At 38.8% G+C, this 72,089-nt stretch overlaps 5 protein-coding genes and 1 pseudogene across 5 annotated transcripts; 2 read left to right on the forward strand and 4 right to left on the reverse strand.

Moving 5' to 3' along the window:
- Positions 1 to 10,713: 10,713 nt before the first annotated feature.
- Positions 10,714 to 11,658, reverse strand: LOC138177730 (olfactory receptor 51V1-like). Its single transcript, XM_069108941.1, has one exon. The coding sequence runs from the start codon at positions 11,656 to 11,658 to the stop codon at positions 10,714 to 10,716; it is 945 nt and encodes a 314-aa protein (XP_068965042.1).
- Positions 11,659 to 19,524: 7,866 nt separating this feature from the next.
- LOC138177642 (olfactory receptor 51G2-like) lies at positions 19,525 to 20,484 on the reverse strand. The gene has a single exon (XM_069108854.1). The coding sequence runs from the start codon at positions 20,482 to 20,484 to the stop codon at positions 19,525 to 19,527; it is 960 nt and encodes a 319-aa protein (XP_068964955.1).
- An 8,683-nt stretch (positions 20,485 to 29,167) lies between these two features.
- On the forward strand, positions 29,168 to 29,860 carry LOC138177643 (cofilin-1 pseudogene; annotated as a pseudogene).
- A 7,489-nt stretch (positions 29,861 to 37,349) lies between these two features.
- On the reverse strand, positions 37,350 to 38,282 carry LOC138177644 (olfactory receptor 51L1-like). Its single transcript, XM_069108855.1, has one exon. The coding sequence runs from the start codon at positions 38,280 to 38,282 to the stop codon at positions 37,350 to 37,352; it is 933 nt and encodes a 310-aa protein (XP_068964956.1).
- A 12,620-nt stretch (positions 38,283 to 50,902) lies between these two features.
- Positions 50,903 to 51,844, forward strand: LOC138177731 (olfactory receptor 51V1-like). The gene has a single exon (XM_069108942.1). The coding sequence runs from the start codon at positions 50,903 to 50,905 to the stop codon at positions 51,842 to 51,844; it is 942 nt and encodes a 313-aa protein (XP_068965043.1).
- Positions 51,845 to 57,649: 5,805 nt separating this feature from the next.
- On the reverse strand, positions 57,650 to 58,609 carry LOC138177645 (olfactory receptor 51G2-like). The gene has a single exon (XM_069108856.1). It carries the CDS (start codon positions 58,607 to 58,609, stop codon positions 57,650 to 57,652), a length of 960 nt encoding a protein of 319 aa, XP_068964957.1.
- Between the last annotated feature and the right edge of the window lie 13,480 nt (positions 58,610 to 72,089).

Genomic DNA, 72,089 nt, shown 5'->3' on the forward strand with positions numbered 1-72,089 from the left:
TTAAAAATAGAGATAACATTACATTTGAAAATGAAGTCAATGTGTTCTGAAACCAGTGAGGATCCTTATGCATGCATTGATGGTAGCAGTTCTATTTTGAGTTTCATACCACTGGTTTTCCTTATTCTATAGCCATAGTAGATAGGTATTCTGATTTTTTTTCTTTACAAATGAGGGAATGGAGACTAACTATTAAATTTAATCAAGCTATACCACAAAAGCTGAAATATGAGAAGCTACCTCTTCCCCTTATTTATAAAGGAGGACTAAGGATGTGGAACACTGGATATAATATCAGATATTTTCAATGTGTTTCTTAGTTTGCTAACTTTTTAATTCTTTTTATTTTTTAAAAGGGATGATTCTCCAATGTGGAAGGACAAAGGAATACAATAGAAAATGTAAAAGCAAACATATCAATCAAACTTTTTTAAAATATTTGTTTAGCCAAAATAGATTATAGGTGCTGATACACCAAGGCTTTTGTTCAAACGTTTGGTTCTTTTACTAAATTTTATTGACTCACATATTCTTTGATATATGTGGATCTATTGATTCAAGTCCATTGGAGGGTCCTGAAAGACTGAAAAAAGGAAGAGAACATTTTATATGAATTGATGAAGTGACTAAAGGAGTTATTCATATAGCACTTCCAATGAGAGAATTGTCTTGTAAGAACCCTGTTCTTCAAATCAGGAGAAATAAGTCCATATCTCCACTCCAATGCCAGCTAACTGCATGGCCTTGGGCAAAACATTTGATCTCTCTGTATCACAGTTTCCTCATCAGTAAAATGGGAATAAAGGTACTTACTTTTTCTTCACCGTGGGGTAGTTGTGAAGAAAGGGCTTTGTAAACTTTAAAACACTTTCAAAATCTGAGTTATTACAATTTCAACTTAGTTAAGTGATGTTCCAATTGATTACATAGAGTTTCTCCTTTTATGTACCTGCATCTTCTCTCTGCTAGTCAATTATAAACCCCTCAAGGGCATCAAAACCATGCTTTTAGGTATGGCTCTGTCATTCTCTTTCTATGTCAACTTGGGCTAATCAAGGGAACCTTTCTGTGTCTATTTCCTCATCTATTTTGTTTTTATTTTGTGTTGTTCTATTCTTATGGTATAAAAATCAATGGTCCTTCCCCTAAGTGGCTCACAGAATGTTGTAAGCCCCTGATTGTAACCACCTTTAAGCAAAAAGAGCCTTTTTGAGTTCAGCTTCCCCCTTGTTTAAGTCACTTCATCTCTGCTTTCAGAACAGTGAATGCCTACTAAACATTCTATAAGAATCATCTCTTTGACCAGAGATCAATGGCCTAGCTCAAGGACAAGGAGCTGCTAATGCTGCAGGAAAGAGAACCAAGGAGAGAAGGAGCCATTGTAAACCCATGTCTTCCTGGAAGATAGTCTCAAAACCATGCGATGTCTATGCCAGTGTAGACCTGCTGTTTCTCCTTTCTCTCCTTTCCTGATCAGCTGACCAGACTCCCCTTCTCTATCTCAAGGTTACTTATTCATTCATACTATTTATATTTATTGTACCTAGAATGGAATCAGTTTGTTAATATGCTATGGACTTTACCTGTCTTGGGTCGCTGAAGGACTGAGAAGAGTTACTGCCTGAGATGAAGGAGACTCTGCTTCTGTTCCTGGTATAGCTTGAGGCTTCTGAAACTAAACTGATTTATATTCACTTTTGCAGGCACTCTGGATTCCCCTGGGCTTCCAGGAGGATAGAATAAAATAGTAACACCCAGGTGGAATGGGTCAAGGGGGTAGTCTCTCAGATTATGGCCCTGAGGATGTAGGACTCAGGGTCCCCATAGTGGTGTCTTTAGAATCAAAGGAAAACCAGGCAAAGAAAGAACCAACACACAGCCTTCTTTGGAGTCTACCTCTCAGGGCCCAATTACTTGAGTGAGAATGCTTATTTTTCTTTAATTAAATGGTTGTGAATGTAGCTCATTTTATAAAATTATTAAATCACTCTCACCGTTTTAATCTGATTTGGCTCTTGTAATCCCTCTGTACTAGGTAGAGTACATATTATTATTGTGGGTGTTATTGTTATTATGACTGAGATTCAGTTTTGAAAATGGAATGACTGAGATTCAGTTTTACAAATGGAAACAATTTTGTAGTTATAAGATTTAGAAATCAGAGATATTACAGATCATCAAATTTGGACTACTCTCTTTCCTCATCTCTAACTTTTAGAATCTTTCTCTTCCTTCAAGGCTTAGCTCAGTGTTTGCTATCTACAGATGGCCTTTCTTGATTCCCCCACCCAGATGTTAAAGTCTGCATATTCTTCTTTACTTGCATTTATTAATATTTGATCATGCTTTATCATTCCAATAAAAATATTAGGATTTTTCTGTTTTGTTCTGATCTTTCTTTCCCTTGCACCTAGCATAGTGCCTTGCCTAAAATATGTACGGAAACACTAAATAAATAATTGTTGAATTGAACCAGACTCCCTCATTTTACATATCAAAAAACTAAAGATTAGAAAAGTTCAGTTATTTGCCTAATATGGAAGCTGCAATGAATGGGGCTAGAAATCTAATCCATTCACTCACTATATGAAGCCAGTCTTTCCACTGTTCCTTATATCCCTCTTCCTGCCACTTGTTATCCATGTGACATTGGCTTAATCACAGAGTTTCTGAGCCTCAGCTTCTCTCTATATGTAAGAAAAAACATATTTTCAGAAGGCAGAGCCAAGATGGCAGAGTAGAAGCAGGCCCCCACCCCCCTCCTTCTGCTCCAGCTTCCACCTTGGCCAATCCATGTAAAAGGGGACTCTAAACAAACTTTGGAGCTGCAGAACCCACAACATGACACAGAGAAGCTAACCTCCCTCTGAGGACAGACCAGCAGGCCAGCAGGAATCAGCCAGCACAGTGCTCTGGGAGCCTAGCCCAGCCCTGCACGAAGTCTTTAGCCCCAGGACAGGACTGGCCAGCTGCCTGCCTGCGGGACTCCAGATCAGCAGAAGCTGTGGCCATTTCAAGATTTATCAACACATAGATGCAAAGGACAAAGTGAGAGGTCAGTGTAGTCTGGACTTTGGGACTCAGTAAATAGGAGTACTTGGCTTTTGCCCCCAGGGCAAAAAGCCACTGAGAAGCTGAAACAGCCAGTCAGTGCCACGTGGCAGCTTCAGCTCCTGGCCTGCAGAGTGTAGGGGGACCAAGCACCAGTCTGAGGGGTAATTGCTCTTCCTTTAACCTTCTTGGATCTGGATTGCAGTCTAGGGTGGAGGTCGTGGGGTGTGTGTCCAGCTTGCCAGAGTGTGTGGAGACCTCAGAGAGGGCACCCATCTAATACCTCTGGCAGCTGAGAAAAGCCCAGTGTTTGGGACTAAAGCTCCCCTGTCTGGTGGCAGAGTCCTACTGTGGCAAAAATCCCAGGGGTCAAGTGACTGAGGGGCAACATGACCAGGCAAAGGAAACAAAGCAGACAGAAGATTCCAACATTAGACTCCTATTTGGGGGACAAAATGGAGCAAAGCATGGAACAGGAGGAAGACAGTGAAGTCAGAACTCCTGCACCAAAAGCTTCAAAGGAAAATATGAGCTGGTTGCAGGCCATAGAGGACCTTAAGAAGCAGATAAGAGAAGTGGAGGAAAAATTGGGAAGAGAAGTGAGAACAATGCAAGAAAATTATGAAATGAGAGTCAACAGCCTGACTGAAGAAAATCACACCTTAAAAAACAGACTAACTGAAATGGCAAAAGAGGCTGAAAAAGGCAATGAGGAGAAGAATGCCTTAAAAAGCCGAATTCGCCAGATGGAAAAAGAATCTCAAAAGCTCACTGAGGAGAATCATTACTTCAGAATTAGATTAGAGCAAATGGAAGCTAATGACCTTATGAGAAATCAAGATGCTGTTAAACAGATCCAAACAAATGAAAGAATAAAAGGTAATGTGAAATATCTCATGGGAAAAACCACTGACCTAGAAAATAGATCCAGGAGAGATAATTTAAAAATTATTGGACTACCTGAAAGCCATGATCAAAGTAAGAACCTAGAAACCATTCTCCAGGAAGTTCTCAAAGAAAGCTGTTATGATGTTTTAGAACCAGAGGACAAAATAGAGGTTGAAAGAATCCACCAATCACCTCCTGAAAAAGATCCCAAAAAGAAAACTCCTAGGAATGTTATAGCCAGTTTCCACAATTCCCAGTTTAAAGAGAGAATATTACAAGCAGCCAGGAAGAAGGAATTTGAATATTGTGGAAATGCAATCAGGATTACCCAGGATGTGGCAGCTTCTACACTGAGGCATCAAAGGGCTTGGAATATGATATTCTGGAGGTTAAAGGAGCTGGGATTAAAACCAAGAATCACCTACCCAGCAAAACTGAGTATCATGTTTCAGGGTAAAATATGGTCGTTCAGTGGAATAGAGGACTTTCAAGCATTCTTGCTGAAAAAACCTGAGTTGAATAGAAAATTTGAAATTCAGATATAAGAAGCAAGAGAAGCATGAGAAATTAAACAGCGAAAAGAAATCACAAGGAGCTTATCAAATTTGAACTATTAACATTACTACATGGAAAAACAATAATTGTAACTTATGAAACTTTTCTCAGTAGTTGAAAGGAAAAGAAATATGTATACATATACACACATATATATGCATATATATGTATGTATGTATATATGTATGTGTATATATACATATATATGTCTCTATATGAGGGTATATGGGAATATGAATACATATGTGAAGGTGTGTTTATATGTTTACAGATATAGATAGAGGGCACAGGACCAATTTAACAGGAAGGGATGATACTTATAAGGTGAAAATAAGAGGTGAGAGAGGAATATAATGAAAGGAGATGGGGAGAGACAGAATGGGGTAAACTATCTCATATACAAGAGGCAGGGGAAAATGGTTACAATGGAGGGGAAGAATAGGAAGGCAAAAGGGAATGGCTCAACCATATTCCCATTGAATTTGGCTTGAGGAGGGAATGAAATACACACTAAATAGGGTATCTCATCCTCCAAGAGAGTAGGGGAGGAAGGGGATGAGAGGGGTATGATGGAAGGAAGGGCAAGATGGGGGGGAGGGAAGTTGGCAGCACCCAATTTTGAAAAGGGTGGGATCAATTTAGAGAACAGAACAAGTGGGAAGTGGGATAGGAGGGAGGGAAATATAGTCAGTATTTTACAATATATCTACCATGTTATTGTTTTGCATTAGCCACACATGTACTACCTATACTGAACTGCTTATCTTCCCAGTAAGGGTGGGTGACAAAGGAGGAAGAGAATGAATCTGGAATTCAAATTTTAGAATTAAATATTCAAATATATATATAATTATTATTAATACTATTTTATGCATAATTGGGAAATAAGAAATACAGGAACTGGGGCATAGAGATCCAGCATGCCCTACTGGAAAAGTCGAAATGGGTATGGGAGAACATATGAGACACATCAGATTGGAGGAGGGGATATCCTGTGGGACTGCTATTTTGGGGCGGCGGGTATCAGAAAAAGGGGGAGAAAATTTGTAACTCAAAATTTGGCGGAAATGAATGATGAAAATCAGAAGTTAATCAAGCATTTGAAAAATTAAAAAAAATCATATTTTCTTTTTTTTTGAAGTGGTATGAGGAAATTGCTTTGTAAATGGCAAAGTGCCATGTAAATATCCTCATTATTATCAGTATATATCACTACTATATCTAAGGCAGTTGAGTTGTGCTGTGGGTATAACGCTAGACCTATGATCAGGAAGACCTGACTTCAAATCTGGATTCAGGTACTTAATAGCTGTGTGACCCTGGCAAAGTTACTTAACTTGTCAGCCTCAGTTTCCTCGCCTGTAAAATGGACACAGTATTACTTCCTAGTATTGATGGGGTAATGGGACCTGGACCCCCAAAAAGCAAAGGCCATGTCTTTAGAAGCAACTCAGAATGTCAGTAGATCCACATGAGAAAATCTTTTCTTGTTACAGGCACATACAGACCTGACCCTATAAATCCGCAGAGAAAAGCTATCAGAGCAGGAACATTGTGCCTGCCCAAGGATTCTGTGTCTGGTGCCTGGAACACAACTATCTTTCCCTTCTCCCCCAATATCTGATGTCAAGAGAGCTATCTCTGTTGACTCCTGGAATTTTCTCATACTTTTTTTCACTGTCACATTCTATATAAGATTAAATATCACCCCCGTTAAGTTGCAGATCCCCTAAGGACTTTGCTCCCTTCTATAAGAATCACAATAAGCTTTGCACTTGACTGGAAGATGTCTGAGTATGTGAATTCATTCCAGTTGACACTGCCTTGTACCCTGATATTTTGGTGTTCTCAGTACCCCTAAACTGTCTCAGTGTTGTGAGGATGAGATATTTGTAATCAGTTAGTGAATAAATATTTATCAGGAAAAGGAGTGAAGGCAGAAGATGTCAGGAGTAATTTAAGGCTGGGGCTTAGAAGAACAAGATTATAAATAGGATAAGGGAACATGGGATTCAGCAGAACAGGACAGTATAGAGTTGAACCAGGTTACTAAAGGATTAAGGTTGGGAAAGGCATAGAGTATGGACAGTGTAGGAATGGCTCTACCCCTCCTTCATGTTGCTTTGAAGTAAAGCTCTATATAGAATTTGTACATCTAGAATGATGACTTTGTCATGGGTCTGTTACTTCCAAGTCTCATTGTTACCCATTAGACTAAATTTTGTCTCCATTTGTTTTGTTTTGTTTTGTTTTTATCCCTACCGTGAGAAAAAAAAGCTTCTTACTGTAAATACAGATTGAAAAGACAAGTGAAAGAGTAGTGTCAATTGGAATTTATGATCTCAGGATGTCTCTATTGTATCCCCCATGTATGGAGTATGCTCTGAAGAGAAGAGAAATCTTGAGGCAGCCAGGTCACGCAGTGAATAGAGCACTGTCCCTGGAGTCAGGAGGACCTAAGTTCAAATCTGGCCCTCAGACACTTAACACTTACTAGCCCTGTGACTTTGGGCAAGTCACTTAACCCCAATTATCCTGCCTTCCCCCCTCCAAAAAAAAAATAAGAGAAATCTGACTATTCTGAATTTCCGGGCATACTGTCACAAATGGGAGGAAACCCCCATTGTTGAACCTATCTGGTCTTTTGTTACAGACACAGAAAGGGCATTTTTAGAGCAAACCAAAGCATTCTGCTTGATTAGTTAAGTCTTTGACTCCTACTGAGGGCCAAAAAATGATATTTAATGATTAACAGAGGACATAGTAGCAATAACAACAACTATAGTACTAGGAATGCTAAATAATAATGATATAATAGCAATAGAGGCTGGCCCTTTGATTTCATTTGTAGAAGGAAATCCAAGATGTGAAAATTCCTTTCCACCAATACAAGATGACACATTTTCTTTAATTTATTATATTAGAGATATGCCTAAATCCCTGAAAAGTTGAGTGCTGTACCTGAGGTCACTCAGCCTCTATGTCAGAGACAGGACTTGAAGGACTTCCTGCCTCCAAGTCTGACTTTCCCTTTACCATGCCATTCTGTCTCTCCAATAATAAATAAAAACTGACTCCTTTTATAACACCTTAACATTTGCAAAGCACTTCTTCCTTATACTACTAACATACTTGCTACTGCTAGGAGTGACTGACTGTAGTTGTATTTTTATTTGTGTTATTTTTTTAGGTATATTTTGAGATTTACTCAATTTATTCTTTTTTTTTTTGCTTTTTTTTGGAGGGCAGTTGAGGTTAAGTGACCTGCCCAAGGTCACATTGCTAGTTTTTGTGTTAAGTGTCTGAGGCCGGATTTGGGCTCAGGTCCTCCTGACTCCAGGGTCAGTGCACTATTCACTGCGCCACCTAGCTTCCCCTCAATTTATTCTTTATATATTTTTTTTCCAATTCCTAGTATTTTATTTTCCACAATTACATGTGAAAATAAATTTTAACATTCACTTTTATAACTTTGATTTTTAAATTTTCTTCCATCCTTCCTACCCCCCTCATTGACAAGGCAAGCAATTCAATATAGGTTATGCATGTGTAGTCATGCAAAACACATATCCACATTAGTATTTTGTAAAAGAAAACAGACAAAAAAACCCTCAATAAAAATAAAGTTAAGAAAGTATGCTTCATTCTGTATTTGGACACCATCAAATATTTTTTGGGGGATGGATAGTATTTTTCATTCTAAGTTCTTCAGAGGTGTCTTGGATCATTGTAGTGCTGAGAAGAGCTAAGTCATTCACAGCTGATCATCTCACAATATTGGTGTGACTTTCTACACATACATTTCACTTCCCGTAAGCTCATGTAATTCTTTCCTTTCCAGGTTTTTCTGAGAGCATCTTCCACGTCATATCTTATAGCACAGTAGTAATACATCATAGTCACAAAACACAATTTGTTCAGCCATTCCTCAATTGCTGAGAATCCCCACTATTTCCAGCTCCATGCCCCCAGAAAAGAGTTGTTATAAATATTTGCATACAAAGGTCCTCCTACCCCCTGTTTTTTAAATCTCTTTTTGGATACAAACCTAGTAGTGGCATTGCTAGGTCAAAGGGTATGCACAGTTCTACAACCCCTTGGGCTTAATGCCAGATTGCTCTAAAGAATGGTTGAATAAGTTCACAATCTAGTCATATATTTATAACATAATTAAGCAGCGAAAATTTTTAAAATGTATCATACATAGGAGGGACTGTTATTCTAAACGTGTCATTTTTTTAAATGACTAAGACAATAGGCTTATTTCAAATTACTGGACATCAGCTAACTGGAGCATTGGGAAAGGACTGATTGGCGAAGACAAATATGTTTTGTTTCTCTGTGCACCCTGGACTTTAAACCAGGAAAATGCTGAATCTTCTCTTCACTGGACTCAACACTCCCAATTCATATTCCATCATTTTGATTTCCTCATATTCCATCATTTTGAACCTGCTGAGTTAGCTTTATCAGCTTCTTCTAGACCTGTTCTAATTTTCCAGTGCCCTTGTTTTTAGGAATTATAGATTTTTAAATTTAGGAAATTTAGTGTGATTGAAAAGCTTCCTAGGATTAGGAAGACTAGAGAACTCCCTTACAGACAAGAATTATTAAATTAATTTTTTTCTCCCTAAGGTGGCAGAGTTTATGTAGTGGTCATTCTTGTTCAGACTCAAAAGTTACCTCCTACTGGAAAAGAGTCTGGAGATTGGACCTGTTCACTTATCTCATGGTCTTCCACTTCTTACACTTAGCTTTTCCTGTATTCTATTTCTTTTCAGGAGGCCAGTGTCCTCTGTCCTCATAAAATCTTCCCTGAACAAAGGATGCGGTATCATATATTAACACTAATTGTGAATTAATCTGTGTTTTTTTTCTGACAAGGACAGTTGCCTTCTGTGTATAGCTATCGAATGGATATCTGTACCTCTGTTAAAGGGCTTCTAAGCAGCAGTGTTTGGTAAATGAACCTAGAACTAAACCCAGTATGCCCAAACTGGTCTAGTAAAGATAGAATACAGAAGGACTAGCACCTTCTTATTTTGGAATACTAGACTTCTGTTTACAATTTAACATTAGAAGCAACTATTGACATTCAGATTTTGGTCAGTCTTAATCACCAGGACTCATTTACCTGAAATGTGCCAAGCTATGCCACCCTATTCTTCTGTTTTTTTTTTCCTATGTGTTATTTACTATTCTGGTCTCAGAGTATAAACGCCTAGAGGTCAAAGATCAAGTCTTTGTCTTTTTCTCAGGATATGCCCAGAGAAGCACTTAGGACAATTTTTCAAATTACAATGGTGCTGAATGTTGAAGTTAGGGAAATGGTGACTAGGACAAGATGTTTTGAAATACTGTACTTGCGATTCAAGGTGACCTCATTTCAGTCTCTAGACAAGAGATTCTATGAACATTCATGTGTATGAATATGTGTCTGTTTAGGGAGAGTTTGGGACAAAATTAACAACAGGACAATATCAAAGATTAATTGGACATGTAACTCCTTAGAAGCAAGGGTTACTATAAACAATCTTTTAGCAAACCTTATTTTTGAGAAACATTATCAGTGGTAAATAATTTATGGTCATTTGTGAAAACAAAACAAGCAAACTAAAAAAAAAGAACAGCAAAAGTCCCCTGAGAAGTCTAGAATTTCTATCCGAGTGGAAAGAGGACATAAAGCGGGCATATACACAAGACAGAGAGGTGCTTCTTATGTTGTAGAATTTGAGGAATCACTGGATAACTCTCTATGGTTTTTTTTTACTTTACCTTTAATAGAAATTGCAGGTATACATCCTATAAGTAGAGATTGTCATGAAAAGGAAAATGTCTTTGGGTAAGGAAAAATGGGGATCCAGTTCATATAATCAGAATGACTAATATTGTTATTTTTTTAGAGTAGATTTTGAGAGATGGAAAGAGAGCACATATGAGAAAGGTTAAATAAGAGATAAAGGGAGGAAGGTCAGGACCAGAATGATGAGGGAATAAAGAATAGTATTGAAATACAAAAAAAAAAGGGTTTTCCTCCTAATTCAGGCATCATACTTTAAACAGTGCTCCCAGATTTCTACCAGAATTAACTGTTTAAAATTCTTTCTATCTTTAATTAAAAAATAAAACAGAACTTTTTCACCTTGAGATTTTTTAGTCTGCCTGAGAGTTTTAAATGCTGGGAAACCAAACATCAGGTCTTTTGAATTCCAAAGGTATTTAGTCTCTTTTCAGGAGGAATATGCTTTGGATCCTGATGCGAATTTGCTTGGTCTTGATGCTGTAGATGATGGGGTTCATGAGAGGTGGGAAAAGGATATAGATGTTCCCCATTAAGACATGGACTAGGGGTGAGAGGTGTTTTCCAAACCGATGCACCATTGTAAGACCAATAATGGGAATGTAGAAGACCAGGACAGCGCAGAGATGAGAGATACATGTCTGGAAGGACTTGAACCTCTCCTCCTGGGATGCGATAGTTAAGACTGTATGTAGAATTAGAATGTAGGAGAGGAGGATGAGGAGGGAGTCTAATAGCAAGGTGCAGATCACCAGAGCCAGGGCATAGAAGCTATTGAAGCGTATGTCAGAGCAAGCCAGCCGGAGCAAGTCCTGGTGCAAACAGAAAGAGTGGGAGAGGATGTGGTGGCGGCAGTAATGGAAGAACTTCAGGCGGATGATGACAGGAAGAATTGACAAAGCACTCCTCAACAAAATAATCAACCCTGCTTGAATGACTTTGGTATTGGTCAAGATAGTTGTATATCTAAGAGGATTACAGATTGCAATGAATCGATCAAAGGACATGGCAAGAAGGACTCCAGACTCTGTACAGGACAGACCATGAATGAAATAAGTCTGGGCAATGCAGGCATCCAGGCTGATATCATTGCTGAATCCCCACAAGATCCCCAAAACTGTGTGAATGGTAGACAGACCCATGCACAGGTCAGTGAAAGCCAGCATAGCTAGGAAGTAGAACATGGGCTCATGCAGACTCTGTTCAGTCCGGATCACATGAAGAATCATGCAGTTACCCAAGAGGACGATAGCATAGATGGAGGAGAAAGGGATGGCAATCCACGAATAAAATTGTTCTAATCCTGGAAAGCCAGTGAGGAGAAACATGGAGGTACTGAGGTTATGACCAGGAAAAGTGGACATGGATGAAGGAAAGGATGTCTTGGGTGATGTCAGTACCCTTACTTATATACTAATCTTTAAAGGGCTTTGAAAAGAAAAAAAAAAGAACAATCACTTAAATCACTCAAGCACCATCAGGGAGCATTTCTTTGTTGTAGAAATACTATATTATGGCAAGTCTGAGAATAATTAGTCCAACTGGCTAGATGTGGAACACTCACAATATTGGCAGATCACTTTGTTGTCCATAAACCAGGCAAAGAAGCACCTGCTAATCTGAATCTGGTGAATTGTTGAATTGATCAGCACCTTCTTAGAGGAATTATTTCTCTGCTGCTCTGAGTTAGTCTAACTTGTCTCCCCAAAATTATTCATCTTTGGAACAAGTTCTCATTGATGATAAGAAACCAGCTGGAATCAGTCACATAATATAGTTATTGCTGCTCCTTGATGTTCTGTAGTGACTGGCACCTCAGGGGCATAGCTAGCTATTCCACAGGCTGTGTAGTAGAGAGGGACAGATTTGATAGTATTTATACAGGAAACAAAATAGTAATAAGTCCCAAGGGGTACCTGCATCTCCTGAAATGATCAGACTACCTTGAATCCAGAAGAGAATGATGCCAGACTCCTATCTTAATCACCACCTGTGCCAGACTCTGCTTCGAGGGAATAATGGAAGAATATGCATGTAGCTCATACCTTGCTTATATATTCCCCCTAGACCTTTATAACCATAACATCATATGGTTATAGACCTCTGTAACTAGTGACATCAAAATACTTTCAGTTGTGTCTGACTCTTCATGATGTTATTTGGGGTTTTCTTAGCAGTGATATTGGATTGGTTAGCTATTTCCTTCTCCAACTCATTTTACAGATGAGAAAACTGAGGCAAATAGGGTTAAATGACTTTTCCAGAGTCTGTACTGGTAATGTAATTTGAATTTGAAGATCCCTTTGAATTGGCAAAGATAACAGGTACTTAGCACTTAGTAATTAATCAAGCCTCTGTTAAGGAAACAGAAGGTGTGATCCCCTGTTGCTTATGTAACAGGAAGAGTCTGAATAGGGAGGAGCAATACTGTATATAAGGAAAGACCCTGGCTGGGAAAGATATGTCTTCTTGGAGCAAGCTTCGTGGAGGCAGAAGCTGCTGCCTGACGGGGAGGCGGAAGAGGCAAGGCCCTCCGGGCTGGAGAGAATGATTTTTTCAGAGATCATAGATGAAGTAATTTTGATCCTTGGAACCAGCTGAACTTTCCTCTGAGTCTGTGGGCCAGCCAGACCTGCTGAGGATTTCCCCAGCCCATTCAGAGCTGAAGGCCAGCCATAGCTACCAAGACTGAAGAAGTGTGACTGTGATGCTGGTACTTTTAATGAACCTGTTTGTGACTTTGTTGGTACTTGACTTCCCAGGAACAGAGACTGGGAAGGATTTAAAGTAGACTGGATGCTGTGAGCTTCAGTGTGGAACAAGAAGTATGTGGAGAGCTGAACAAGGACATGGGAGCCACCTGCTTTTGAGCCTAGGTGACAGTTTGGTGAATCCAGGTAGGATCCAGGACCATTTAAATGGATCCAGGGAATCTGAGAGACCACCTGCAGTCAAGCTGTAAGAAGACTTTACTTGGATACTGTGTACTGACTGAGAAATTGTATTTCACTTGTCACCTAGGGGTGTAGGGCCTGTGTATTTTCTGCTGATTGAATAGTGAATAAGTGACTGATTGAATTAACTTAGTTTGCCCAATGAATGGAGAAAGTTGACTATTGTGCTTTTTGTCCCTTAAGGAGGCAAACCTCCTTCAGGATAATTGAATGATTGAAATGACTGAATGATTGAATCTACTAAATGGATGTACTTTGTTTAAAACTTTGTGACCACTCTGGTTAAAACTATGTGGCCATTTTCTGTGATAAGTTGTTGTGAATGCTATATTTAGATTTTCTGTGATAAGTTGTAACACTGTGAATGCTGTACCTTGATTTACTGTGAATGTTTTGCTCTGATTTGTTATGGAATAAATACAGTTTTCACTATATTGTGTAATCAGAACCTTAAAAGCTGTTCACAGTAGCATTGTTCTGGAAAGCTGCTCATTCTTGGTTTTACAGGGTCACAAAGGATTAGGTCACACATGAGGCTGGATTAGAACTCAGGAATTTGTCTTCTTGACTTCAGAACTCACAGCCTAACCGCTGGGCCTCCTAGATAATTTTGCACATAGTCAACACTTAAATGTTTTATTCATTTATCTGTTCACTTAAAGAAAACACATCTTGTATTCCAAGGGCATATCTGCCCATCCCCCCTATCATGCTGTATCTCCTTTTCCCCTCAGGAATTGACCAAATCTTAAATCTTGACTGTCAAGGCCTCCTAGGAATTTTATGTAACATAAATGTCTTACATGGATAAACACACACACAAGGCATAGGATTTGTTAGAATTTGAATGTAGGATTCTTGATGCAGAAGATAGATGATATAGATAGATTATACATATAACACACATGTTATAGGTGTGTATTATAAGTGTGTGTTTATTACATATTTATATGCTTGTATGTCTATGTATACATATATATGAGTATATATGATAGACTGACAGACATGTAGATTGACACACACGTGTGTATATATATTTTTAATAGCAAATTTCCTCCATAATAATAACTTTCCGTTATGCCCCAACTTAATCAAGATCCTTATGTCCGTGGTTACTTTCTCCACTACTGTGGCAGAGTGGAATAGTTATGGCAAAGATCCTGTGTGGTGCTCTCATTGAGTCACACTTTTGTTCAATTGCAATTACAAATTGCAATGATGCAATCCTAATTAGATAGTTTTTCTAGTGCCACGTTAACATTAACAAGCCATCCAGTTATATGTTTTTTGATTACCAGTGCATATCTATCATTTCAAAAAAAGAAAAGGAGAGAGAATTGCCTTTGCATGTTCACACTTTAAATGCACAGATGAGTGTGCATTATTTTATTATAATATCAGATGACTAAGTATTGTGTTAGTTAATTACATTCTAGCTATACTGAAATAACACAATATACTTTGACAATACCAGACTACTCACTCATCACAGTATTCTCAACTCACAGGAAATCAATAATCAGGAAAATCAGAAAATTTAGAACTTTATATCTCCTCTTAGCAGAGATTCTTAACAAAAAAAAAGAGATATAAATGAGGCTGTAAGAGTTACTTTCTGAATGGCTCCTTTGTAAGCCAAGCAAGGAGAGTAATTTATGTGAGTTAATTAAATCATCTTTGATTATAGGAGTTGAAATGTACAAAGAAAATAAAGTCATTTAAGAAAATTAAACTTTTAGTTCAATTAAAATAATATAGATTGTGGATTGATATAAGCATTTGTCAGTATATATCTGTGCAAAAATTCATTTTCAGTTATGAAATACATAAAGTTTCATTATATATCAGAATTAACAGATGAACATTTGCAACCAGCTTTGGTGACAGAGAACACTAAATTTAAGGAACACCCCATTAAATAAAATGTTATCCCCCCAAAGTAATCCATTTTTTCCTCATTAATGGTCCTGTTACAAAAACTATACTCAACTCTTATTTAAATTTTACTTTCTTCAATAGAAAATCATGGAAATATTTTTAAATTTCTATTATGTAAGTACCTACATAACAAAGCCTAAAGAATTTACTCTCTTGTTCTTTACAGAGAAAGTTTGCTGACTGCTGTATTAACCTATTCTCCATTACGGAAGATTGGGAGTGATCTCTATTACTTCCTTGATATTTCCTATAGCTAGTGACTAGAAGGTCAGGAAAAGGTATCTACTAAGTGGATAGAGTGTTGGACGGCCATCAGGAAGAGTTGAGTTCTTATATTTCCTCTGCTACTGACTGTTAGAATAAAAAGTATACCTACCTCCTATGGTTGTTCTTTGCATAATATGAATATTACTGTATGTAAATGCTTCACAACCCTAAAGCCCTACATTAATGGTAGCTATTGCTATAATTACTATCTTGCAAGCATGGTGGCACTTTTCTCAGTGGACAGTCTGAACATGGAGATAACATTTAACGGAAACAGTACAAAATACACCGAAACAATTTATGGAAAACTTCAAAAGTGAGAAGCAACTGTATATGTGTCTACTTGGACTTGAAAACATTTTGGCAAAAAGTGATGGGACTTTGAGGGGATAGATTGGACCAGAGTATTTGCCTTTTATTATGAAGAGAATTTTCAAGCAAGGAGCCAGAAGTCAATGGTTTTTTCTTATGAGTAATTATGCTTCATATTTCTATTATAATTTGATATTTTCAAAATTCCATGGGACAGCTCTATGCAGTAATTAGCATCATATTGCTTGTACCATTTTATAAATGAGGAAACTGAGTCTGGTTGAGGTTAAGTGACTTGCTGATTATTATGAAACTAGAAAATATTTTCAGCAAGATTTGATTCCAGTTCAGCTCCCTATTATTGCAGGATATCTCTTTGAACTAAAGTATAGATGGAAGAAAATAAGGTGGTTTTTCTCCATGTCATGACCCTCTGAATAATGAATGTATCTGAAGAAATCAGTTGGAAAGATGAGCTTAAGAGTATGGTCACATTAGGAGAGTGTATTCTGGAAATTAACATGGTGCATAAAAAGCTCAGCATGAACAGAACAGAATTTGTGCCTGGTTTTATCAACTATATGTGTCAGGGAAGTATTTTGGAAAAGAGCGAGTTGGTATATTCTAAATATGTGTAGGAGAGCCCATGGTCTTTATGGTGAAATTTGGTTTGAAAATGTATGACAAGTGAAGGGATGTGAAATCTAATCTCAGAGCAAAGCAAAATGATTAATTGCATTTTTAACCAGCCCTAACACAATGTTAAAAGGAGACAGAAAATTTGGAAGGGGATTACAAACAAAGAATGAATTACCAATTTCTGGTTGAAGTGGACTTTGGGCTCTCAGATTTGTTATTACTTAGACTGGGACATGGATCACATGCTGACATTGTTCTTTGTTTTCTGGGGTCAAAAAATATGACAATCAGCCAGTCGGTCATGAAAAGAATAGGGCCTACTGTGTATCAGGCACCTTGCTAGTAGGTGCTGATGCTACAAATATAAATAATGGAATAATTCCTTCTGTCAAAGATTTTTATATTGTGTTAACAAAAGTCCCCTGGGACCCCCCCCCAAAAAAAAGGGGTTGGAAATGAAAGAGTCTGATCACAGATTACAAAAGTTTTTATTACCTTAGAAGCAGAACTTGCCAGGAAGAGAAGAACTTGGAAGGCAGCAGAGAGGGAGACAGTTCTCAGGTGCTCAAAGGGAAGTGGGAAGAGGGTGAGATAATATAGTGTCTAGAGACTTTATGGCAGGAAGCTGAGGATTAAGGGAGAAGACATTTGCAGACAAAATAAGTCAAACAATATGATGTTTACAAAGTTCCAAGCAAGGTCCTGAGTCAGTGGCTGCAGTTCAAGGTTATCATTGAGCTGATCAAGGTTGGTTCTGTGGTTTCTGGTTGCTACAGTTATCTCTAAATTTGAATAGAGTTCACTTAAAAAGATTAGTAGTATGTCAAGCAGTTTGGGGCTTCAGAAGCCTTTCTGATTGGCAACTTATTTCGTAACTCTGACAGGTTGGTATAGTCATTACAGAGTCCATGTTAACACTTCATAATGGTATATATATTTTGAGCCCCTACTCTGGTATATTTTCCCAATATCAGTTGCCAATGATTAGGACATCATAGTAGCATCAGTTAGCCAATAAAAATCAATTAACTTTCAAAGGTGTGTCTACTGAGAAGATATAGAAAGAAGATAAATACAAAATTTCCCCTCAACATTTAGGGGCTCACTGTCCCCTATGTTATTTTGGTCACTAAGGGTAGTTGCTTCAAACTTGAAGTAGCTGCTGTAAAATGTTTACCCTAAACAAGTTTACTTCTGAATGAGGCATTCATTAGATAAATACCACTCTGTTGGCTGCCTTTGATACTGCCACTGATGGTTATTCTAAAGAAAGCCTGTCATTAGAAGCTTTGATCTTCACTGGGTTCAGCTGCAATAATTCTGGCATGGAGTCTATCACTCATCCTAATGTATTGCCAGTTCAATATTTACAGTGCCCACAGTCATGATAAATGTATGGACCATGACTATAAATATTCCCACATGGTGCTTGATCGCAAAATATAAAAAACTCTCCATATAGAGGACAGAAGCAAAACATTTATTCAGACACCAGAAAACCAAATCCCAACATGAAGAAACCAAATACATCATAGCAACCTAGAAGTTAATGCACCACAATGTAGCAGAGAGCCACGCCATCCTTTAACCTTCCCACAAATACAAGATAAATATTTTACTCACAAACCTGACTAACTCCTTGCCTACTTGTCCTCTGTCTCCCATCATCTCTCTGGCTCTGACTCCCAACTTCCTGTGGGCTCTATTCCGTTCCATATAAAACTGGTCCCACCACAGGATCCATGTGACTACATTCAGCCTTTTAGGGGGCAGAGTACATTTTCAAAGCAGGGAAGATCTTCAAATTCCCATTACCATTACACCTAGTAATTCAATCTTTTGACCTTTGAAACCCACAACGTCACAGACTTGAACTAAATCTTAAAAGTTTGTACAATAAATTTTTTTTTAAAGTGACATGACAAGGATCCCCAGGTACCAGAATCACATAATTTTGAAATTTTGTTTAAAAAATAGTTAAAAAACCCTAGTAGCCATTGGGTTTAACCTACACCTGACAAGGAGACCCAGTATACCATAAGAGTAAATGATTATCCATGCTATGGAAGCCCTCCAATGAAAGGCCATCTACTCCCTTGCCCCGCCTCTCATCCCTGAAGTCACTATCATACTATTAGATAATTCTGTTTGAGGAAAGTGTTCATTTTTTGTTATTAATTTTTTCCTCATGTCAAACTTGAATTTATTTATTCTTTCTCTCTTCTACGCATTGCCCCTGGTTTTACTCTCTGGAACTAAATAGAAGAATTCAAATTTTCAGTTTAATATCAAATTATATAAATGACTCTTGGCTGTCCTCAAGTATTAGGCTTGTGGGAGTTGGATTTGGAGTCAATGTCTTTCCCTACTAAAACCCTATGTTCCAATCACATAAATGCCAAATTTCTACAAATGAACGTTCAGAGGAATGCTGAATCATGGATTGATTCATTTATGTATTCTGTTTTCTCTAACAAGGAAAATATATTTTGCAAGCCTGGTTTTTCTGACTCCTGGTCCAAAGATTTTTCAGAGATATTACAAGTCCTCAAACGCAATCTGTGTTGTCACTCTGGTTAATTTATTCAAGTTAACTCTGGTTCTTATTCAAGAACACTGGAATGATAAACATATAGTCATATGGAGGGGCCAAAGGGGAACACAACCCAAGGGAAATGGGGAGAACTGGGATTAAAGCCACAGATTCTTCAATCCAGTAAAAGTAGATGCATTTATTTAGGAGATGAATAGCATATAGAAGGAGTTCAGTAATGAACATAAGCACAAAAATTTGTAATTTCCCTCCTAGTTCCAAATTGAAGAATATTGCAATTGGAATCAAACCTTAGTAATCACATCTAAACTACTTATTATACAAATAGGAAATTGAGGACCATAGAGCAGGAGTAGAATGTCAAGAGTCACATTTATAGGAAGTGATTGAATTTGGAATATCAGGAAGAGTGTGTGTGTGAGGGGACATATGTGTGTTTCTGGTTGCTCACATATGTATATATACATGTGTAAGATGACTGGGATTAAGGAAACTCCTATATCTTTTAGAATCCTTCTCAGTTTTATCACAATGACAAGCTTTGAAATATTATCTCTTAGTAATGCCTACCTCAGCGTGGAGTGCATTCTCTTGGGGGTGATCAAGTGAATGATCCCCCTACGAATTTTCTTATTTTTCACACTGTAGATGATGGGGTTGAGAACTGGGGGCACTAGCAGGTAGATGTGAGCCATAAGGACATGCACAAGGGGAGAGGCATGCTTGGCAAAACGGTGGACAATGGAAAGGCCAATCATGGGCACATAAAGGATCAGGACAGCACAGATGTGGGAGGCACATGTGTTCAGGGCCTTGAGCCTCTCCTCCCAGGATGCAATGTTCAAGACAGAGTGAAGAATGAAGATGTAAGACACCAAGATGCCCAGTGCATCAAATCCCCAGTATAGAATGAGCACAACCAACCCATAGATAGAATTGAATTTGGTGTCTGCACAAACTAGCCGTATTATATCCTGATGCAGGCAGTAAGAATGAGAGAGGACATGGGAATGGCAGAATGGGAAGTATGTCAGGCGGATCATCAATGGAATAACAGGGAGGGAGCTCCTAAGAATGGCAAATATTCCAATTCTAGCAATGCGCTGTGGGGTGAGGATAGTGGTATACCTTAATGGATGGCAGATAGCTATATAGCGATCAAAGGCCATCGCTAGGAGCACTGCTGATTCCATGAAGGAGAAGGAATGGATAAAAAACATCTGTATCACACAGGGACTGAATTCAATCTCCCTTGATATGGACCACAACACTTGGAGGACAGATATAAGGGTGGGAAGGGACATGCCCATGTCTGCAAAGGACAACATGGCCAAGAAATAGTACATGGGTTCATGCAGACTTGGGTCAGTCCGGATAACATGAAGGATGGTGCAGTTACCCACTATGCCAATAAAGTAGAAAATGCAGAAGGGTATAGAGATCCAGTGGTGCATCGCCTCATAACCAGGGATTCCAGTGAGGTAGAATGTGGAGGAAGGGATACTGCTGGCATTGAAGTATGCCATGGAAAGAGCCCCCAGGGCCACAATTCCATGCCCTTAAAGAAAATGAAAAACACATTAGGGATAGAATGAAGACTTCACTATGTAGTTGGATATTGTTCCACACCAAAACAACATACTTATATCTATACTCACATTTTTTCATTGTATATCAATTCTATTCATGTTTCTTTTTCTCCTTTGACCAATAATCATAAAACATTTATGGATTTCAAGGTTCTTTTGAATTTTTAAAGTCTATTATTCTGCTATTTATAGTCAAATTGAGCAGTTAGTAAATCAGCTTTTTGAGTCATTCTTTGCCCTCATTGCCAACTTTATCTCTGTATTATGCTCCATTAATGTTATTTTAAAATTTCACATTGTCTGATGTTTGTCTTCATAGTTACTGTTTTCAAAAAGCAAACTTGCCAAAGTCTGAAAGGGACACTCTGCAGCATAGAAAAGCAGGGGAAATTTAAGGCAATATCCACAAACATCCCAAGAGAAGGGGGAGAAGGAAGATGGATTCACTAGAGATGAGAAAAGATGATGCATAGGTATAAGAGAAATGGGTTTGATACATAGGGGCCATATTAAATAGAAAGTTGGACTGGTAGAAATACCTCTTCCTGCTTTATAATAGCACAGTAAGTCCTAAAGATCACTTTTTCTTTCTCCACTTTAAATTATTCTTGCCTGACTGTTTTTAGTAAAACACTGACTTTTACATGTGGTGGCAAAGAAAGAAGATCTGCCCTTTCTTGCTGTTATGAAATTTAAAAATAAGCCTCTACTTCAGCATAAATAAGCATGAAGCATGTGTATCTTATAGTCTGCCTTCCCCAGATCTTATACATGGATATACAAAAATCATATGGATTCTGCCCTGTCTTGTGCTCTAAGGTCAGTCTAGCAGTTTAATATGTTGCTGTCCCCTCCTCTGGGACCAAACCACTTTTCCTTAAGGACAGTGACTATCCCGTTGTGAACCCAGTAAGATGATATTTCTTCTATGTATTATAATTAATATGGAGGTGGAGGTGGGTGGGAGGGAAGAATGACTCATTTAGATTCCCAGTTGCTCCATATGGATTTCCTTTCTATATGGATTAATTGATTATTCTCCAAATTGGTACCAATGGCTAAAAGATAGCCTTTTATTAACTTCTGCCTTCAATTGTAAGCAATGGATTTTCTTTCCAAGAAATATTGTATACTGTTTTCAGAATTTGGTGAGATTGGGAAGGGTAGTGTTATAAAATGACTCCTCTATTTGGAATTAGAACTGGATTTCAGTTCCAATTCTAACACTTACAACCTGTGTGACCTTGGGAAAGAAATTTACTATGTCTAGACCTCAGTTTCCTCATGGGTAATATGGAGGGGGGGGTTCTTTCAGGAAATAAGATCATTATAATTATAAAACCCAAGAAAGCTACAAATGAGGGACTTGTACACCTCTGACTAATTCAATATCATTTATTCTATGACCAGCCTCTTTATGGCATGTCTAAAACCTGGGCAAGAGGGCTTAGAACCATTCAGTTAAACTTTGACCCTTTTTTGGCATAGGGTCTGTAGTTCTAGCTACTCATTTTCTTTACTAGGGATTTATATGGGAAGATTTTGAAGTGAGGGGGAATTATATTTTCAAGAAGGAATGAAGGAATGGAAAACTCTAAAATGCACTAGGAGCTACCTTTTTGCCAAGCATTCTCCACATTCCCATCTCTTGGCCAAGGAATAAATAATCCCACTTTGATTAGCAGTTTTTCACCCTGGGTCCCAGTGGGAAATTAACTCCTTTCTCTAGATCCAATACTTTGCTCTACTCCCTTTTCAGTTCACAGTTAATATTGTCCACTCTATCTCTATTTGTTTCCATTTTAATATATTCCCCAAATGGAAAGGAGTCCAGAAGACCAGTTTTTGGGGGGTTTAGATTGCAGACATCATTACCCCATAAACCTCCAACATCTTGTGTTCTAAAGTAAATCTAGTCACTAGCCCCTTCCTCTTATTAAGAATTTCCAGTGATCGGCAACCAACTTCCTCTGGAAATATCCATTCTACTTTTGAATTTTTTTTGTTGTTGTTAGGAAGTTTTTTCCTTTCATCAAACCAAATTTGATTTTCTGCAATTTATACAGCTTACTCTGAATTTTGCCTTCTGGAGAAAAACAGAGCAAGTCTAGTCCCTAATCATAATGGTAGTCCTTTAAATAATAGAAGAGAGCCATCATATCTCTTCTTAATTTCCTTTGCTATAGTGCTGATATGCTTAGTTTCTTCAGCCTGTACTCCTAAGAAATGTTGTCAGGGCCATCATTATTCTCATTGCAGTCCTCTGTTCCTTTAGGTTCAAGGTTGTCAGTCTCTTGATATTTTCTCAAATCTGCATAAGTTATTTCAGATATGGTTTGTGCAGACCTGGGTACAGTTAGAGTATAATATGATTTAAAAGAATGTAATCCCTTGATTTCTCTCATTATTAACAGCATTACTCTATTGTTACATAAAATATTTTTGCCTGTTGTATCACTGTTGACATGTATTGACCAGGGAGTTCACTACAAACCGCAGACTTTTTTTTTCCACAATAAATTGCTCTTCATTCACACTTCATCTGATCTGTCATCATGAAATTTATTCTTGGAACCAAATAAATGGCATGCATTCTTTTGTAAATTTATTTGGCCCACTTTATTAGCTACCAAGATTATTTCATATTCTGATTATATCATCTTAGATACAATGTCTCCTATGACCTTTTGTTACCAGAAATTTTGATAAGCATCCCACCTATCCATTCACCTAAGACATTGCTAAAACTTAAAACAGCACAAGTCCTTTCTCTCCTTCCCCAATGTTCTCAATTTCACACTTAAACCTCTTTCCTTCACCATTCCTGAGTCCCTACTTTTCCCATCCCTGGTTGCTGTTTTCCCTAATCAACTCACTCACTTGCAGGATGGTTGCTCTCAGGCTAGACAAATAACTTCCTTATGTCCTTAATTTGACGGATTAAGTTTATGGTGTCTTGGTTCTCCAAGGCTATTTATGATGGTGGAATTGCAGAGAAGGAAAACAGGTCAGTGCCCATGCTTCAGGTAAATCTCTATTTATGGAACTGTTTGTATCCCCTGTGGAAATAAACTTTGTCCCAATGAAAATGAGAGATCAGAGGAAGTCCCTTGGTGAGCAAGTGTTGGGACTTCCCAACTTTCTTGTCTGTTGTTTGTATTAAACTGTTGAAGATTTCATAGGACAATTAATTCTCCATTTTCCATCCCTGGCAAGAGGACCCCATTATAGTATATTTCATTTTGTAGGCACATGTTTGTGGAGCACCCTGAGGTAGAAGAGTTCACTTAGATGGTTTATTAGAATATTGTAGGAAGTAGAGCTGGAAGGTACTTTGGAGATGTCTAGTCTAATCCTACCCTATTATAGATTAAAGCTAAGGGTCAGAGAAATTAGGCAGTGGTGATCAGCACAGCTTAGATTTACATCTGCTTCTGACTTCAAAGTGCTCTTTCCCCTAAATTATGGAACCTGCAATCAAACAAGTATTTGCTGGCTATGTGTCCAGTCCTATGCTAGGTACTATGGAGCAGATGGAGGCAAAATGTATAAGACATGGTGCATATATTATAGAAATGTGTAGACCACTCTGAAGAAAAGTCACGCCAAAAACAATAGCAATGCAATATAATTAATTGCATGGTACAAGCAACAAAAGTTCAGAGGACAGAAAGTGATGAAGATCAGGGTAATCAGGAAGGATTTCCTGCATTAGACTGAACTTCAAATGGGGTACATTTTGAAAGATGGAAAGGACATGAGAAGAAATGAATAAAGTGGAAGGAATAGGTGAAGAGTTTAAATTCTGTAGTCTTGGGGAAAACAAGATGTACACATACAAGTCAATATAAAAAAGTTGCAGTATATTAAAAGATATAGTTGTGGAGTACAAACAGGAAAATCAAGAAAACCTTCTTGTACGGTGTGGCGACTGAGGTGAACTTTAATGGAAGCAAGAGATTTCAAGAGATTGAGGCAATGAGAGGAAGCTTTTCAAAAGCATGGGGGATAGAAAGCCTGTACAAAGGCATGTCTACAGTAGATGGGGTTTGTTATGTAGAAAATATTAAGTGAAACAATTTGAATGGGTCATAAAGTATGTGAAGGATATAAAATCATTCTGGGGTGATAAGCAGAAGTAATACTGGGAATGACCTTAAATTCTGAAAAGAATAGTTCATTTTTTCCCCTCATAAGATATCTTGGGAGTTTCTTAGGTAAGAATAACATAGTCAGAACTGTCCTTTGTCAATTATCCCACAAGGTTTTTATCTGAAAACATGTTTCATAAAGGTTAAAGTACTATGTAAAAAAATGAGTTCTTATGTATAGGATTTGGAAGAGGGATTTTAGTATTGAAAAAAAAAAACACATGGCACAGGGGTTAGTCTTTCTATGATAATCTGTCTCTATACCTCTTTTTCAATCTTGGTATCACTTCTCTGTCATTCATATTTGAAATGTTCATTGACTGTCATCTTACAGTATCCTGGCTAATCTGTACCTCTATCTGCTTATTTTATTAGGTTTAGAAAACTAACCAGTTATTTCAGATATCCTTCCTTTCCCTATAAAATAAATCCTTGGTCCTCGTTCTGTTTTACCTCAGCAGTTGAGGTGTGTTTGATTGCCCCAAAGGGTGGGTTGTTCCAATATGAGTCATTTCAGTAAAGAAGTGTCCCTTTATGGAGGCAGTATTTTTTGGGCTTTGCTCATGGCCCTGGCATTTAGAGTTGGCTTATTGCGCTAATGTTAGAAAGGGACCATTTTTTCCCCTGGTAGAAGAAGCAAGACTCTATCCATCTTCTGTGGTAATTGGATGGTATGCTTAAGGCTAAATACTAGTCTCCTTGTTAAATGATCTTTGAATCATCTTCCTTCCCCATCTTTGGCCTGAAATTCCTACCCAGGCCCAGACCCTATGTATACTGCCCTGTCTGGATCCTGATTATATCTTTGCCTTTATCCTTATGCCCTTGGAAGCCACTTTATAGCTTTTATGTAAGCATTAAAACAAAAGGACATAAGAACTGAGCAAGTGATGTAAACCATCTGCAAATCCCCCTTTAACTCACTTCTAGGAAATTATAGAAATATGGTATTTCACTGCTGATGCCTTCTTTTTCTTTCATCCAAAAGATTAAAAGATTTGTGCTCCTTAGCATCATGTCTAGCACCAGTGTTTTCTCCTGCATAGCTAATCTGTGGGTAATCATCCAGTTTCTTAAGGGGCATTTACCCTCTGAGATAGATAAGGTAATTATGAATACCCAATTTACTCACAGAATCCAACAAGGCACATATTAATGTGGAGATAGCTTTTCCTTGAGAAGCAGCTTTCTATAGTAGGGAGAAAGCTAGCCTTTGAGTTAGAAACACCTGGGTTCAAGTACTGCCTTTTTCCAATATAAGCAATTCCATGGGCAAGTCATTTGACCTCCAAGTGGCTCTGGAAATTCTCTAGAGGATGTTTTAAAGTATTTATGAATCTGGAGAGGGAACATCTGCACTGAGAAATCCCAACACTGACAAAATCACTGGTCCAGACAGGCAAACAAAAAGTTGTTTCTTATAGCTTGTTCTGCCTTCAGATTGATTTTCTTATTGGAGGTCCAAGAATATTTAAGGATCCAAAATGTGACAGTTGTTAAGAGAAGTTCCTGATATATGGGGCATATCTCCAACCTTTCAGGATAATGTCAATTCAGTCATGTTGCCCCTGAGTCAATCCAGAGATCCACTATGAGAGAAAGAATCTAAAGCTGAATAGATAGCTAATAGATCCAGGAACTGCTTCAGGCAACATTTCTTATGGTCTCAGATGTCTGCTCTTTTTTCCTTCAATGGATGGGAACCTCTCTTAGGTACAAGAAATCTCCTATGCTTTTTTCCTGTTTTCTTTGTCTGGAATATTTGTAGATTTCTGGTAGTTCTCAGATAGCCCCTTAAGGACTAGAGTCACTTGGTGTAGAGGTGATAGATTAGAGGTACACAATGCCATATATTTACAGATATAATGACTGTGTTATTTTCCTTTTTCTTGACTATTCATATTTGTTACAAAGAAGAATTTTTACTTTGGCAGAGGTTAGTAAGTAGTAAAATCAAAGGAAAAATATCTCAAAGAAACATTTTTAAAATGCACAGAAGAGAGCAGAAGGGAGTTTATAGAGAGACAAAAATGATCAGGACAATTTTTTTTATTATTCCCAAGATTAATTTAATGTATTCTTTTAAAAATCAATAAATTGCTCAGGCATCTGGGTGGTACAGTGAATAGAGTGCTGGGTCCGGAACCAGGAAGACTCATCTTTTTTTAATGTTTGATGATATTTTTTGTTTCTTTTGTTTAATATTTCACAATTTCATTTGAACCTGCTTTGGGATAAACTGATGTCTCTGATGTACATTTTTTTTTGCTTTAAATAATATTTTCCCCAATTACATATCAAGAAAATTTTTAGTTTTCATTTTTACAAGATTTTGAGTTCCATTTTTTTCTTCCTTCCTCCTTCCCATCCAATCTTCTGAAAATGGTAGGCAATTTGACATGGTTTATACATGTGCTATCATATAAGGCATATTCTCTTATTCATCACAGTTGTGGGAGAAGAAACAGATCAAAAGGAAAAAAAAAGAATGAGAAAGAATAAATTGAGTGGAAAAAAAATATATACTTTGGTCTGTATTCAGAGTTTATCAGTTCTTTATCTGGATATGGGTAGCATTTTCCTTCCTGAGTCCTTTATACTTATCTTGGATCATTGAATTTGTGAGAAGAGCTGAGTCATTTCATAGTTGATCATTACACAATGTTGCTGATACTATGAAAAATATTTTTGTGGTTCTGCTAATTTCACTTGGCATCAGTTTGTACAAGTATTTCCAAGGTTTTTCTGAAATATGTCTGTTCATAATTTCTTGTTACATTTATCCCATTACATTCATGTACTAGAACTTGTTCAGCTATTTCACAATTGATGGGCATCCCCCAGTTTCCAAAATTTTTCCACCATGAATTGGGCTGCTATAAATATTTTTGCACACATAGGTCATTTTCCTTTTTATATGATCTCTTTGGTATACAGACCTAGTAATGGTATTGCTGTATCAAAGGGTGTGCAAAAGGTTTATAACCCTTTGGATATAGTTGCAAATAGCTCTCCAAAATGGTTGGATCCGTTAACAACTCTCCCAACAGGGCATTAGTGTCCCAGTTGTCCCACATCGTCTCCAAGATTTATTGTTTTCCGTTTTTTGTTATATTTGCCAATCTGATTGATGTAAGGTAGTATTTCTTTTTTTTCTTTTCAAAATTGTTTTTTTTTTCTTTTTCAAGTAACAAGTATTTTATATGAATTTTCCCCTTCCATTAGTCACCCCCTCCCTTTATTGAGCAAATGAAAAAAAAATCCTTCAATCCATATTTATATGGTCTGGCAAAACAAATTCCTACATTAGCCATGTCCAAAAATGAGTATCTCATTCTGCATGTTAAGTTCATCACCATTTATCAGGAGCATCTTCATTCTTTTAGACTTATGGTTTATTATGATATTGATGAGAATTCCAAAGTCTTTCAAAGTTATTTTTCTCTGTAATGTCATTATAGAAAATTTTCTCCTATTTTGGTTCACTTTGTTCTGCATCAGTTCATAAAAGTCTTACCAGTTTTCTATGAAATTGTACATCTCATTATTTCTTATGGTACAATAATATCTTTTTATATCCATATACCACAATTTGTTTAGTCATTCCCCAAAAGGAGAATGGTCCCTTAGTTTCCATTTTTTGTGCAAAATGAAAAGAGCTGCTATAAATATTTTTGTGCTTATAGATCCCTTCACACTTTCCTTGATTTCCCTGGAACGCGAACCCCATAGCAGCATCTCCGGGTCCAAGGGCATGCACTGTCCAATAATTTTTAGGGCATAGTTCCAAATTGCCCTCCACAACGACTGGAACAATTCATGGCACCATCAATAGTGTACTAGTGTATCTGTTTTCCATTAGGCCCTCAAACACTTTTCATTTTTTTCTCTTTCGTTATCTTTGCCAGCCCGATAGAGGTGGAGCTTCAAAGTTGCCCTAATCTGCACTTCCCCAAGTATTAGTGATCTAGATAATTTGTATTTCTTTCTCTAAAAACCAACCGCCCACATTCTTTAACCATTTATCTATTATATAATGGCTTTTAGTCTTATAAATTTGAATTCGTTTCCTATATAGGGTATTCCAAAAGTCTTAGTGCAGTTAAGTAAGACCTATTGATAAATGATCAAACGACATGAACAGGCTGCTTTCAGAGGAAGAAATACAAATTATTGATAGCCATATGATAAAATTCTCTAAATCACTAGCAACTAGAAAAATACAAATCAAAACAACCCTGGAGCACCACCTCACGCCCACCAGATTGGCTCAGACAATGACAAATACTGAACAGCATATGGGAAAACAGGTAGTCTAATGTATGGTTGGTAGATTGGGAACTGTTCAATCATTCCGGAGAACAACTTGAAACTAAACCGCCCAAATCCATTAAACTGTGCAAACTCTTTGACCCAGAAACACTACCATGAAGTCCACATCCCAAAGAGACCAAAGAAAAAAGATGGTTCAGTTGGCTCCAGGCAGCGGCGGCGAAGGAGCGACACCCTCCTCTCCTGTGGCCCTCGTTTCCTCCCTCACCCTCCCTCCCTCGCTCGCTCCTTTCCGGAATCATGGCCTCCGGCGTGGCTGTCTCGGACGGCGTGATCAAGGTGTTCAACGACATGAAGGTGCGCAAGTCCTCGACCCCCGAGGAGGTGAAGAAGCGCCAGGAGGCGGTGCTGTTCTGCCTGAGCGAGGACACGAAGAACATCGTGCTGGAGGAGAGCAAGGAGATCCTGGTGGGCGACGTGGGCCAGACCGCGGACGACCCGGGCACCACCTTCGTCAAGATGCTGCCGGACAAGGACTGCCGCTACGCGCTCTACGACGCCACCTACGATTCCAAGGAGAGCAAGAAGGAGGACCTGGTGTTCATCTTTTGGGCCCCCGAGTGCGCCCCCCTCAAAAGCAAAATGATCAAGAAGAAACTGACAGGAATCAAACACGAATTACAAGCCAACTGTTACGAGGAAGTGAAGGACCGCTGTACTCTGGCTGAGAAACTGGGGGGCAATGCCGTGATTTCCCTGGAGGGGAAGCCCTTGTGAGTCTCCCACCTCTGGTCCCCCCTGCTGGGGCTGCCCGAGCCCAGTGGGGGAGCAGGCTGCCCCCTTCCTGCCAGACCCGAGGGGCTGGGGGAATCCTCGCAGGGGCAGGGCAATCCCTTCACCCATTTGCCAAACCGCCCCCGACCCCTGACCTCCCCCACTTCACCCCAGTGGCTCTGGCCTTCCCAAGCCGCCTTTGATATTCTCATTCCTCTTGAGTTGTAGCAGACCAAGGTCCCCCCCGGATGTCCAGATGGGGGGGAGGCCAGTATTTTTTTTTTAACTGACACCCCCAGTTTTCCCCCTTCCCCGGTGCTGCCAACTTTTAACCGCAATAGTGGCTTTGTGCTCCTTGTTTAGTTTTGTGTATAAATGGAATGTTGTGGAGATTCCCCTCCCCCCTCCCCCAGTTACTCATGTGGCCAGTAAAAGGAAAGTTCAACTTAAAAAAAGACAAATAAAGACAAGGTGAGCTGCAAAAAAAAAAAAAAAAAGAAACTGACAAATAGGCACAAAATACCTGTAACAACTCTTTTTTTTTTATTTTTCAAATGCTTTAACTTCTGATTTTTACATCATTCATTTCTGCCAGATTTTGAGTTACAAATTTTCTCCCCATTTTTCCCCTACCCACCACCCAAAAATAGCAGTCCCACAGGATATCCCCTCCTCCAGTCTGCTCTCTCCCATATTTTCTCCCATACCCCTTTCTACTTTTCCAGGGGATCTCTATGCCCCAGTGTACGTACATCGTATTTCCCGATTACATATAAAATAGTATATATATATATATATATATATATATATATATATATATATATATATTTGAATATTTGATTTTAAAACTTTGAATTCCAGATTCATTTCCTTCCTCCCTTGTCACCCACCCTTACTGGGAAGATAAGCAGTTCAGTATAGGTTGTATATGTCTGGCTAATGCAAAACAATAACATAGTAGATAAATTGTAAAAGACTGACTATATTTCCCTCCCTCCTATCCCACCTTCCACTTGTTCTATTCTCTACTTTGATCCCATCCCTTTACAAAAGTGGGTGCTTCCAACTTCCCTCCCGCCCTGCCTGCACTTACTTCTATCACCCCCCCCCCATCCCCTTCCCCAACCCTATTCTCCTGGAGGGTGAGATACCCAATTTAGTGTGTATTTCATTCCCTCCTCAAGCCAAATTCAATGGGAATAAAGTTGACCCATTCCCTTTTGCCTTCCTATTCTTCCCCTCCATTGTAACCATTTTCCCTTGCCTCTTGTATATGAGATAGTTTACCCCATTCTGTCTCTCCCCATCTCCTCTCATTATGTTCCTCTCTCACCTCTTAATTCCATCTTTTAAGTTTCATCCCTTCCCGTTAAATTGGTCCTGTGCCCTCTATCTATGTATACCTGTAACCATATATGCACACATTCACTTACGTATTCATATGGCCATATACCCTCATATACAGGCACATATATTTCTTTTCCCTTCAACTACTAAGAAAAGTTTCATAAGTTACAATTGTTTTTCCATGTAGGAATGTTATCATTTCAACTTTCATAAATTCCCTATGATTTCTTTTCCCTGTTTACCTTCTCATGCTTCTCTTGCTTCTTGTATCTGAATGTCAGATTTTCTATTCCACTCTGGATTTTTCAGCAAGAATGCTTGAAAGTCCTCTATTCCACTGAATGACCATATTTTCCCCTGAAACATGATACTCAGTTTTGCTGGGTAGGTGACTCTTAGTTTTAATCCCAGCTCCTTTGACTTTCGGAATATCATATTCCAAGCCTTCAATCCCTTAGTGTAGAAGCGCCAGATCCTGGGTTATCCTGATTATGTTTCTACAGTATTCAAATTGTTTCTTCCTGGCTGCTTGTATTATTCCCTCCTTGTTCTGGGAATTCCGGAAACTGGCTATAATATTCCTAGGCGTTTTCATTTTGGGATCTTTTTCAGGAGTTGATTGGTGGATTCTTTCAACCTCTCTTTTGCCCTCTGGTTCTAAAACATGAAGGCAGTTTTCTTTGAGAACTTCCTGGAGGATGATTTCTAGGTTCTTACTTTGATCATGGCTTTCAGGTAGTCCAATAATTTTTCAATTATCTCTCCTGGATCTATTTTCCAGTTCAGTGGTTTTTCCCATGAGATATTTCACATTGCCTTCACTTCTTTCATTTGTTTGGATCTGTTTAACAGCATCTTGATTTCTCATAAAGTCATTAGATTCCATTTGCTGCAATCTAATTCTGAAGCAATGTTTCTCCTCAGTGAGCTCTTGAGATTCTTTTTCCATCTGGCAAATTTGACTTTTTAAGGCATTCTTCTCCTCATTGCCTTTTTGAGCCTCTTTTGCCATTTGAGTTAGTCTATTTTTCAAGGTGTTATTTTCCTCAATTAGGCTGTTGACTCTCATTTCATAATTTTCTTTCATCGTTCTCATTTCTCTTCCCAATTTTTCTTCTACTTCTCTTATCTGCTTCTTAAGGTCCTCTATGGCCTGTAACTAGCTGGTATTTTCCTTTGAAGCTTTTGGTGCAGGAGTTCTGACTTCACTGTCTTCCTCCTGTTCCATGCCTTGCTCCTTTTTGTCCCCAAAATAGGAATCTAATGTTGGAATCTTCTGTCTGCTTTGTTTCCTTTGCCTGCTTATTTTGCCACTCAATTGCTTAACTTTTGGGCTTTTTGATACAGTAGGACTCTGCCACCAGACAGGGGAGCTTTCAAGCCAAAGCTGTGGTTTTCTCAGCTGCTGGAGGTGTTAGATGTGTGCTCTCTCTGAGGTCTCCACACCCTCTGGAAGCTGGACACGCACCCCAGGAACTCCACCCTAGACTGCAATCCAGATCCAAGAAGGTTAAAGCAAGAGCGATTACACCTCAGACTGGTGTTTGGTACCCCTACACTCTGCAGGCCAAGAGCTTATGCTGCCACATGGCACTGGCTGGCTATGCAGGGGTCTCAGTGACTTCTTGCCCCAGGGGAAAAAGCCAAGCACTCACACTTACTGGGTCCCAAAGTCCAGACTGTACTGACCTCTCACTTTGTCCTTCGCATTTATGTGTTGATAAATCTGGAAATGGCCACAGCTGCTGCTGATCTGGAGTCCCTCAGGCCAGCTAGTCAGGCCTGCCCTGGGGCTAAAGCCTTGGCCTGGGGTTGGGCTCAGCTCCCAGAGCGCTGTGTTGTCCGATTCCTGCCTCCTGCCAGGCTGTCCTCAGTGGAAGGTTAGCTTCTCTTTGTCATTTTGTGGGTTCTGCAGCTCCAAAGTTTGTTTAGAGTCCCCTTTTAACATGGATTGGGGAAGGTGGAAGCCAGAGCCATGGGGAGGTTGTGTTTCTACTCAGCCATCTTGACTCCGCCCCTGTAAGGTAGTAATTCAGAGTGGTTTTAATTTGCATTTTTGTAATCAAAAGTGATTTAGAGGATTTCTTCCTATACCTATAGATATCTTTAATTTCCTCATCTGAAAACTGCCTTTTCTTATACTTTGAGTATTTTTCAATTTGGGAATGGCTTGTAGCTCATAAATTTGACCCAGACCTCTATATAATTGAGAAATGAGTCCTTTATCAGAGACACTATAAAGATTGTTTCCCAGCTTTCTGTTTTCCTTCTAATCTGGACTGCTTTGGTGTTGTTTGTACAAAAGCTTTACAATTTAATATAAAAAAATTATCTTTCTACATTTCATAATGATCTCTATCTCTTCTTTGGTCATGAATTCTTCCCCTGCCCATAGATCTGACAGATAGATTACTCCTTGCTCTTCTAATTTTATTGCTTCATTGTATGTGGTACCTTTGAGCAAGATGTACTTTCCTTCCTTATCTCTTTAATTAGGTATATTTTTTGCTTTTATTTTCATTAGTATCAGGATTGCTACCTCAGCTCTTTTTTTCTGTTTTTATGTCAGCTGAAGCATAATAGGTTCTTTTCTAGCCCCTTACCTTTACTTTATATCTCTCTGCTTCAAGTGCGTTTCTTGTAAGGAACATATTGTAGGACTCTGTTTTGTTTTTGTTCCACTCTACTATCTGCTTTCACTTTATGGGAGAGTTCATCCCATTCACATTCATAGTTATGATTACTCCCTGTGTATTTCCCTCCATCCTATTCTTTCTCTTTGTCTTCTCTCTTCTTTCACCCTTTCCCACTTTGCTGGTGTTTTGCTTTTGTCTCTTGCCTCCCCTGTTCTCCTCTTCCTTCTGTCAGTCCCTACCCTACCCTTTACTTAATCTCCTCCCCTTCTATTTCCCAGTTAGGTAAGATACTTTTCTGTGTTCACCTCATCGTACATATTATTCACTCTTTGAGCCAGTACTGATGAGAGTAAAGTTTAAGCCATGCCCATCACTGGCCCATCTCTCCCCTCCACTGCAGTAGGTCCTTTTTACCTCTTTATGTGAGATAATTCATCCCATTCTCCCTCTCCTTTCCTTCTGCACCCATTGTATTCCTCTTTTTATGCTTTATCTTTTAATGACATTTTCTCCACTTCACCTTATGCCCATAACCTCTATGTATATTTCTTCTATTTAGAGTTAGTGATGCAATTTTTAAGATTTACAAGTATTATCTTCCTGCATTGGGATGCAAATAGTTTAGCTCTGTTGAATCTCTCATGTTTTCTATTCTCTTTTTACTTGTTTATGTTTCTCTTGGGTCTTGATATTGGAGGTCAAATTTATGGTTTAGTTCTCATATTCTTATGAAAGCATGAAATACTTCTATTTGGTTGAATGCCCATTTTCCCCCTCTATGTTTTTTGCTTAATTTTGCTGAGTAAATGATTCTTGGTTTTAGTCCTTGCTCCTTGCCCTCCAGAATATCATATTCTATGACCTCAGCTCCTTTAAGGATGTAGCTGCCAAGACCTGTGTAATCCTGTTTGTGACTCCCAGATATTTGAATAGTTTCTTTCTAGCAACTTGTAGTATTTTTCCTTGGCCTGACAGCTCTGAAATTTGACTATAATCTTGCTTGGGGTTTTTATTTTGGGATCTCTTTGGGATTCTTTCAATGCATGTTTTACTGTCTGGTTCTAGGACATCAGGGAAGTTTTCCTTGATAATTCTTAAAAAAAATATTATCAGGTCCTCCTTTTGATTATGGCTTTCAGGTAATCCAGTGATTCTGATATTGTCTCTCCTGCATCTGTTTTGCAGGACAGTTGTTTTCCCTACAAGGTATTTTACACTTTGTTCCATTTTCTTATTCTTTTAAATTTGTTTGATTGATTCATGATGTCTCATAGAGTCATTAGCTTCCACTTGCCCAATTCTAACTTTTAAGGTGTTGTTTTCCTCAGTTAGCTTTTAAACTTTCTTTTCTATTTGGAAAATTGTAATCTTTAGGGAGTAATTTTCTTCAGTGGATTTTTGTATTTCTTTTCCATTTGGCCAGTCTATTTTTTAAGCAATTTTCCAAGTTGTTGAGTCTTTTTTTTTCCACAGTTATCTTATATCACTCTCATTTCTTTTCCCGATTTTACTTCTACCTCTTTTATATGATTTATAAGTTCTTTTTCAAGTTCTTTGACTTCTTTCTGGGCTTGATAACACTTCCCATTTTTCTTTGGTGTTTTGACATTGTTGTCCTCTTCTGAGTTTGTGTCTTGGTCTTCTCTGTCACCATAATAACTTTTTTTTTCCTTTTTTTCCTTTTTTATTTTTGGAGGGGGGAAGGCAGGGCAATTGGGTTTAAATGACTTGCCCAAGGTCACACAGCTAGTAAGTGTTAAGAGGCTGAAGTCTGAAGCTGGATTTGAACTCAGGTCCTTCTGAATCCAGGGACAGTCCTCTATTCACTGTGCCACCTAGCTGTCCCAATAATAACTTTCTATCATAAGATTCTTTATTGTTTTTGTTGTTTGCTCATATTTTGGGGGTGGAAAGGAGCTTTTTCCTTCCTTTTAAATTTAAGCTTTGCTACCAGGGTTAATGGGGCACTGTCTCAGGCTTCTTGTGCTAGTGGCTCCAATCCCTTGCTCCTTATCTAGTATTTCACTGATGTTTTCCTGAGGTCTACAGGTGAGCCAGGTGTTTGGTGCTGTGCTGAGGGGGTGAGGTAGAGTTTGCTGATATTGCTGTAGGCTATAGGGGTCTGGCAGCTTATCTGGTGCTGAGCTGGTGTCCTAATAATGGTACCTACTGTGTGCTGAGGACTGATTGGGTGTTTCTGTGTTTCCCTGCATCTAAACTGAAGCTAAACTAAACTGACGTTGTGGTCTGGCCTCTGGAGATTGCCTATTTACCCGGGGCTACACTGAAGCATGTGGTGGTTCTCAGAACTGGAGTTTGCCAGTTCCTCATCACATGCTAAGGCATGGGGGGGGCCGGTTATGGGTGTTCACCTGCTCTGCCACATTGGGGCTTGGCATTCCCCCTTGTTTGATGAGGTGGGGCATGTGGTTGCCTCGTTGGGACACTTCCCATCCTGGTCTACACTCCCCTTTCACCCAAGTGAGATCTTTCTTTCTGCTTCTCTAAGCTTCTTGGGCTAAAAGATTGTTTCACCCCATCTTTTTGATGGTTCTACTATTCCATTATTTTTTTGGGACTCTATTTTATGGCTGTTTGGGGTTAAGAATGGGAGAGCTACAGTGATTTACTGTTTATTCTGCCATCTTGGCTCTTAGAAGTCTTCTGGACTGAAATTTTTTAGTCCAAATATGGTGTCAAACAGTTTCTAGCTGTATGACTCTAGGCAAGTCACTTGCCCCTATTTGTCCCTTATTCCTCATTTATAGATATGAGCTGAAAAAGGAAACAGCAAACCGTGCCAGTATATTTGCCAAGAAAACCCTAAATAGGGTCACAACGAGTTGGACAGAACTGAAACAACTGAACAACAATAATAAATTTCTCAGTTTCATATACTGTATCCTTTACTGTTTGTCTTTATATACTAGAATACTTACGTTTGCTGATGCTTGTTCAGTTCAATAAAAAAGAAAAAAAAATAATAATTTAAAGCAAAGATCCAGATAGATACAATCTGACCTTGAAGTCTGTGGCCTATTCCTTCAGACTTTTGCTATGTCAATTCCTGATTTTACAGGGCAGCATTTGCTGATGAATATACAGTGAATGTCTTGGCTCCAGGAAAGTATTCATTTCACTTAAAGAGTTTCAGTATCTAGAAATAAGAAAGACTCAGAAAATTTACAAAACTATACATTACCAAAACATGAATAGGGAATGTTTAAGTTCTGGTGATAGATGGAACACAAGAGACATAACAACAGGGCACATCAAGGGGGGATGTCTTCCTAGAAGAGGGCAGTTTTGACCCAGAAATGGACTAATTTGGTCTGCAGTTCACCAGTAACATCTATTATAATGCTTCAGGCATGAAAGCTGCTGCAGGTGCTTCACATCCCTTAACATAAATCCTCTGTACAGTATCAAATTAGGTAAACTAGGAAAAGCAAAAAAGATAGCTGTATAATTGTCAGCTTTATTGTTATTTTCACCATCATCACTATTCTCTGCATCATACCTTACTTTCTACTGATTGATGACTTAATGACTCAGACATATGTTGTCCTATCCTGGACACTCCTTACATTGCTTTGGGTAGATATTCCATTTTCCCCTTCTTTTATTTTGTCCTACAGAGCCTGAGAATGCGGGCACGAATCTCACGAGTCTTGATACAATAAACAATGGGGTTGAGCACAGGGGGAACAAGCAGATAAACATAGCCCATGATGATGTGAATAACGGGTGGAATGTGTTTGCCAAAGAGGTGGATGATGGATACACCCAGCATGGGGATGTAGACCATCAAGACAGCACAGATGTGGGAGACACAGGTGTTGAAGGCCTTGAGCTGCTCTTCATGGGAGGCAATGCCCAGAACTGTGACCAAGATTCTCAAGTAGGAGAGAAGAATGAGCACGGCATCTAGACCAAAAGTAATGAGGATGATGATGAGGCCATAGATGCTGTTGATACGGTGGTCAGAGCAGGAGAGCTTGATAATATCTGGGTGAAGGCAGTAGGAGTGAGAAAGGACATTCGCTTTACAGAACCTTAGTCTCTTGATGAGGAACGGTCCTGGCAGGATGACTGCAGTTGCCCGAAGCATGAGGCCAAAACCGATCTTGACAATGGTAGTGTTGGTCAAGATGTTTGTATAATGGAGGGGGTTGGAGATTGCTACATATCGATCGAAAGCCATGGTCAGCAGGATGCCCGACTCCATGAGGGAGAAGACATGAATGAAGAACATCTGAACCAGGCACACGTCAAAAGCAATCTGGCGAGCATTGAGCCAGAAGAGCTTGAGCAGGGTGGGCAGGGTGGTGGCACAAAGACCTAGATCACTGGCTGCTAACATGGAAAGGAAATAATACATTGGCTCGTGAAGTGACTGTTCTTGCCAGATTACCACAAGGATTAAACTATTCCCTACAATGGCGATCAGGTAGAGAATACAGAAGAGGACAGAGATCTGTGGATGTGAAGACTCTAGGCCTGGAAAACCTGTCAGAAGCAAGGGTCTGAAGGCACTGTTATTGAAAGAGTCCATTCTCAGAGAGGAGGATGTCCTGAGTCTCTGCAGAGAAATAGTCTGAGTTACTTCATCATCACCACTTTCACCAAACAATCTTTATCTGATTTTGTGGATCTGTGTGGGTCAGTTCCTATGTTATACCCTACTCAGGCACGTGTTTTAGCTCTCTATTATTCTTTCATCTCCAAATCATCAGAGACCTCAGCGTTTTGTAAATCCTAGGATTATACCATCAATAGAACATTATTGATGTTAGAAAGTCCCAGCTAAAATCACCTTCTGTAAAAAGCCTTTCTCAGTGTCCCTCAATGCTAGTGTCTTCCCTCTGATATTATCTCTAAGTTAGCCCCTTATATAGGGCAGCTAGGTGGCACATTGGAAAGAGTGTTGGGCATGAAGTTAGGAAGATTCTTCTTCCTGAGTTCAGATGCAGCCTCAGAGAAATACTAACTGTGTGACCCTGAGCAAGTCATTTAACCTTGTTTGACTCAATGTCCTTATCTGTAAAATGGGTTAAAGAAGGAAATATCAAATTACTCCAGAATTTTTGCCACAAAACCCCCAAATGGGGTCACTGAGTTGGACATGATTGAAATGACTGAACAACAATAAAAAAACATTATCATGTGTTTATCTTGTTTGTACATTCTTATTTGCATATTTTCTCCTCCAGTTAGATTAGGAACTTCTGGAGGACAGAGACTGCTTTTTACCTTTCTTTGTATCACTAAACCTTAGCACAATATCTGGCATATTATGGGCACTTAAATGCTCATTGACTTGAGTTGAAAAAAGATGGACCTTTAGTTCATGAAGACGTTTGGAGTCAATAAAAGTAATAAACTATTTTCAGAAAGACAAAACAGCACCCTCTCCTCATAATGTATTCTAGGTCAAGTTCAGCATCTGTCTGTGCTGTCTGTATAAAATGAAGATACCAGCAGATCAGGTCTATGGATTTTCTATCCAACCATGTATCATAGTTTAGGCAATAGTCATTCTTCAGCTGCTTCAAATATGTGCCTAGAATGTAGCAGACAGTTGATTGGCCAATGTGAAAATTTGTTTTGCTGTACTACATACACACAATTGTTGCTAAGGATTTTTTAAGTATTTATTTTTGAATAATGTTAGAAGGGAACAATTACAAATTAAAAAATAACTTCAAAATCCTATATAATTATAAGGTAGAATAATGAGATCAGATGAAAAATGTATATAAAGTACTTAATGAATGGGAATGAATGAATAACAAAATATCGTATGTAACATATAACATATTTCTACTGAGAAATGGAGGAAATAAATAAAAAAGACATTTATGGGCAAAAATTCATATATTTAAGTGTAGTTTCAAAGCAAGTTCTAGTGGTTGTTTTATGTTTAATTTTGTTTGAAATTAATAATAAAAAAAAGAAAAATAAATACTTACTTGTTTGATTGGCTAGAATGTCAGATTTGGGGTAAGACAGACTTTCTTCTATAGGGAAATGATGCTAAATATCAAAGGCTCTAAGGTCACATAGGCAGCTAAATATGCAAACTTGTCTCTATTACATAGAAACTACTTGTTGAACCTTGGGGGAGGGGAAGACAGCAGTGAATGCTAACGCCAATCATCACCTGGTAAGTCTATTCCCAGCTTATTGGAACAAATTATCGAATTTGGGAGATATGACTATGGACAATAATCCCTCCAATTAAAAAAAAACAGAAAAGAAAAGGAAAAGAAAGTATCAACTTCAGTGAGTCTCAGTTTCCTTATCTGTAAAATAATGATAATATAATAATAACTTAAATAAAAATGGAGTAGGACTGGATCCCATATTGTATCTCTTCTAGCTCTAGACCCATGATATTGGTTCAGATCTTGAGATATACCCCATTGGTCACTAGTTTGACTGTGGGCAATTCACTTGAGCTTTATTTTCACCATTTATAAAATAATAATAACATGTAGTATGTACCTTGTAGGGTAATAGCAGGACACAGGGAGAAATGCCAGGTACACTGAAAATAAATGTAAAATTTATACCAATTGAATGACTCTGTATTCTATAAAAAGATGTTTCTTGTTTCCTTTGAATGATAAGAAAGCCAGCTCTGTGAACTCCTTTATTTTTCTCTCCAAGGAGAAGTTGTGGATCATCCTTTCACTTAATATCAGCTGGAAATTTCCAGGTCCAAACCTAGTAGGTGCTCAATAAATGTTTGATGATTGAATTAATTTTCCCATAATTGACACTTTCAACAATATCAAGTAGTTCTTAACTTACTAATGTCCCACAACTTGAAATTAATCATTTCAAGCTTTGGGAAAGATTCCCCATTCCTAGTGAAACTGGAGAGTAAAATCAGACAAAATTCCTTAACAAGACAGTAAGTGCTTGGTGCCTTCTTTACAGGTACATTCAAAGTTATAAAATAGCTAAAACCCCACCTTCGGCAAGAAGTCTTTTCCTAATTTTCCTTAATCTTAGTGTCTTCCCTCTGAAATAACTCCAACTTTATTGTATGTGTATATGTGTGTGCGTATGTGTGCTTGTGGTTTGTACATAATTGTTTTTGTGTAGTTTCCCTTATTAGCCTGTGAAATTCTTGAGAGCCAAAACTGGTTTTTGCCTTCCTTTGAATCCTCAGCACTAAGCACATCTCTGATACACAGTAGGCATTTAATATATCCTAGTTGACTATTTAATTTTTTCCAAGAGGCCACCATGGTAGATGAATAGATACAAGCTGAAAAGGGAGCTTAATTCCCCTGCCCCTAAAAAGAGCCTTCTATATTGGTGTTATTAATTAACTTTGTGAATATTTAACAATGACAAGAGATGACATAGATTGTCTTCCCTTGCACATTTGCAAACTCCTATTGTTAATATTTTTTCTAAAAGTCTATTGAAGTATATGTTGAGGGTCAACTGTAGATGAGAATTGGATTATGTAGTTCGCAGAAGGTTCTACTGTTAGTAACCCAAAGACTGATCACAACTCACATCCTATAAGCTAAGGATTATGTGGGAAGTCGGGGAGGAAGAAACATTTGTAATCTTTAAAGGGCTGCTTTTATCCCAGTGCCCAACTTATGTCTGTCAACAACCTTCAGTATCCTTTCTCTGCTTCTCTTTTATTTTCCTTTCCTAAACCTAAAATCTTCATCTCTCTCTAAAGTTCAAAAGTTAATTCACTGGGAGCAGGGATAAAGATATGGTCAGGTTTGGGGAACTATGCAAATTTTTTTTTTTTTTACTTTAAGTCCTAGTTCTCTGCTTCAACAGGGACAAGTAAGAAGGGCAATAGTCTTACCTCCGCTGTGCAGTTCTGAAAGGCTTCATGGGGTGTGTGAAAACTATCTGATGAAAGGAAGACAAAAAAGATAGGTCAGTGGTCCTCTGATCCATCAGTCAGCCAGACTGAGTAGCACCATGTGGTCTGTCCAGCCTTCAGACAGGGGATATGGTGAGGAATAGAGAAAGTTAACAAAACCCTTGAACTCAGAAAGTCTTTTTGTAGTCTTCCCATCTCTTGACTACAAATCTATTTGCCATCCTATGTTAATTAGGGAATTAAAACACTGGCAGCTGGAGATGTATACCAGAATGGTGGAAATTTTGTAAAGTAGGTGTTCCAAACATTTTATGTGTCATGTACCCCTTTGTAAATCATTTTTTAAAGCAATTGGGGTTAAGTAACTTGCTCAAGGTTACACAGCTAGTTTTTTTTGTGTGAGTGTTAAGTATCTGAGGCCGGAACCAATCCCAGCTTGTCCAGACTCCAGGGCCAGTGTTCTTACTCACTGCACCACCTACGCGGCCCGCCCCCCTTTGGAAATCTTATGAAATCTATGAAAATTCTTTTCATAGTAGTGATTTAAAATGCATAAGTACATATAGTTACAAAGGAAACCAATAATCTTGAAATAAAGATGTATTTTTCTCCATCCAATTTCAATGAATCCCTAAATCTGTCCACAAAACTCATAGGGGATTGGAGTACCAAGATTAAAAACGTTTGCTGCAATGGAACCTCCAGTATCATTGGGAAGCACAACACAGGCCTGCAAAATGCAGAGATATGACCCAGGAGCTCTGCTATAACCTTCCCCCTCCCCAACTGAAGTAGAATGTATTTGCAAGAGAAATAGTTGTCACCCCTTCCATTATTTTTGAGCTGAGAGCCCTTAGGACTGACCTCAGCATGGAAGCTGCTTTCCTGACTGGAAGAAGGCATCTTCACCTGTGCCCAGAACCTTTCCTTCCTCTTCATTCCATGCCTATTCCTCTACTCCCGAAAACCAGGGGTATTTAATTTTCTGTTGGCTGCTACTCTGTAGCACTGATTGATTTTCGGACATATGAAGGTCGTCAGGGATCTTTGCAAAAACTCCCTCTAGACTTTTCCTTCCAGACTCCAATAGCCACAAAGCCAATTACTCTGTCAGGAGACTGGTACCCTCTTCTGTTAGTTATAAATGGTGAATTACAGAATATCCATAGGCTTATAGGACATTAGAGCTGGAAGGGAACTCAGAAATATTCTATTTTTTAAAAGAAATAAATTGAGGCTCAAAATGTCCAAGTGCCTTTCTTAAAATGATACAACAAGTTAGATACCAGAATAGAAGGCAAGTCTCTTAACTCCTAGGTAGGGCTCTTTTTGCCTACTTTGACAGCTTTTCTTCTTGAGTGGAAGTGTGGCTTAGAACAAGGTCTCTGATAACACTACTAATAATAATGTTATCATTATTGTATCTATATAGTTCAATTTTACATAGTACCTAATGTTTAACAAAGCAATGTTTTCCACAAAATACCTAATAAAGTTACTATTACCCCCATTTTAAATATATAGAAAGTGAGGCTGGGGGATAAGGAAAAGGTTGGCTATAGTCTTACTGTTAACAAATATCATATTTGAGACTCCAACCCAGAAGCCCTCTTCTCAGTTCCACACTGAAAATCTAGCTTAAGAGTCTCCAGGGAACAGACAAAGATTAAGCTCTTTAAGTGATGCAGTGACCAATCAAGATTTCAAATCACCAGTGGTGAAGCATGCTATCCACCTCCTGACAGAGAGGAAATGAACACATTTTTGGATATGGCTAATATGGGATTTGATGCTATTGTATTGATGATTACATACAATTGTTATAAGTTTTCTTGCCTAATTCTCCCTTCCTTCAACACTACCACCCTCACACACACACACACACACACACACACACACACACACACACACACCTTCAGTGGAAGGGGAGATAAGATAAAATGAATATTAATTCAAATGAAAAAATGTTTTTGGTGCATCAAAATTAGTATTAATAATCTTATGTAGGAAGGTAGCTCAGTGATCCCATAGTTTCCCTGTTCCTTGGGCTTTGGCTAGGAAGGAACTTTTTGTACGAGGAGTTTCCCAGTGTCAGGGCACTTACCTGGAGAATGAAGCACTAGGGCCCCTCAGAGTAGCCAAAAATAAGAGAAGGAAAAGTACCTACTCCCAAACTGGTACTGTCTTGCTACAGCTCCTGGAACAGGAACCTTTATAACCATTTGTAGTCTCTGCCAAGCAGCAAAGGGGAATATTGGGAGAAGAAAGGAAAACTCTTAATAGCATCTGTAATCCCTGAGGTGGTGATACCTTGTTTACTGATAGAATCATTTGGAGACTGAGCATTTCTGTGCCTGAGATTGCTCAAAAACCACAAAACTAAAGTTTCTTGAGTCATCAGGGTGTGTGGGGGGGTTTCTTTTGTATAAAGATTCCTGAGAATAACTTTAATTAAAAAAAAATTGGAAACTGGTATAAATGTGTGGGAAAGAAGGAGGAAAATCTTGTGGAGAAAAGTATAACTTGGGTAGAGATCATGAGACTCATGCTTGAGAAGTTAATACACATAGAATTTGATGTCCTCCTGTGGAATAGATCCAGTTAAAGGAAACTTCACAGAAATTACTCCCAAGAGTTTGGTAGCAGGAGATAGAGTGAGTGTCGGCAGAACATGCATATGAAGACCAGAAAAATCTTGTCTTTTGTAGCATTGAGAACAACAGGAGTAACAATTTTAATCATTTATGTTTAATTTGGTGTCATAGACATCGAATGCTCTAGAAAGAACAACAACAGAGTATGTAGGACAATCCTACATACACTGTTAGGAATAAAACAGTCCCAAGAAAGCCTAACATCCTCAACTAGACAATATAAAATTCTTTGTCAAGGACATCTAGCATCTAGTCGCAATTCTTCGTTCCCTGGTTTAGATGGCATCAATAAAATAGGGATAAGGAATATGTTGATTTTGAAGTTTTAGATTAATTTTTAAATATTTTTTAGATGAAGAAATAGAACCCCAGGCACATAAAGTCACTCAGGCAAATCATGGGTGATTGAAGCTGAGCTGTAAGTAAAATCAAGGTCTCTTCATTCCTAATCTAGTGTTATTTTTCCATCACAATATATTTGCATGTGCAGAAAAAAACAGTATCTATTCCAAGGAAATTGAAAGATAAGGTTTGGGAATACAAAAGAATAAGGGAATTTGGGAGAGTCTCAGTGACTTAAGAAGTTCTCCCCAACTTTGATACTCTATGCCTCCATGACTAAAGGGTCTGGGTTGGGCTATATTCATCTTCATATCTCCTCCAATAGCTTAAATGGAGACCTGTATAGAATAGACAGTGAATGAATTAGTGAATTTCTAGAGTAGGAAGGTCGAGTTTCTAGACTATGACAGGATGTCTTATGAAGAAAATGATGTGGGGAATGGAGGGATAAAGGTATAGAATTTGCAATTGAAAACTTTTTTAAAAGAATTTAAAACTCAGAGGTCAAGTAGTACCACCAACCACAAGGGCCACTACCAGGTCTATCACCAAAGGGATGGGACTGGAAAGAGCAAGGTAAGAAACAAATACAGGGGCCCCTGTGCAGGACAGCAAATACTCCTGGGGCTACCACTTCACAGCCCAGAAATTTAAAAAAAAGCCCCTATCAGGACCTCCAAAGACTAGGATGACAGAGTGAACCTCACCTGCTCCAATACCCCCTCCCCCAAACCTGGAAACATAGTAACTATTGCCCCAGGGCAAAACCCTCTACAGTAAAGGCTTGGGATCCCTAGAGGAAGGCCATGGCTAGGGCCCTGCCTCAAAGTGGGTAGAAAGCAGACTACAAAGACTCAGGAGTCCTACTATCCCCAGAGAGAGGAACCAAACTCAGGGGGAGACAATGTGGACTGCACACCCACAACTGAAACATCTACAGGGAATGGGTCCCAAGCACAGAAAGCTCTCCTAGATGAGATCAAAAGGAACTTTGAACACCGAATGAGAGAGATAGAAGACAAAATGAATAATTCTCTCACAACCAAAATAGCAGAATTAGAAAAAACATTATAATGAAGAAAACATCTCTCTAAAAAGAAAAATGTATGATATGGAAAAGGAACTCCAAAAATTAATCAAGAAAAATGATTTGCTAAAAACTAGAATCAAACAAATTGAAACAAATAACTCTATGAGGAACCAAGAATTAGTCAAAACAACAAGAATGAAAAATTAGAGGTAAAATACCTCAATGGAAAAATAACTGACCTAGAAAACAGATCCAGGAAAGATAATCTGAGAATCATAGGCCTACCAGGAAATCATGATGAAAAAATGAGCCTGGACAACATTCTTCAAGAGCTTGTTAAGGAAAACTGCCCTGAGATACTAGAACCTGAGGTTGACCCATTCCCTTTTGCCTTCCTGTTCTTCCCCTCCATTGTAACCATTTTCCCTTGCCTCTTCTATATGAGATAATTTACCCCAATCTGTCTCTCCCCATGTCCTCTCATATTCCTCTATCACCTCCTAATTTCACCTTTTAAGTATCATCCCTTCCTGTTAAATTGGTCCTGTGCCCTCTACCTACCTATAACTTTGCAATATTTATACACGTATTCCCATATGTATTCATACACCCATATATACTCCTATATAGATATATATGTATGTATACATATATATGTATATATATATATATTTATATTCCCTTCAACAATTCTCATACTGAGAAAAATGTCATAAGTTACAATTATCATTTTTCCTTGTAGGACTGTAAATAGGTCAACTTTGATAAGATCCTTATGATTTCATTTCCCTGTTTACCTTCTCATGGATCTCTTACTTCTTGTATCTGAATGTCAGATTTTCTATTCCACTCTGGTTTTTTCATCAAGAATGCTTGAAAGTCCTGTATTCCACTCAATGACCATATTTTCCCCTAAAACATGATACTCAGTTTTGCTGGGTAGGTGACTCTTGGTTTTAACCCCAGCTCCTTTGACTTTCGGGATATCATATTCCAAGCCCTTTGATCCCTCAGTGTAGAAGCTGCCAGATCCTGGGTTATCCTGATTGTGTTTCCACAGTATTCAAATTGTTTCTTCCTGGTTGCTTGTAATATTTTCTCTTTAATCTGGGAATTCCAGAACCTGGCTATAATATTCCTAGGCGTTTTGTTTTTGGGATCTTTTCAGGAGATTATTGGTGGATTCTTTCAACCTCTATTTTGCCCTTTGGTTCTAAATCATCAGGGCAGTTTTCTTTGAGAATTTCCTGGAGGATGATTTCTACGTTCTTACTTTGATCATGGCTTTCAGGTAGTCCAATAATTTTAAATTATCTCTTCTGGATCTATTTTCCAAGTCAGTGATTTTTCCCATGAGATATTTCACATTGCCTTCTATTCTTTCATTTGTTTGGATCTGTTTAACAGCATCTTGATGTCTCATAAAGTCATTAGCTTCCATTTGTTCCAATCTAATTCTGAAGCAATGATTCCCCTCGGTGAGCTTTTGAGATTATTTTTCCATCTGGCAAATTCGGCTTTTTAAGGCATTTTTCTCCACATTGCCTTTTTGAGCCTCTTTTGCCATTTGAGTTAGTCTATTTTTCAAGGTGTGATTTTCCTCAGTCAGGCTGTTGAGTCTCATTTCATAATTTTCTTGCATTGTTCTCATTTCTCTTCCCAATTTTTCTTCCACTTCTCTTATCTGCTTCTTAAGGTTCTCTATGGCCTGTAACCAGCTGGTATTTTCCTTTGAAGCTTTTGGTGCAGGAGTTCTGACTTCACTGTCTTCCTCCTGTTCCATGCTTTGCTCTTTTTATCCACCAAATAGAAGTCTAATGTTGGAGTCTTCTGTCTGTTTGTTTCCTTTGCCTGGTCATATTGCCCCTCAGTCACTTGACCCCTGGGCTTTTTGCTACAGTAGGACTCTGCCACCAAACAGGGGAGCTTTCGACCCAAACGCTGGGGTGTTCTCAGCTGCCGGAGGTATTAGATGGGTGCCCTCTCTAAGGTGTCCACATGCTCTGGCAAGCTGGACACACACCCCAGGACCTCCACCCTAGACTGCATTCCAGATCTAAGAAGGTTAAAGCAAGAGCGATTACCCCTTAGACTGGGGCTTGGTTCCCCTACACTCTGCAGGCCAGGAGCTTATGCTGCTACGTGGCACTGGCTGGCTGTACTGGGGTCTCAGTAACTTCTTGCCCCTGGGGCAAAAGCCACACACTCCCACTTATTGGGTCCCAAATTCCAGACTGCACTGACCTCTCACTTTGTCCTTCGTATCTCTGTGTTTATAAATCTGGAAACAGCCATAGCTGCTGCTGATCTGGAGTCCCTCTGGCCAGCGGCTATTCAGGCCCGCCCTGGGGATGAAGCCTTGGCATGGGGCTGGGCTCGGATCCCAGAGCACTGTGCTGGCTGATTCCTGTCGGCCTAATGGGCTGTCCTCAGCGGGAGGTTAGCTTCTCTGTGCCATTTTGTGGTTTCTGCAGCTCCAAAGTTTGTTTAGAGGCCCCTTTTTACATGGATTGTGGAAGGTGAAAGCCATAGTGGAGAAAGTAGCCACTGACACAAGGATCTTGATTAAGTTGGTGCATAATGGAAAGTTATTATTATAGAGGAAATCTGCTGTTAAAAATATATATACACGTGTGTGTCAGTCTACATGTTGTCAGTCTATCATATATTAACATATATGTGTATACATGGATATACAAAAATAGAACTATGTAATAAACACACATATATAATACACACATATAACATATGTGTTGTATGTATAATCTATCTATATCATCTATCTTCTGCATCAAGAATCCTACATTCAAATTCTAACAAATCCTGTGCTTGTGTGTGTGTGTGTTAATGCATATAAGATATTTATGTTACATAAAATTCCTAGGAGGCCTTGATAGTCAGGATTTAAGGTTTGGTCAATTCCTGAGGGGAAAAGAAGATACAACATTTTAGAGGGGATGGACAATTATGCCCTTGGAATGCACGATGTGTTTTCTTTAAGTGAACAGATAAATGAATAAAACATTTAAGTGTTGACTTATGTGCAAAACTACCTAGGTGGCCCAGCGAATAGGCAGTGTGTCCTGAAGTCAAGAAGACAAATTCCTGAGTTCTAATCCAGCTTCATGTGTGACCTAATCCTTTGTGACCCTGTAAAACCAAGCATGAGCAGCTTTCCAGAAGAATGCTACTGTGAACAGCTTTTAAGGTTCTGACTACACAATATAGTGAACACTGTATTTGTTCCATAACAAATCAGAGCAACACATTAACAGTAAATCAAGGTACGGCATTCACAGTGTTATAACTTGTCACAGAAAATCAAAATATAGCATTCACAACAACTCATAACAGAAAATGGCCACATAGTTTTAACCAGAGTGGTCACAAAGTTTTAAACAAAGTACATTCATTTTGTAACTCAATCATTCAGTCATCTCAATAATTCAGTCATCCTGAAGGAGGTTTGCCTCCTTAAGAGACATAAAGTACAATAGTCAAAGTTCTCCACTCATTGGGCACACTAAGTTAATTCAATCAGTTACTTATTCAGTCACTTATTCACTATTCAATCATCAGAAAATTCACAGGCCCTCCACCCCAAGTGACAAGTGAATTACAATTTCTCAGTCAGTACACAGTATCCAAGTAAAGTCTTTTTTCAGCTTGACTGTGGGTGGTCTCTCAAATTACCTGTATCCCTTTCCATGGTCCTGGATCCTACCTGGATTCACCGAACTGTCACCTGGGCTCAAAGGCAGGTGTCTCCCATGTCCTTGTCTAGCTCTCCACATACTTACTGTTCCACACTGAAGCTCAAAGCATCCAGTCCACCTTAAATCCTTCCCAGTCTCTGTTCATGGGAAGTCAAGTCTCAACAAAGTCACAAACAGGTTCATTAAAAGTACCAGCATCACAATCACACTTCCTCAGTCTTGATAGCTATGGTTGGCCTTCAGCTCTGACTGACCCCTGGAAATCCTCAGCAGCTCTGGCTGGCCCTCAGACTCAGAAGAAGTTTCAGCTGGTTCCCAGAATCAAAATTACTTCATCTAGGTTCTCCAAATCAAAATCATGCTCTCCAGCCTTGAGAGCCTTCCCTCTTCTGCCTCCCCATTGGCAACAGCTTCTACCTCCTTGTCAGCCACAGCTTCTGCCTCCATGAAGCTTGCTCCAAGAAGATATGTATTTCCCAGCCAGGGTCTTTCCTTATATACAATATTCAGCCCCTTCCTGTTACATAAGCAACAGGGGATCGATCACACCTTCTGTTTCTTTAACAGAGGCTTGATTAATTACTAAGTGCTAAGGACCTGATACCTTTGCCAGTACAAAGGAATCTGCAAATTCAAATTACATTACCACTACAGACCCTGGAAAAGTCACTTAACCCTATTTGCCTCAGGTTCCTCATCTGTAAAATGAGTTGGAGAAGGAAACAGCTAACCAATCCAATATCACTGCCAAGAAAACCCCAAATAATATCATGAAGAACATCATGAAGACACAACTGAAAATATTTTGATGTCACTAGCTACAGAGGTCTATAACCATATGAACTTCAAGCTAAAGGTCTGGGGGAATACATAAGCAAGGCATGAGCTACATGCATATTCTTCCATTATTCCCTCGAAGCAGAGTCTGGCACAGGTGGTGATTAAGATAGGAGTCTGGCATCATTCTCTTCTGGATTCAAAGGTAGTCTTATCATCTCAGGAGATGCAGGTTCCCCTTGGGACATATTACCATTTTGTTTCCTGTATAAATAGTATCAAATCTGTCCGTCTCTACTACAGAGCCTGTGGAATAGCTAGCTATGCCCCTGAGGTGCCACTCACTAGAAAACATCAAGGAGCAGCAATAACTATATTATGTGACTGATTCCAGCTGGTTTCTTATCATCAATGAGAACTTGTTCCAAAGATGAATAATTCTGGGGAGTCAAGTTAGACTAACTCAGAGCAGCAGAGAAATAATTCCTCTAAGAAGGTGCTGATCAATTCAACAATGCACCAAATTCAGATTAGCAGGTGCTTCTTTGCCTGGTTTATGGACAACAAAGTGACCTGCCAATATTGTGAGTGTTCCACATCTAGCCAGTTGGACTAATTATTCTCAGACTTGCCATAATATAGTATTTCTACAACAAAGAAATGCTCCCTACTCCCGAACTGATGGTGCTTAAGGTGGCTAAGTGATTGTTCTTTTTTTTACAAAGCCCTTTAAAGATTAGTATATAAGTAAGGGTTCTGACGTCACCCAAGACATCCTTTCCTTCATTCATGTCCACTTTTCCTGGTCATAACCTCAGTACCTCCACATTTCTACTCACTGGCTTTCCAGGATTAGAACAGTTTTATTCTTGGATTGCCATCCCTTTCTCCTCCATCTATGCTATTGTCCTCTTGGGTAATTGCGTGATTCCCCATGTGATCCGGACTGAACAGAGTCTGCATGAGCCCATGTTCTACTTTCTAGCTATGCTTGCTTTCACTGACCTGTGCATGGGTCTGTCTACCATTCACACAGTTTTGGGAATCTTGTGGGGGTTCAACAATGATATCAGCCTGGATGCATGTATTGTCCAGACTTATTTCATTCATGGTCTATCCTGTACAGAGTCTGGAGTCCTTCTTGCCATGTCCTTTGATCAATTCATTGCAATCTGTAATCCTCTTAGATATAAAACTATCTTGACCAATGCCAAAGTCATTCAAGCTGGGTTGATTATTTTGTTGAGGAGTGCTTTATCAATTCTTCCTGTCATCTGCCTGAAGTTCTTCCATTACTGCCGCCACCACATCCTCTCCCACTCTTTCTGTCTGCACCAGGACTTGCTCCGGCTGGCTTGCTCTGACATATGCTTCAATAGCCTCTATGCCCTGGCTCTGGTGATCTGCACCTTGCTATTAGACTCCCTCCTCATCCTCCTCTCCTATATTCTGATTCTACATACAGTTTTAGCTATAGCATCCCAGGAGGAGAGGTTCAAGTCCTTCCAGACCTGTATCTCTCATCTCTGCTCTGTCCTGGTCTTCTACATTCCCATTATTGGTCTTACAATGGTGCATCGATTTGGGAAACATCTCTCACCCCTAGTCCATGTCTTAATGGGGAACATCTATATCCTTTTCCCACCCCTCATGAACCCCATCATCTACAGCATCAAGACCAAGCAAATTCACATCAGGATCCAAAGAATCTTCCTCCTCAAAAGAGACTGAATGTCTTTGGAATTCAAAAGACCTGATGTTTGGTTTCCCAGCATTTAAAACTCTCAGGTTGACTCAAAAATCTCAAGGTGAAAAAGTTTTGTTTTGTTTTTTAATTAAAGATAGAAAGAATTTTACGCAGTTAATTCTGGTAGAAATCTGGGAGCACTGTCTAAAGTATGATGCTTGAATTAGGAGGAAACCCCTTTTGTGTGTGTGTGTGTGTGTGTGTGTGTTTATTTACTATTCTTCATTCCCTCATCTTTCTGGTCCTTATGTTCCTCCCTTTATCTCTTACTTGATCTTTCTCATATGTGCTCTCTCTCCATCTCTCAAAATCTACTCTAAGGAAATAACAATATTATTCATTCTGATTTTATGAATTGGATCCCCATTTTTCTTTACGCAAAAACATTTTCCTTTGCATGACAATCTCTATTTTTAGGATGTAAATCTGCAATTTCTATTAAAGGTAAAGTTAAAAAAAAAGAGAGTTATCCAGTAATTCCTGAAATTCTACAACATAGGAAGCACCTCTCTGGCATATATACCCAGCTTTATGGCCTCTTTCTACTTGGATAGAAATTCTAAACTTCTCAGGGTTTTTTTGCTGTTCTTTTTTCAGTTTGCTTATTTTTTTTACAAATGAGCATAAATTATTTACCACTGATAATGTTTCTCAAAAGATAAGGTTTCTTAAAAGATTGTTTATAGCAACACTTACTTCTAAGGAGTTACATACCCACTTAGTCTTTGATTTTGTCCCAAACTCTCCCTAAACAGACACATATTCATACACATGAATGTTCATAGAATCTCTTCGCTACAGACTGAAATGAGGTCACCTTGAATCACAAGTATAGTATTTCAAAACATCTTGTTGTGCTAGTCACCATTTCCCTGACTTAAACAATCAGCACCACTGTCAAGTTGAAAAATTGTCCTAAGTGCTTCTCTGGGCATATCCTGAGAAAATGACAAAGACTTGATCTTTGACCTCTAGGAGTTTATACTCTGAGACCACAATAGTAAATAACACATGGGCAAAAAAAACAAGAATAGGGTGGCATGGTTTGGCACATTTCAGGTAAATGAGTCCTGGTGATTAAGACTGAAAAAAATCTGAATGTCAGTAGTTGCTACTAATGTTAAATTCTAAACAGAAGTCTAGTATTCCAAAATAGGAAGGTGCTAGTCATTCTGTATTCTATCTTTAGTAGACCAGTTGTGGAATACTGGGTTTAGTTCAAGGCTCATTTACCAAACACTGCTGCTTAGAAGCCCTTTAACAGAGGTACAGATATCCATTCCATAGCTATACACAGAAGGCAACTGTCCTTGTCAGAAAAAAAACACAGATTAATTCACAATTAGTGTTAATATATGATACCGCATCCTTTGTTCAGGGAAGATTTTATGAGGACAGAGGACACTGGCCTCCTGAAAAGAAATAGAATACAGGAAAAGCAAAGTATAAGAAGTGGAAGACCATGAGATATGTGAACAGGTCCAATCTCCACACTCTTTTCCATTAGGAGCTAACTTTTGAGTCTGACCAAGAATGACCACTACATAAACTCTGCCGCCTTAGGGAAAAAAAAATAATAATTCTTTTCTGTAAGGGAGTTTTCTAGTCTTTCTAATCCTAGGAAGCTTTTCAATTTCAACTAAATTTCCTAATCTAAAAATCTAAAATTCCTGAAAAACAAGGGCACTGGAAAATTAGAATAAGTCTAAAAGAAGCTGATAAACCTAACTCAGCAGGTTCAAAATGATAGAATATGAGGAAATCAAAATGATGGAATATGAATTGGCAGTATTGAGTCCAGTGAAGAGAAGATTCAGCACTTTCCTGGTTTAAAGTCCAGGGTGCGCAGAGAAACAAAACATATTTGTCTTCTCCAATCAGTCCTTTTCCAATGCTCCAGTTTGCTGATGTCCAGTAATTTGAAATTAGCCTATTGTCTTAGTCATTTAAAAAACGACATATTACAATAACAGTTCCCCCCATATAAATGTATTTTAAAAATTTTCACTTCTTAATGATGTTATAAACATATGACTAGATTGTGAACTTATTCAACCATTCTTTAGAGCAATGTGGCGTTAAGCCCAAGGGGTTGTAGAACTGTGCATACCCTTTGACCTAGCAATGCCACTACTAGGTCTGTATCCAAAAAGAGATTTAAAAAACAGGGGGTAGGAGGACCTTTGTATTCAAATATTTATAGCAACTCTTTTCTGGGGGCATGGAGCTGGAAATAGTGGGGATTCTCAGCAATTGAGGAATGGCTGAACAAATTGTGTTTTGTGACTATGATGTATTACTACTGTGCTATAAGATATGATGTGGAAGATGCTCTCAGAAAAACCTGGAAAGGAAAGAATTACATGAGCTTATAGGGAGTGAAATGTATGTGTAGAAAGTCACACCAATATTGTGAGATGATCAGCTGTGAATGACTTAGCTCTTCTCAGCACTACAATGATCCAAGACACCTCTGAAGAACTTAGAATGAAAAATACTATCCATCCCCCAAAAAATATTTGATGGTGTCCAAATACAGATTGAAGCATACTTTCTTAACTTTATTTAAATTGAGGGTTTTTTGTCTGTTATCTTTTACAAAATACTAAAGTGGACATATGTTTTGCATGACTACACATGCATAACCTATATTGAATTGCTTGCCTTCTCAGTGAGGGGGGTAGGAAGGAAGGAAGAAAATTTAAAAATCAAAGTTTTAAAAATGAATGTTAAAATTTATTTTCACATGTAATTGTGGAAAATAAAATACTAGGAATTGTAAAAAAATATAAGGAATTAATTGAGGGGCAGCTAGGTGGAACAGTGAATAGAGCACCGGCCCTGGAGTCAGGAGGACCTGAGTTCAAATCCGGCCTCAGACACTTAACACAAAAACTAGCAGTGTAACCTTGGGTAGGTCACTTAACCCCAACTGCCCTCCAAAAAAAGCAAAAAAAATAGAATAAATTATGTAAACTCAAAATATACATAAAAAATTAACACAAATGAAAATGCGACTACAGTCAGTCACTCCTAGCAGTAGCAGGTATGTTAGTAGTATAAGGAAGAAGTGTTATGCCAATGTTAAGGTGCTATAAAAGGAGTCAGTTTTTATTTATTACTGGAGAGACAGAATGGCATGGTAAAGCGAAAGTCAGACTTGGAGGCAGGAAGTCCTTCAAGTCCTGTCTCTGACATAGAGGCTGAGTGACCTCAGGTACAGCACTCAACTTTTCAGGGATTTAGGCATATCTCTAATATAATAAATTAAAGAAAATGTGTCATCTTGTATTGGTGGAAAGGAATTTTCACATCTTGGATTTCCTTCTACAAAAGAAATCAAAGGGCCAGCCTCTATTGCTATTATATCATTATTATTTAGCATTCCTAGTACTATAGTTGTTGTTATTGCCACTATATCCTCTGTTAATCATTAAATATCATTTTTTGGCCCTCAGTAGGAGTCAAAGACTTAACTAATCAAGCAGACTGCTTTGCTTTGCTCTAAAAATGTCCTTCTGTGTCTGTAACAAAAGACCAGATAGGGTCAACAATGGGCGTTTCCTCCCATTTGTGACAGGATGCCCGGAAATTAAGGGTATATGGGTATATGAATATATGTGTGAATGTGTGTATATATATTTACAGGTATACATAGATAGAAGGCACAGGAACAGTTTAACAGGAAGGGATGATACTTAAAAGGTGAAATTAAGATGTGAGAGAGAAATGTAATGAGAGGAGATGGGGAGAGACAGAATGGGATACACTATCTCTAGAAGAGGCAAGGGGAAATGGTTACAATGGAGGGGAAGAACAGGAAGGCAAAAGGGAATGGGTCAACCTTATTCCCATTGAATTTGGTTTGAGGAGGGAATAAAATAAACACTAAATAGGCTATCTCACCCTCCAGGAGAGTAGGGGGGTAGGGGATGAGAGGGGGGATGGTGGAAGGGAGAGCAGGCTGTGGGGAGGGAAGTTGTAAGCATCCACTTTTGAAAAGTTCTGGAATCAAAGTAGAGAATAGAAGAAGTGGGAGGTGGGATAGAAGGGAGGGAAATATAGTCAGCCTTTTACAATATATCTACTATGTTATTGTTTTGCATTAGCCGCACATGTACAACCCATACTGAACTGCTTATCTTCCCAGTAAGGGTGGGTGACAAGGGAGGAAGGGAATGAATCTAGAATTCAAAGTTTTAAAATCAAATATTCAAATATATATACTGTTATTAATGCTATTTTTCATGTAATTGGGAAATAAGATATATAGGCACTGGCACATAAAGATCCACTGGCAAAGTCAAAAGGGGTATGGGAGAAAATATGGGGGAGAGCAGATTGGAGGAGGGGATATCCTGTGGGCCTATTTTGGGGCGGTAGGTAGGGGAAAAACAGGGAGAAAATTTGTAACTCAAAATCTGGCGGAAATGAATGATGTAAATCAGAAACTAATAAAGCATTAAAAAAAACAGTATTTATACTTGGGTCATAGTCTTTTCTATGGAAATCTTGCCTTTGCCACCAGTCCAACCATCATTTCTCTTTTATTGCACTAGAGATTCCCTAAAGTAGGGAGCCATGACTCTCCCACTAGAATAGAGAGCTGTGTCTTTTTCTCCCCCCTCCTTTCCCCTTCCCTCTTCCTCTCTTCTCCCTATCCTTCCTTCCGTCATTTGTCCTTCCTCCCATGCCAGACCTATATGATGCAGTGGTGGAGATGGACAATGACACCATGGACCCTACCGAGGTAGACATCCCATGGACTGTGCCAAGCAAGACATGTTCTCAAAATGGTTACGTATTTGACAGGTGAACTGACAGTCACCAATGAAGACCATAAAATTCTGGAAAATATGAACAATTTGACTAACTAGAAATGAATGATATTGCAGTACACATAAGTACAAACCTAAAGGACTTACACCAGAGATATGCAGCACTTCAGCCTTATTTGCATCAGATCACTTTAATTGAGAAATGCATAGCAGCTCTTGAGCATGCTGCCTACCAGTTGGATACATATTCAAAGAAACTAAAAGCAAAGTACAAGAAGTTAGACGTGATGAAAGAATTTTTTAGCACAAAGACTTTAACTACAAGAATGTTTCATAAGATCTGAAAAATGTAGCACGGAATTTATCAAACGTCTATGCTTCAGTTCCATAAGAGGAAGTGGTGCTGCTGATCCAAGGAGAGTCCCAGTCCAGACCTTTGATTGGATGTGCAACTTAGGCCAACTTTTAATGTTTTCCTAAAACTATACCCCCTGGAACTTCATCTTATTGTGTGCTTTGTTGTGTGCCCTTACCAAGGCTTTAAAATCAGGATTAACCCCATCTAGAGCAGACACAGATTAGAGTCTTGTCTCCCTGTCTCCTCCCTACTCCCTCTCTTCTAGGGTTCCACATTTGGCTCTTTCTTCTGAATGTGCACCCCTCTCCCCCATTCCCTCCATAACCTGTTGCTGAATTGAAATAATAAATGCTGATTTATGGGGGAAAAAAGAATAAATATCTGTATCTCTTAAATAAGCCCGGGAATTCTTCAAGAAAGAAGGTCATGAAATTTATATCAAACCAGGGAATTATGTCTCTTAAATCAGATGAATGTATGTAGTAAGGGTACCATGTTACCTCCACAAATAGGAAGCTTCTGGAAGACAGGGGTTATATATTTTCTGTCAGATATGGGAATGGTGGTGAACATCCCTACCTTGTTAAAGGAGACATTGTCTTCTGCATTATGTAACACCATTATCCCTTCCCAGCCCCATATCTTCCTGGGGCTCAGTGTTCTTGCCCAACCCTCATTCTGGACCCATTAGACTGGAAGAAGTGAAAGATCTTCTGACGTATCTGCTTGGTCTTGATAGTATAGACAATAGGGTTGAGCATAGGTGGCATGAGAAAGTGCAGGTAGGAGAGGAGTGCCCGGATAGAGGGTGAAGCCTGCTTCCCAAAACGGTGGATCATGGACAGGCCTATCATGGGTGTGTAGAAAAGCAGCACTGCACAGATATGTGAGACACATGTATTAAGGGCCTTAAGCCTCTCTGCCTGGGAAGCAATGGTGAGGACAGCATGGAGGATCAGCATATAGGAAGCCACAATGAGCATAGAGTCCATGCCAAGAGTGGAGAGTACCACAAAGAGTCCATAAGCACTGTTGATATGAGTATCCACACAAGCAAGCTTCATGACATCTGGATGCAGGCAATAAGAGTGGGAGAGTTGACCAGTATGGCAGTAGGGAAGCTTTTTCAGCATGATGGGGGCAGGGAGGTGTAGTCCAACACTACGGACCACAATTGCAAAGCCCAGGCCAGCAACTCGGGAGCTGGGCAGGATGGTTGTATAGCGCAATGGATTACAAATGGCCACAAAGCGGTCGAAAGCCATGGAGAGAAGCACAGAGGATTCCATGACAGAAAAAGTGTGTATGAAAAAGAGCTGAGCTAGGCATGCATTCACCTCTACCTCTCGTTGACCCAGCAAGTAGATAGTTAGCATGGTGGGCAGTGTGGAAAAAGAAAGCCCCAGGTCAGTCATGGCCAACATGGACAGGAAGTAGTACATTGGCTGGTGAAGAACTGTTTCTGACTTTACCACCCACAGAATTAAGCTATTTCCTGCCACAGCCACTATGTACATGGCAAACAGTGGGACAGAGAACCAGATGTACATTTTCTCTAGGCCTGGGAAGCCCATGAGGAGGAATGTAGTTGTGCTGTTATTTAAAGTCTGCATGGTACCCTGGAGGGTGGAGCAGTTCCCTGGGGAAAGTGGGAGTTTATTGAGTCATGAGTGGTTCTGTAATCAAAAGAGGCAACCAGTTAGAAAATTGTTATCTTATTTTTTTCTCAAACCATGAGGTCACTAATGTCCTACTGATCTCATTAGGCTAGCATTTCTGACCAAGTAGTCTCCATATTTCAGGGAACAGGAGGATCTACCATTAAGTTAAGCCTCAAGAGGAGGGTCAGAGAGGCCTAGTTCAGAACCATTGAAGGCCCTGTAAGGAGACCTATGTCCCTGGACTCAAGTCAAAGGAGGCCTTGAAGAGGTAATAGATAAAGACCTTTAAACAACCCACTTCATGGATCCATAGGATACTGAACCTGGGGATTCCTGAGCAATCACTTAGTTTTACTACCTTAATTTCCAGAAGAGGAAAGTGAAGCTCAGATAGCAATTATTACTTGTTCAATCTTCCAGACTCCTCAAGAATACATCTCAGTCCTAGTTGGGTTTCTTCATCATCATCTTCCTTTACAAAGTATCTACTCTTAAATTGTGTGGCCCATTGCTTTTCAACAAGAGTCGTCTTCTCCATGGCCCTTGGCAGGACAGAACACAGTCTCTTCTTCTCCCCCTTTCTTCCTCTTACTGAGAAACACATAGAACTTTTAAGGTTTTCTAGAATTCTGTTACTGACTAGATCAATGGAGAAACAAATGGGAATGAAAAGAATAAAAGCAGGGAAAGGTACAAAGTCTCACATAAAAAGTGATTTCTTCTGTCCCAAAGGCAGACCTTGATGGTCTGTTATTTTGGAATTTCAGTAGAGTTCACCTCTGTACTCTCTTTGCTTGTATCGCTCTATTATTACTTACATGTCTCTGTTCTTGGGAGATTGGCCAACCCTGCTTTTGAGGCTGGCCAGTCCAGATTTTATTCTCAAGACTGGTACTCTTGGGTTCCATCTTCTGCTAACAAGGAGGTTGCCATCTTGGACCCTTCACATGGAATACAGCACTATAGAGGGAAATAAAGGTACACATAGATGCTAATTGTTGTCATTGATGACATATAGAACTCAATTTTTGGGTAAGCTATAATAAGCTCAGGACATTTAGGTTTGTGAGAATTCATGTAGATTTAAAGGTAGGATCTCAAATGTCATCTTGCTCAACCCTCTCATTTTGCAAATGAGAAAACTGAGACCCAGGGAGGTTAAATGACTTAGAATGTGTTGAAGGTTGGTTAGATGTAAGTAGCATAAATATGAAACAAGAGCCTCTGTAGATCCACAGTTCTTTCCATCACACCATTATGCTGCTATGTAATACTGAAAGCATTACAGAAATATCATTTATTAGCATGACTCTCATTATCATCATGATTATCTTCTTATATGTCATATTGGAATTTAGGTTGTAGTCTGGAGCTCAAAAAAGAGGTTGAGGTAGTTAAATGAATTATTTGGGGGGGAGTAGGGTTATATGCATAAATATGTTAATTGAATCTGCAAAAATAAATAAGATTACACAGATATTGACAGTGTAGGGAGCGAAGAGCATTGAGCCAAGGACAACCTAACAAAATAATTAAATAATAATCCATATTAATGTGTTGGGAAGAAGGCATAAAGGTAGCAAGGTCAAAAGAGAAAGAGTGGGTAGAGATGTCAGAGAAAAGCTAGATGCATGAGATGATTCTAGAACACAAAGAGGAAAAAGTAGCACAGAGGGATGAAGAACAGCATCAAATATTGTAGAGAAGTCAAGGAGATTGGACTGGCAAAACTTCCATTAAATTTTGTAAGGAGAAAGTCGCTGGCAATCCTTGAAAGAATAGATTCGATAGAGTTGTAGGCGGGGAATGGAAGAGGCAAAACCAAGTTGAAAGAGAAAATAAGGGTATTGTATGCTTACAACTTTATAAGAAGTTTAATAGTGAAGGTGAAGGGACAAATATAACAATAGCTAGGTGGGATAGAAATGTTAAAGTATGGTTTTATAACTGAGATTTTCCTGTGTATATAGGGAGACGAGAAGGTACTAATGTAAAGGGAAAAATGAAAAATACTTGAGGAAGGAGAATGATTAATGGAGAAAGGGCTTGGGAAAGGTTGGAAGAAATCACTTAATCAACAAAAATTTATTAAGCATCTGTTGAGTGCTAAGCACCATGCTAGATTAAGAAAAAAAAAAAGTAAAGCTAATGATATTCTTTTTTTTTTTTTTTTTTTTGCTTTTTGGAGCGGCATTTGGGGTTAAGTGACTTGCCCGAGTAAGTGTTAAGTGTCTGAGGCCGGATTTGAATTCAGATTCTCCTGACTCCAGGGCCAGTGCTCTGTTCACTTCGCCACCTAAGCTTCCCCAAGTAATAATATTCTTAATGAGAATTAGAACATAGGCATGATAAGTAGAATTGTTAGCTTTAGTGAGAAGGGATGCCTCTTCAATGGCCAGAAGAAAAGTGCAGAAAATGGATGATAATAGGAAAATTTTTCAAGAGGAGAGAATGTTGGTTGAAGCTACTATCACCCCATGACCTCTATTTCTCAGAACACCTAAGTGAAAACATTTGTACTGCAAATTTCGCTTGGTTATGAGATCACATTGGAAATGGGAGGAGGGAGAAGGACAGGTGCAGAAGACAGAAACAGGTGCAAAGTGAGAAAAAGAGATAAAAACAGGGAAGGAGTCAGTTATGGAGAAGAGGAAAATAACAGCAGAAGAAAATACTACAAGGGTAGAAAAGAATGGTTCTCTTCTCTGAGTCTGTTTCCTTTGTTCCCTTGTAAAATGGGCTTAATAATTTTTTTTAACAAATTTAAGTAAGGGCATTTTAAAATCTTAAGCAATATAAATGTATAATCATTACTATTCAAGGAAGAAGGAGAGGAGGCATAAGATGGGGATGTGATGAGTTCAGAGCAATTAAGGAGAAGAAACAATGTGCAGGACTGAAGAAGTGGATAAACATTTTGGAATCTCCATAGAAACATTTGGTCATGGCCAGATAAGCATCAAGAATAGAGATGATACACTTGGGGAGTTGAGGACTATAGCTGAACAAGAGAGGGAAGTCAAAGAGCAAAGGTGGGACTGGGCTGAAAGAGGAAGTACAAGCTTCTAGAACTGAGAATATCCCCAACACTCATCTCCCAGTCTGGGAAAGGATTGATATTATGCCTATATAGTGTCCCCTGGAATTTTCCTGGTTTACATATAGATTCCTCATACTGAGCCTATTTTGCCATTCTAAACAGCTGATTAAGCTGATTAAGAGGATTGTTGATAAGATACTGTTGGCTCTCATAGGGGACAGAACATTTTTGAGGAAAAGAGGATGAGGGTTTTGACACTGAGATCACATCCTACAAGTAGCCCAGTATGAACCCTAGGCAAAATCAAGGAGCTTCCTAATCTAAGAAACTGTGTGGCATGATATAAAGGGCACTAAAATCATAGTCAGAAGACTAGAATTTACTTTGCTACTTCATATATGATCATCAGTTTACAACCAAAAGGCACCATGCAAGTCATTAAATCCAAAGTCCTTATTTTACAGATGAGTAAACTAAAGGCCAGAGAGGTTAAGTGACTTGCTTGGCATCACACATTTACTGTTTGAGGAAGGATTCAATTCCAAGCCTTTGGACTACAAGTCCAGTATTCTATCCCCCATACCAGGAACTTTTAACCATTTTTGTCGTTGACTCTTCTGATGATCTAGTGAAAAATATAAACCCATTCTCTGAATGATATTGTTAAAGACACAAAATAAAATACATAGGACTACAAAAGAAACTAATTATAATGAAATGCAGTTTCATATTTTAAAAAAATAAGTTCATGGATTCTACGATAAGAAACACTATACCCTACCAAACTATCTTTAGGTACTAGCTACTAGCTGTGTGTCCCCTGGTTTCTCATCCATAAAATGAGGAAAATCATCCCTGTCCTACCCCTTTAATAGAAGTGATATAAGAAGGAAATGAAAGATAAGGAATGTTAAATTGCTTTAACTATCAAATGCTGAACAACTCCTAATGATGATTATTAATAAGTTTACCAATAGGTAAATGTCTGTAACACTAAATTTTATAAAGTCCTTTTTTTTCAGCCATCTACTGGGGTTACAGAAGACAAATAATACTATTCTCTTTTTACACTGGAGAAAATGTAAGCTTGTAGAAATTAAGTTATTTGTCCAGGTCAGTCCAGAATGGAATTTAAAACCAGTTCTATCTCAATCCAAATTGATGTCTCTATCCACTGTGCCCACACTGCTTTTCAGGTTAATCATAGGCGCAGATATTAGAGGGATAAAGACACTTAGGTATCAAATGTGCAATTTTACTCCCCTAAGTCCTTTAAGACTCCCCTAAGTCTTTTAACTTACATTTTCCTCTTAGTAGCTCTTTCCTATGGTTTTACTGCAGGCTATAGTTATGCCCCACAAATATCTTAACAATGGTAGAAAACCTCAAAGAAGGCTTTCTCATATCCATCTCTAAATCCAGCATCAGTGACTCACCAGAAACCCACAGACCAAACTACAGATTCTCTTCTCCCTTCTCCAAAAGACAGTCAGAAACCCTCAGACAGGCAGCAATTTCACTACAATCATTACACAACATCCTGGGCATTGCTTCCCCCAGGAAGATACCACTGGGGCACTGGGATCTTGGCCTTAAACTGGCATTAACCCCATCACTGCCCAACAGTGATGGTCTTATTAGAAGCCCTAGAAGAGTTCTCAAGACTATTAATAAACAGGACTTTGATTTTCTGAAACTCTTAATTTCATAGGTTGTTAGGTCAGATTCAGGGTTACCCTGCTAAGGGGACTTGTCAAACAAGGTTCTTTCACCCTTTCTTTGCTACTAAATTTAGGCTGAGTTTATAGTGAAGAGATTCATCTTAATATGTTTAGATCCCTCCAATGTATAAGACCTTGTGTTAGATGCTGAAGGAGATATAAAGATCAATACCATGTAGTCTCTAACCTAGAGGGGCTTATAGTCTAATATGGGTGATTACAGAGGACAAAAAAATAATGGAAAAAAATTCGATGAAGTTCTGATCATTTACACTTATGAGAATATGAGGCAATTTCATGAGGCAGCTGGAATTTGAATTGAGCTTTGATTATAATTTAAAAAGGTTGAGAAACACAGATATTATAGGTGAATTATTTCAGAGCAGTTCAGGATGTTTATCTTGGAGAAGGAATGCTGAGGGGAGGGAAAGAAATCATAATAGAAATCTTTGAGTATTGGAGATCTTGGCATGTAGAAGAGAGGTAAGACAGGGGCGGCTAGGTGATGCAGTGAATAGAGCACTGGCCGTGTAGTCAGGAGGACCTGAGTTCAAATTCAAGCTCAGACACTTAACACAAAAACTAGCCGTGTGACCTTGGGCAAGTCACTTAACCACAACTGTGCTGCAAAAAAAAAAAATTAAGAAGAAGAGAGGTAAAAATTGTTCTTTTGGTCCCCAGGGGCAGAAACTGGGGAAAAAATGAGCAGAGATTAAAAAGGCAAATTTAGGCCTCTTGTCAGGAAAATCTCTTAAATAAATAAAGAAATAGATAAAGAGCTAGATAAATAAGTGAATAAACAAAAGAACAAATAAAAATAAATGAACAGATGAATAAATAAATGAATGAAAGCAACTTCCTAATAATCAGAAATATTCAAAAGTGAAATGGACTGCTTTGGAATATGGTGAATTCCCCCTCGTTGGAAGCTGTATGACCCCTCACACATATATCTTTGAGAATTCTTTTGGTGTATGGCCACTGAAGTTCCATCCAAGTGAAATTCTGTTATCCTGTCAATGCCATAAGCGAAGATGCTGGGGAGGGACAAGGGCAGGTTTAGGTAATGGAATGTAGTTAAATTTTTCAAAAGCAGAGAGGACATGATGTACAAAAAGGGATATCAGGTTAGCATGGACCTACACTGTAGAGGATCCTGAATTCCAGCCTCAGATGTTTGGCTTTATTCTGCAGGAAATCCCATGCCTCTTTCCAGAGGCAAGTTCGAGTTCAGGACTGAAGAAATTGTCAAAGTTTGTTGTGCCCCAAGTCTCACTTCAGCTTGAAGAATCTCCTTGAAGATATTCAGGCCTTGATTTCTCTTCTGACACACTGAGCCTAAGTGTAGGGCCTCTCAGGGAGTTAAAAATGAATTAGTTGTGTTGGTGTTGATAGTGACTTCCACTCATGGTTTGTTTGCATGCTGATCTGGTGGTGTCCCAGAGTGCGTCCTGACCAGCCTGAATAGTGATATTTAATAATATCTAGCATTGATATAGTGCTTTGAGGTTAATAATACACTTTATGTATATTGACTTGTTTGAGCCTCTCAGCAACCTTTTGAGATCTTACTGTTATCTCCATTTTACAGATGCAGAAACTGTCCCGGAGAAAGGTTAAGTGATTTGCCCAGGGTTGCACAGACAAGTGTCGAAGGCAGAATTTGAAGCCAGGCCTTCCTGACATCAGATCCAACTCTGCCCATTTCAGCACTGGAAGCGCTGCCCCCTCCAACTCCACTCCCAACCTTTGGCACGCTCAAGTAAATTCTGTAACTTCTACAGTGGAAGCTGTAATCATGATATAATTGCTTGTGGAACAGACCTGGACACAATCATAAACATACAATTAGGTCTTTTTAATGACCCTTATGCTAATTTTGCCTTTGTTTCTTATATCTGCTTTGAGATATTGTCTTGTTATAAGAGTTATCCATGTTATAAGAGTTATCTTGTTATCCATCCTAAAATGGATGCAGGGATTCTGGCTTACACCCAGGAAATATTGGAGGCTCTGACAGGTCAGGTGGTCACAGAATTTCAGAGATGGAAGGGACATCTTAGGCCGTATAGTCCAATTCGTGCCTGAGCAGGGATCTTCTCTACAAAATACCAAACAAGTGATTATAAAGCGTCTAGATGAAAAGCCATACTAAAGGTAAGTCTGCCAGGTGTTCTATTTTGAACAGCTCTGATTTTTAGGGAGCTTTAATTTTTTGTATGTTTGTTTTTGTTTTTCCTGCTTACATGAAGTTGAAGTTGGCCTCTCCTACTTTTTTACTCCTAAATGTACCTTTCAGATATTAGGAGACCAATTTTAATTGCTTCTCCACATTTTAACTTACCAAATACTTGAAGACAATTATCTTGTGTTCTCTAAGTCTTTGGTTTTCAAAGCTAAAATTACCTAGATCTTTCAACTAAGCCTTGTGTGGAGTGAGCTCAAGCTCTTTCACCACTCTTTCAAGTCACCCTTCTTGGATTATTCCATCTTTTCACTGTCCTCCCTAAAATGGAGTCCCCAGAATTGTTAGGAATCTCCACCCCTCCCCCCTTACTCTAGATGGCTTTTTGGTGAGCCCCTTTAGGTCTTTTGCTTCTTTTTGGCAAAGCTCCTGGAGTGGTTTGCTCTTTCCTTCAACTCATTTTACAGATGAGAGAGCTGAGGCAAACGGGGTTAAGTGACTTTCCTAGGGTAACACAGCTAGTAATTATCTGAGGCCATATTTGAACTTAGTCTTTGTGATTGCCAGTCCAGTGCTCTATTCACTGTGTAGCCTAGCCTGGCACACAGTAGGTGTTTAATAGATGCTTATTGACTGAGCAAAGGATAGCAGGTAGGGTTTATCACCTCAATGGATTGGGGGCACTCTCACTTTATCTTGCACCTAAAAAATTAGAGAAGAGGACCAATGATGGAAACAGTCAGTGTTGGGGGCTTTCCAGAATCATAGATTTAGAACTAAAAGATACCTCTGAGGTCCTTTGAGCACTCCCCTCATTCTGTAGATACAGAAACTGCAGTTCAGAGAGTGTGGTTTGCTTTCTGAATAATTCCACAGAGAGTGTGAGAGGCAAAATTTGAGTCCATTTCTTCCTTACTTTGAGTCCCACACTTAGACCACCACACCACACTGCAAAGAAAGGCATACAATAAACTGTAAGAGTGTTATCCATTTGTCTTGCCATTTTGTGAAGTGATTTAGAATTATGCAAAAAGGAGGGATATTAAAACATGAATATCCTTTGCTTGAGAAACCCCACTGATAAGTATATATTCCAAGAACAGAAAGACAGCAAGGTAACACATACACCAAAATATTCATAACCACATTTCTTTTGGAAAACAAAGTAGATATGCACTGATTGAGGAATGGCTAAACAAATGGTGAATATGATGGAAATGAAATATTAGGGTACCATAAGAAATAATGAATGTGAAGAATTCAGAGAGGAATGGGAAGATGTATATGAACTCCTATTAATAAAAGCAAACATGACCAGGACAAATACACACACACAACCAGTACTAAGATATGTATGTATCAATAGATACATATGTGTGTGTGTGTGTGTGTGTGTGTGTGTGCATACGGGGGGGGGGGGGAGAGTGATAGAGCCGCAAGTGTGAGAGACACTGCGGCAGTCACAAGATGTTGGAGGGGGTGCATGTGACCTCTGAAAGGCAGGAGCTTGGAGATGTGGAGGCCAACTCTGCCGGCTGATAAGGACCGACATGGCATTGAGCGCAGGGCCGTGGGGGCCGACTCTGCCGGGTTGGGAAAGGCCGATGTGGCATTGAGCGTGCCCCATAAACACGGACTCCTCTTAACACATACTCCTTTGCCCTGCACTCAGGAGTGTGCACGATTGGCTCCCACATGATATGTGACAGAAAGAAGGAAGATAAGGATATAAGGGAAAAGGCAAGGGGAGGCTTCCCCCTGCCCCGTCCCTCCCCCCTCCCTTTGCTCTGCTCTGTTCTGTTCTGTTCCTGCTTGATTACCACTCTGTTAAGATGTAACTGAATAAAAGAGCAGCCTCGCTTTGCAACTTCCGTGTCCTGGGTGTTCTGTGGGGGTAAGCTCTTCTTGGAGACAAGAAGCCTGAGACGTCCAAAGACCAGGAATAAGGTAAGACACGGCCCCAGTTGGGAGTTAGATCCCAACAGGGGAGAGGAAGAGAGAGCTAGGTGGCAAAGTGGATAAAGCACCAGCCCTGGAGTCAGGAGGACCTGAGTTTAAGTTTGGTCTTACATACTTATTAGTTGAGTGACCTTGGGTAAATTACTTAACCCCAATTGCTTCTAAAATAAATGCATACATACACATAGAATACACATTTACTCATGTATATGGATATATATATATATACACACATATATATGTATATGCATGGAATACATACGTGTATATATACATAAGAACAGTTATGACAATAAAAGAAACAAAGAATGATTACAACAACAAAAATGAATATTGTATAATTATAGAGATCAAGCTTGGTTACTGTAATAAGAATGTAAATTTTAAAGATCTTCCCTGCCCCTAGGCTAATGTGCACCTGAAGCCTGGGGTGGGGGAGGCTTGTTTTTCAGTAGATACTTCTTGATTGGCCAGTGAGTCAATAAGGTTGTTACATTCTCTGAGCCAGGAGAAGGCTATATAAGCCCTGATGTGTAGCTTTGTTTTTGGGACTCACTTTGAGAAGTGTTCTGTGATTTGATCTGAATTCTGGGAAGCCGTTGTTGAGAATCCCCCGGCTTTGAAAAACCCAGAATGTGGAAACCCAGATGTTGACTGGGTATGGATGTAATGGGTGGACAGTTTGGAAATCTGTCTACTTGATGTTTCTGTCTTGATAATTATACCTGTATACTTTGAGGTTCAGGGTGCTGACCTTTTCTCCTGAACAAGGTAAACAATATATGTCTGACTGATTAAAGTAAGCTTGTTAACCCATTTTGAGTTGCTTCCCTTTAACAAAGCAGATCCAAGAACCTGTGGTAGCTGCAAACCCTGAGGACACTTGGGGTGCTTGCCGCTACAGTTACAGAGCACAGATGACAAACTGTACTTCCTTTCCTACTTTGCAGAGGTAGGGGACTATAATTGTACAGCATTACATATTCTATCAGACTTACTTAGGTTATTAGTTAGTTTTTATGAACTGTTGTCATTGTTTCTTTTTTATTTTTTATTTTGTTTTGTTTTGATTTGATTTTTCTTCCAGAATGAAGTTGGCACATTTCTAGATGCATATTTCATTTATTGTCATGTGAGCATCAAAGTACTTTCATTGAAAGCCTCCTATGCAAGTGGCATTATGTTTCTAGACACTCAGTAAATACTTGATGAGTCGAGTCATATTTATGTATCCTTAATTTTATGGCCTGAAGCACTTATATAGCACCTGTGGCCACCTTCACATAAGAAGTTTTTTTTTCCCCAAAAAGCTACTATTTCAGTACTAATTTGTGGGTCCATTTTTAGTTAAAACTATAGAATATCAGAGCCATTTTACTCTCTTTATTCTAACCAAGTCAAGTAGTCCCCACAGTAGTTCAAAGGACATTTCGCAGACTCAATCAAAGGATGACTAAGCTTTTACTTAAGTCAAAAGTTCCTTGTTAACACTTATCATATCCCTCTAGCCTGAATCCCCTTTAAAAAGCATCTCAATGACTCCATGGAGGAAAGGAATTAGGTAGGGCTGGAGTGTGGTAATTCTTTTCATTTCCTTAAAATGTACCTGGTTGTCAAGTTTATGAACTTCGGATCAAAATAGAAAAGCACCAGGTAAAGCTGGTGTAGCCACCAAAGTCATTCTACTCTCTGTAGTTTCCAGATAATATTTGTATCTATGCTGTGTTAGCATCACCATTAATTCTTCAGCTGCCACTCATTAGCTGTGTGACCTTAAGCAAATCACTTAGCTTCAGAAGCCTTATTTGTAGAATGAGGATAATGACATCTTTGTGTCCCTGCCTATAGCAAAAAATAGCTGTGTACATTCAATTATAACAGTAGCTGATATTTATTTATCACTTTAAGACTTCCAAAGCACTTTAAATAAATACATTTTCTCTTAGGCCTTTCAATAATCCTGAGGTAGATACCACTATCTCAAACTTTGCACAGTGTCTTGCACATAAATGCTTGTTCCTTTTTTCTTTCCCTTCCCCTTATTTTATAGTTGAATACAGTAAGACTCAAAAATCGACTTTCACAATGTCACTTTGTGGTTGTCATTTTTTTTATTCGTATCTGCCCCTTCATGACTCCATCTGGGGTTTTCTTGGCAAAGATACTGATGGTTTGCCATTTTCTTCTCCAGCTCATTTTACAACTGAGAAAACTGAGGCAAACAGGGTTAAGTGACTTACCCAGGGTCACACGGCTAGTAAGTATCTGAAACTGGATTTGAACTTAGGTCTTTTTCTTACTCCAAGCCCACAGCTTTATCCACTTCACTACCTAGCTGCCCATGCCGTGTCACAAAAAAAAAAAAAAAATGGGGGGTTAATATTTGAATTCGAGTTTTCTTTACTTTATATTAACAGAATCTGCCATGCCACATACAGTCTTATTATGTGACAAAAAGCAGCATAGGGCAGTTTGTAAAACATAAGACACTGTGCATGTTATAAATAGTGTAATTATTGTGACTCTGTGGCTCTGTATTCCTCTTAAGTCTAGCCTTAGAGTCATCTTTGACTCTTCATTCTGTCAGGAGGAAAGGATGGTGTTGTGGGGAGAGCAATTAGAGGCAGTTCCTTTGAATTTCCCAACTCCAGACTTGTTTTCTCACTTGCTAAGTCACTATCCCCTACACTCTGTCTGAATTCACCTTCACCACGGACCAAATATTTCAATCTCTAGTCTTGCTCCTCAAATGGTAATTTATTTCCACAATTATCACTCCCTAAATTGATCTTTAATTGCTTATGCAACCATTACCAATGAGGCCAAAGATAGATAGACAGACAGACAGAGATAGATAGATAGATAGATAGATAGATAGATAGATAGATAGATAGATAGATAAATTGATAGATATATAAAAGTATGGATGAATGAATAAGTAAATAAATAAATGAACCCCTTCCATTTCCCCTGCCATCATGTCCCCCTGTTATCAGTTCAACCCTCTCATTGTACAAATGAGGAAATTCAAATAATTGATATTCATCTGCCTGACACATAATATGTTCTATATAAATATTAGCTATTTTTGTTTCTGATAGCTGTAGGTTAACATCTTGATTAAATGATGGCAGTTAATGGAATTTTTCAAACTATCTGAGCAGAAAGGAGCTGGATTTATCTTTTTGCCTTTCTTTGTATTCCCCACATAGCATGGTATCTGGCTTATAATATACAATTAAATGCTCATTTACTGTTTGACTTTGAATTTCTGAATGATTGACCAAAAGGAAGTCAGTCTATTTCATCTGTATTTTAAGGGTCTGACTTGCCCTAGTGCCCATTTCCCTGGAGGAATGCAGTATTAGAATGTAGATAAGTCATTTGGATTTCCATATTGTGAAGATTGTTGTTATAAATATTTAAAAATAAAATACAATTGCTTCATTATAGAAATAACAACAGTAACTACAGCAAACTGTGTTTGCATGGTTTTTAAGTCCAATATTTAATGGCACCAAATTCAAAATTCTTTTCCACTTCATTTACAGAATAGGAAAATAAGAGTATGTTTGTCAAATTTTTAGAGTGCATGTGTTTTGTAAAGTGAAGGTTTCTTGCACTTAAGTTGCAAACTGCTCTTGTGTTGTATTTGTCTTTCTGGGTAAATTATGTTTTTTTTTCCTTAATGTATGTCTCTTTCTTCTTCCTACTATATTGGGACATCCATGAAGGCAGGAACTATGATTTCCCCATCACACTGAGTTCCTCAACAGCTGAAACCATTTTCCCCTTTTATAATGGACCTTATATAGCAAGCAGAGAGTCATTGAGGGTATATTTCTATGGTTTGATTTTTCAGTCGTTAAGTCACTGGTGGGTTCTGCCACTCACAGGTCTGGAGAGCTGGGAGGAGTCGTCACTTTGACTTGGGAGCAGTGAATACAGGCTTTCCTTCTGGTCACTTTAACAGCAGATGGGGTAGTCAGTATAACCTGGTATGGGCCAGTCCAAAGGGGCTCAAGTCTCGGGGTAGTTTGCGGGTGGGCCCTCAATCTCCGATATTCACTGAGTGTGCAGGATCTTAGGGTGGCGAATGAGGAGTGGCCTGCTACACTGCCCAAACCACGTTTTGGACGTCTCAAGGAGCCTGGAGGGACTTGAGAAGTAAATCATTAACAGTCATACATAAGAGCATTCAACACCCGAAATATAGTAGGAGGTGGGGTGCTGAACAGAATCTCAAAAAGAGAAGTGAATTTTACACATATGTATTCAGTTACAAATATTAACACTTGCTTAGATGATAGAATAACTACAAATTCAGATTAAAACAGCAAGTTCTTTTCTGCTTTACAATTTGTTACATCAGAGTCTCTTAGAATCACACTAGAGATTTTAAAAATTCCTTCTAAAGGTATTTTCCTTCCTTAAAACAGTTTCAATGATCACTAACCCTTTGTGAAGAAGTTAATTGAAAACTTTTAAATGAGCTTAAGCAGTTTGCATAAACTTTCTATACATATT

The sequence above is a fragment of the Petaurus breviceps genome, unplaced genomic scaffold, assembly GCF_028583685.1.
Source record: "Petaurus breviceps papuanus isolate PSGF00001 unplaced genomic scaffold, PetGlider_PUasm1.0 90444, whole genome shotgun sequence".
Classification (NCBI taxonomy): domain Eukaryota; kingdom Metazoa; phylum Chordata; class Mammalia; order Diprotodontia; family Petauridae; genus Petaurus; species Petaurus breviceps.

What these genes read in the sequence shown, in the direction of transcription:
- LOC138177731 (XM_069108942.1), top strand. Translation starts at nt 50,903, where the DNA reads ATGTCCACTTTTCCTGGTCATAACCTCAGTACCTCCACATTTCTACTC.
- LOC138177642 (XM_069108854.1), bottom strand. Translation starts at nt 20,484, where the DNA reads ATGGCATACTTCAATGCCAGCAGTATCCCTTCCTCCACATTCTACCTC.
- LOC138177730 (XM_069108941.1), bottom strand. Translation starts at nt 11,658, where the DNA reads ATGTCCACTTTTCCTGGTCATAACCTCAGTACCTCCATGTTTCTCCTC.
- LOC138177644 (XM_069108855.1), bottom strand. Translation starts at nt 38,282, where the DNA reads ATGGACTCTTTCAATAACAGTGCCTTCAGACCCTTGCTTCTGACAGGT.
- LOC138177645 (XM_069108856.1), bottom strand. Translation starts at nt 58,609, where the DNA reads ATGCAGACTTTAAATAACAGCACAACTACATTCCTCCTCATGGGCTTC.